We start from the raw sequence: 72,089 nt of genomic DNA, 5'->3' as shown, positions 1-72,089 counted from the left end.
GTGATTATGGGAAATGACCCTTAGGCCGCCTCCCTCAAGGACAGGGGTGTGACAAACTAAAACAACAATGGCGCTTTGCAAGTCCAAGTCCTTTTATTTAACATTGGCGTATTTTATTTTTATAGGACCCTCGGGAAGTAAGAAGGGCAGGTGTCACGAGCAAGTCTTAACCAGCGAGAAAAAGGGAGGCCGCACAAATACATTACGGACTGTGGACACGAACATCGATTTTCCGATGCCGTGTTCCATTGTTGTTTTTTTTTTTCCTCTTGCCCCACAGGTATATCAATGGGTTAAGCAAGACTGTGTGGGTAGACTGGAAATCCAGCCAGATAACCGGACCCGGAAGGCAGGGAAATCCCCAACGCTCTTAAAAGACAGCCCTGATCACTCTAGTCTCTCCCCTAATTACAGGTATGCCTTGCAGCCTCGGGGTGGGGACAGCCTCTAAACCTCAGCCAAACCCTTCCCCTATGCCAGGAGTCCTTAGAACCAGTGACAGAATTTATAAGGGCTAGAGCTAGTCGGCACCTGTACACCTGACTCCCTCCGTTCAGGCAGCAACCAGCCACGGCGTTACCTGAATTGGCACCGAGCACCTAGGAAGACCTCAGGACTGGAAATCCCCAGGGCATACTCTCCATCCAGATGGCTTCACTCTGAGTGGCTTCTGCACAGGCACCATAGGATTTTTTTTTTTTAATGTTTGTTTATTTTTTGAGAGTGGGAGAGGGAGAGAGACAGAGCGTGAGCAGGGGAGGGGGTCAAAGAGAGAGGGAGACACAGAATCCGAAGCAGGCGCCAGGCTCCGAGCTGTCGGCACAGAGCCCGGTGCGGGGCTCGAACCCACGAACCTCGAGATCATGATCTGAGCCACAGTCAGACACTTGACCAACTGAGCCACGCAGGCGCCCCTGGGCACAATAGGTTTTAAAGGGGAGGCTGCAAAACATACCGGTTCGGCCTGCACATCCAGCTCAGCTGCACAGAGATAGCCTGAATCCTAGCCACACACAGGGTACCCGACTGTACGTGCCGAACCATGGCCCGTTGTGGTCTCTTCCCTGGGATGTAAAGCTGACCCCAGTCTGGTTCTGTCTTGGCCGCTGGGCGCCCCCTTTATCCCATCCTTCCCTTTGCTGTGATTCAGAGGGACTCCCCGAGATAATGCGGAGAAGTCCGCTTAGACCTACATCCTCTTATTGTATCCGGAAACCAAGGATTTCCTCGCCCCCGAGACTCAAAGAGAATTGTGATTACACTCCAGCACCTATTACAAGTCACTGCTCGTGCTGTAGCATTTCACAGCTTTTCTTTAAGCATCCCGGGCGGGGAAGTCTAGAAACGGTGGCAGCTCAATTGTTGCCCTCCTTCTTGTTCTGCGGGACGAGAGGAATTTTCGAAATGCCCTCCTTTAGGTTCCATTTTGGGGTCCACGAGCAGCCTTGTGAACACGTGGGGCGGTGGCAGAACGATGTGAGAATTCCCGCGACGGCCACCGAAGTTTCCGAGGGTCTTCTTCTCCCGTCCGGTGCCGTCGCGTTTTCCCGCCCTCCTCTGCCACGTGCCCCTCAGAAGGGGTGAGCGCCCTTCAAACACCACACTGGTGGGTGCACCCCCTTCCTGCGTCCTCACAGCCTTCCAACCCCCCGATCGCCTGACCTTCAGGACGTCTGAGTGACTCATGACTCGGTCTTTTCCAGGCCTGGAAAATACCACCCCGAGGCACACAGCTGGACGCGTGTCAGCCGTTGGCCGTTGTCGTTGTCAGTCTGTTGCTTTAAGGAATGATGTCGGAAATTAGCGCTGTTGCTACGGGTACCGGGGTCGCAGGCAATGATCCCACCAGGACAGACTGGGGGGAAGATGATAAAACTGATAACTTCATCTCAGGCTCAAACACGCATTCAAATTAACCATGTTGAATAATTTACCTCTGCGGATGAAAGTCCTCACTGTATCACAAAAGAAAACCTGATAGCTTCATCTCAGGCTCAAACACGGATTCAAATTAACCGCGTTCAAAGTCCTCACTGTATCACAAAAGAAAACTTCTTAATAGACTGTTGTCACTGACAACTTGTACTTCATTTTCCAGAAAAAGGAAAAAGTAGGTTTTTTTCCCCCCTCGGAAACGTGTGACAAGAAGTACCAAGCACCCGCTAATTGCTTCTGACTCCTTTAAAATGATGAACGTTGTTATCACACATCGTTTGCTTGCAGTCCTGAGTTCAGATTCAGAGGGATACTGATGGAGAATCTGCTTCAGCAAGGCTGAGGTGAAGGGTAAAATGAGGGTCGTTAGCAAAGTGTTAGAACACCGAGAAGGTCAAGAAAAAATGACGCCTCGACTGACTAGTCAAGGAGGATCGAAGAGTGGCGTATGTTACGGTGAGAAAGCAAAAGAGTGGCTAACCTGTTTTTAAGAATCGTATGTAAGTTTGCGGGCGCCCGGGTGGCTTAGTCCGTTAAGCGTCCAACTCTTGGTTTCAGCTCAGGTCACGATCTCATGGCTCCATGGGTTCGAGCCCCGCATCGAGCCCCGCTCTGCGCTCACAGAGCCTGCTTAGGATTCTCTCTCTCCCTCTCTCTCTCTGCCTCTCTGCCCCTCCCCCTCCCACTTGCGCTGCCTCTGTCTCTCTCAAAATAAATAAATAAGCTTTAAAAAAAAGAATCCTATATAAGTTTGGATTGGGTTCGGTTATGAGTAACAAAGCTCACAAAAGCAGTAGCTTTAAAAAGATAGGGTTTCTCCCCTGTATGTGAAACAAGTATGGAGGAGAATAGTTCGGGCTGCCGCGGGAGCTCCTTCCAGATATGATTTCACTGATTCCAAGCGGTACATTTTTTCACATCTTCGACATCGGGATGCATCTTACGATCGCTGTTGGCCATAGCTGTCATTGCCTCAGCAGGCACATCAAGATTCGACCGAGTGGCATTATTGGCCAGGAACAAAACCCTGGGGGCATTTTGTCCTCCAAAAGAGGACTTTTGAGAAACGCTGCACTCTCGATGGCACAGGGGATGACAGCAAGAGCCATCAACGATGCAGAGTACAAAAGCAATTTAGAAGAGTTCAGATTTGGTTTTTTTAAATGATTTTTTAAGTTTTTTTAATGTCTATTTATTTTTGAGAGAGAGAGAGAGAGAGAGCAGGGGAGGGGCAGAGAGAGAGAAGGAAAGAGAGAATCCCACGCAGCCTTTGTGCTGTCACTACAGAGCCGGACGTGGGGCTCGAACCCGAGAACCGTGAGATCAGGACCTGAGCTGAAGTCAGCCGATTAACCCACTGAGCCACCCAGGTGCCCCTAAAATATTTTATGCTTTATTCCAACTTTATTGAGATGTTATTGACATATGGCATTGTATAAGTTTAAGACATACGACATGACGACTTGATAGGCGGATGTAATGTGAAATGACCACCACAATAAGGGTAGGTGACACCTTCATCACCTCACATAGTTTCCCTTTTGTGTGTACGCATGAGTGATCCAGTGACAAAAAGATATGTGTCTAAGTCAATGTACAAGAGAACTTCTAATAAGTATAATTTGAAAAACCTAAGGCAAATCTAATGGAGGGAAAAAAAATTGCATCCGAATGTGATAGCATTTTCTTTCCTTGTTTATGGTGCACAAAATAATGGTGTGCCTTACAATTGAGACGTGTGATTTGATACAATGTATTTGTCTGTTGCTCTCTGGGACAGAGCTTGCTTCCAGGGTTGTTTATCTCACATTCCAATATGACTAACAGAGCTCCAAGCATGACATCAGCACACCAGGAAGAAGACATTTATCTGATCTGTTCGTGGCAGCAAAGGGAGCGTGGCCTTCCGGGAAAGGAGGTCCGAGAAAAAGAAAATGCCCCACTTACCCAAGAGGCTAGGAAGAGAAGTGGGGACCTTGAAGGTGTCAGGAAGACGGAGAACCCAATCATAATCATTACAGCCCAACTCATAATGGTGTTACGGTTGGCAGAAAGGCACGCTCTGTCCCAGAAGATTTCACATATAAAAACGTGATAGGTCCAGGGGCGCCTGGGTGACTCCATAGGTTAAGCGTCCGACTCCAGATTTGGGCTCAGGTCATAACATCATAGTTCTGAGTTCAGGCCCCACATGGGGCTCCGCCTGCTTGGGATTCTCTCTCTCTCCCTCTCTCTGCCCCTCCCCAGCTCTGTCTCTCTCCCTCGAAGGAACTAAATAAACTTAAAAGAAGAAAACATGATAGGTCCACACTGAACGAAGCAACTTTAATACCAAAACAAGGTCTGCTTTTTTCCCTCCACTTGTTCTGCAAAGTATGTGAATGTGTATGGAAAATGGAGAACAAAGAAATGAAGGAAAAGAGTGCCCTGTTGATTAAAAAGCCATATATGGGTCATTCTCTGGGAGACGGTTAGCTTTACGCGGAACCTCGCGAGACGGGGGAGAGCTGGCCTGACAGATGTCAAGAAGAGAGTGTACGACGTGAGACCAGTCTTCCGAATCTGGGCCTGACTGACGAGGACGAAGGCCAGAGAGAGAGTCCAGTCCGCCTGGTGTGAAGGGAAGAAGTATACAACTCAAGGTGAGCTGATAAAAGACGAAGCATTCGGGACGGCTGAAGGCCAAGCATGAAGTTTTTAGGTTTAACGAAAAGGCCATTTGAGGCAGCCACAGATTTGGATCTGGGCTTCAGGAGGGGGTTGCTAAATCCCTTCTTGGAGAAATCCTGGGCTAATGAGGGTGCCCAGCGACAGACGCTTGGGATGAATATTAAAACGTGAAACCTAATGATCTTGCGTTTGAAGAGGCAGAGAGAATATTCTCTCTGATGAGGCGGGCGACATCAAAACGTTCTGTATAGGGGCGCCGGGGTGGCTCAGTCGGCTGAGCGACCGACTTCGGCTCAGGTCACGATCTCGCGGTGCGTGAGTTCGAGCCCCGCGTCGGGCTCTGGGCTGACGGCTCGGGGCCTGGAGGCTGCTTCGGATTCTGTGTCTCCCTCTCTCTCTGCCCCTCCCCCACTCATGCTCTGTCTCTCTCACTCTCAAAAATAAATAAATAAACGTTAAGAAAAGAAAAAGTTCTGTATAAGGCCTTGCTGCCCGTTCGCCTTTCATACCAGAGTTTCGCTATGGTTCCAATTTGCCGCTTCGGAAGAGTCCAAGTCCAGACGTCAGAACGTCAGAAGTGCCGGGGGAGCATCCAAGCCTCCCGTGGTGCCGGCACAAGCGTCTCAGCGCAACATCGAAGAAAGGCGGGCCCCGCACCCTTGCTCCCAGAGAAAGAACATCACACCCTGCTCGGGCCCGTCGGGCCGCTCTTAAAAAGCCATTCGCTGTTTGTGTCAGACGCGTGGAAGAAGGAAGTTTTATCAGCCACCCCCGAGGTTTACCAGATGCCGGCACACCTTCTCCCGCCGCGCCGTTCCCAGGGAACGCGTGCGTGTCCAGATGGAATCCAGCAACGACGGGGAGGCTGGACGGCGGGCACTCACCCGTGTGCCTCTCCAACGAGCAACACGTGACCACCGTCGCCCGACTTCCACATCTCTCCGGGCAGATGTGAAAAGGGGTCCCCTGGAAACTCCCCAGCCTCCAAAACTGACGCCTTACCAGGACGGTCCGCCTCGCCCTGGCAAGGTCTAACCTCAAGCGGTCTTCACCTCCGCTTCTGTCTGTCGCCACGAGAACCGGACTGCCCAGCCCTTTCCCGAAACACGCCTCTACCTTCACGCTCTAATCCCCACGAGGCTGGCCACTTCCCCTGTCCGTCCCCTTCTCTCACCCTCCCCCAACTCTTGAAAGCCTTCCCCTGAGCTGTTTGGAACTCAGGGGCCATTATTAGCACAATCTCCTACATTCGCAACCTCTTGTCTGAACGCTGTCTTCTTCACCTTCTTGCTCCGTGGGGAATCGGCAATGCCCCTAAGGACACTCCTTCTGGTGCAGCCCCACTGAGTCATAGCCATCCCCCGCCCCCCACAGTACCGCTGGGCCTGAAAGTAAGACAGGTGTCCTCCTGCTTCCTTGTTCACACTTCCAGGCCATTCTTCCTCTTGGCCCTCTGCCCTTAAATGCCCCCAGCTTAGAATCGAATGCCACCACATAATGGCCCGACACGATCCTTTCTTGTTACAGTTACCTAGGGACCCCCACCCGACATTTCTTGACTCTCTTAGCTCCTGGCCAACGGCAACCTTCCCCAGTATTAGCGCTGGCCTAATTCCTGGTGATTTCAATATCCACACAGATGATCCTGCCACAACCTGGCCTCTTACTTTCTTGCTGTTTCTCCTCCCACCATCTTGTCCTATCTATTCGGCCACTTATTGCTATAGTCATATCATAAACCTTGTCATCCGCAATAACTAGTCTCTTTTCATAATCTCTAATTCACGTACCAGACTCTCTGACCACCACTTCCTCTTTTTCTAGTTCATTCTCCCTAGTGTCCTGATGCCAAAAACAAAACAAAACAAAACAAAAATCCTTTAACCCCTCTTGGAAATCCTATCAATTGGTCCAACGACCTTTTCACTTCATCTGAACTCCTTGATCTCCTGTGTTTTCTGAGGTTGCAGCCCATGGTAAATGACGATCATGATTCCCTTGTAGACATGTCCACCCCACCTGATCCCTCTGGCACTGTTGTACTTGCTTGGCAAAAATCCCTACCCTGATTATATTCATTTCTCCCCTAGACCACACCTGCACCCATGTAACCGAATGTGGCTAGAAAAAAGCCCAACCAGACTGACTGAACGTCCTCAAACTCAATGAGTAGGACTCTTAAGTGGTCCCTTAGTAACACCAGCCATCCATACTGTATGTCCCTATTCTACCAACTCTACCAGTTATGGAAAAAGGACGGGACCTTTTTCCATAATGCTCCTCTGTATCTGTTAACCTTGGCTATACAGCAAGCCATCCCAGTAAATAGCGTCTTAAGGCGCTAATCATTTTATTTGCTCCTCTGCTACATTTGTTTGGGGTCACTCACGTGGCTGTGGTCACCTAGTGACTTGAATGCGGCTGGCTGGTCTAAGACGGCAGTTGGCACTTGCTAGTGGATGGGTCACATGTCCCCAGGAGGCTAGCCTGAGCAGCCTCAAGTGGCGGTGGCAGTTCCTAGAAAGAGGCATTTTGTAAGCCACTGCTTGTATCATATTTGCCAATGTCCAGTTAGCTACAGAAAATCACATGGCAAGCCCAGAATCAGTGGAGGAGAGGAATGTCAAGGGTCTTGGGCGCCGGGAGCTGTTACTGGAACAATCTACTACTCTCTCCAGCCTCTAACCACTCACACGTCCTCCCAAACCTCACTCTTGGCTGGTAACCGTGCTTCCTATTTCACTGAACAAATACAAAGTATAAGGACGTCTGAAGACTCCCATCTGCCACCATACCTCCCACCCACCAGCATGTGGGCCCATTTACTCTACTGTCTCTCCTGCTACCAGATGAACTCTCCATGCCCCTATCTAAGGTTAACCCCTAGAGCCCATCTCTTCTTGTCCACTCAAAGACTTTCCTTCTGTGTCTCATCTGGAGGTACTCAGGCTGATGCAGTAATCCGGTGGCTTTAATGGACATCGTGGTCTAGGACGGCCTCACTCCCTTTTCTTTTCTTTTTTTTTTTTTTTTTAACATTTATCTATTTTTGAGACCGAGAGAGACAGAGCATGAACGGGGGAAGGTCAGAGAGAAAGGGAGACACAGAATCGGAAACAGGCTCCAGGCTCTGTGCTGTCGGCACAGAGCCCGACGCGGGGCTCGAACTCACGGACCGCGAGATCGTGACCTGAGCCGAAGTCGACGCTTAACTGACTGAGCCACCCACGCGCCCCCCTCACTCCCTTTTCTACATCATCACTTGCTCTCTCTTCACTGGATCATTCTCTTCAGAACAAAACCATGATATCTTTTATCTTACTCTAAAATATCCCTCTAATTACCCTCTGGCTACTGATTGGTTTCTCTGTTCTACTTCATGGCTAAATTCCTTGAAAGTGCTCTCCATACTCACAATCTCTTCCCAAACCCATGCCCATCAGGCTTACGTGTCCATAACTCCACCAAAACGGACTTTGTCGTAGTCTCTAATTTCCTCTATACCGATAAATCCAAGGGTTAATTCTCAGCCCTCATCCTCCTTGAACACTTTCTTGAGTTGACCTTCAGGCTATTTCACTCTCCTGGTTTTCTTTATACTTCTCTGGCCTCTCCTTCTCGGTCACCTGCTCCTTTAGTGATCAATTCCTCTTCATCATCTCCCTGATATCTTAGAATTGGAACGTCCCAAGGCTCGCTTCCTAAGGCTTTTCTCTTCACTGTGTACATGCACTCCTTTGGCAATAGCATCATTTTCATGAATATGAAATGTCCTCTCTGTGCTGATGATTCAAAATGTGTACCTCCAATCTAATCTTCTTTTTTGAACTTTAGACCCGGGTACACAAATACCTACTCAAACGCCTAACAGGCATCTTAAATTTGACGTGCTGCATAGAACTCCTCATACTTCGCCCCAGAACTTCTCTACCTACAATTTTCTTCATCTCAAATTAATGGCAATTTCCAATTTTTTAGGACAAAAGCCGTGATGTGATCTTTAATTGCCTTCTGTCTCCTATAGTCCACATCCAAATTATTAGTGCCTCTCATGAAAAATATACCCAAATTCGGATCCCTCTTGCAACCTTTAGGGTTACTACCCATCTCCAGCCTACCAAACCTCCCACCCAGGTGACTGCAATAGGCTAAGTGACCTCCCTGCCTCTGCCCTTGTACTCTACAGTCTATTTTCAACACAGCAGCTAGACTGAGCTTTTAAAAACATAAGTCAAATCAGGGGCGCCTGGGTGGCTCAGTCGGTTGAGCGTCCGACTTCGGCTCAGGTCACGATCTCGCGGTCCGTGAGTTTGAGCCCCGCGTCGGGTTGTGTGCTGACAGCACAGAGCCCGGAGCCTGTTTCGGATTCTGTGTCTCCCTCTCTCTCTGCCCCTCCCCCGATCATGCTCTGTTCTCCCTGCCTCTCAAAAATGAATAAACGTTAAAACAAATTAAAAACATAAGTCAAATCACGTCGCTCCTCTGCTACGGTGGCCCTCACAGCCCTTACAATCTGCCTGTCCTATCCCTCTATTCTGTTCCTTCTGCACTTATTTTTTATTGCTCGCCTCCTTGCTCACTTGGCTCCAGTGACATTGCTCCCTTTATCATTTCTAGGGTGACCCAAGCATACTCCTTTGTTAGGGTTTTGTATCTGGTGTTCTCTGTCTGGAACACTGTAGCAGTTAGCTTTTGCTGTGTAACAAACCAATCCAAAACATAATGGCTTAAAATAACAATGGTTGCCTCTCATGGTTCTCTGGGTTGACTGGACAGTTTTTGCCTAGGCCAGCTTGGCTAAGACGAGATCGTCTAGGAGAGGACTTGGCAGGCTATAGGCTGCCAGCCAAATCTGGCCTGCCACCACCTCTTTTTGTAAATCACGTTACGCTGGAGCACAACCATGCCTCTATGTTTACGTATCATCTGTGACTGCTTCCATAGTATAATAGGAGTGGCTTGATGTTAATGGGGCAATATTAACCCCCTTAGCCATATGTTTCTCATCATCCATCAGGGTAGCCCAGGTTTGTTTACATATGGTGGTCACAAGAGTTTCTGAGATCAATTGGATCACATTTGATATTGTCCCATAGGTCAAAGAAGAACACGTGGCTAAGCCTAGAATCAATGTGGAAGGGCCTACCCAAAGATGTGGCTATAGGAATGGGAATTTTTGTGGCCACTTTTGCAAACAATGTACCGTCAGTATTATTCCTCCTTCCTGAATTGTTGCCTCACCTCCTTCAACCCCATGCGCCGCTATCACTTGTCTAGTGAGCCTTCCTTGAACTCCCCTTCTCTATTTCCTATGCCCCTCTTTCTGTTTAATGTCCCTCTGTAACAACTATCACTTTCTTACCTTACTTATTTGTTCTGTTCATTGTCTGTCTTCTCCTTCTAGAATATAAAATTCATGAAGGCAGGGATTTTTAGCTGTTTTGCCCACGGTTTTATTTTAGATGCTTAGACTACTGCCTAGAACAGAGGAGATCGTCAGAAAATGTTTGACCGAATGAGTGAATGATCTGGTGCTCTTTAGGATCTGAAGCAGGAAAAGTCCTTGCCAGCCACGGCGGCATTATTGATGTTTCGGTCTACAGCCCACCAGTTGTTCTTCTTAGGGAAGCAGTGCTAGCATTATGACGGAATAATGTATATTAAGCACCGTGAAAACACCAAGAGTGTAAGAACAGAATTACTATTGCTTCGCTTTTCATTCCTTAGATAAGTTTGGTCTTAAGTCACTCAACAGGTAACAGTCCCTAGTTATTATATTAAAGCCTCTTAGTGAAGGGCAGGGCACTGCAATGATCTATTTTGGCAGAGTAATTTCTTGGAGGAGAGGTTATTCCTAAGACGATGCGCCGGCCGCATTGAATATACCCCATACGCAACCACGTTGGGATTTTTTTCTGCCTGCAGCATTAAGTTCTCCCAAATTAGTATCCCTTTTGCCTTTGAAGCATTATACACTCTTTACGGGTTTAGCTACATCTTGAAAGAGCATGACTTAGAAAAGGGTGACATGAGGGATGGGGGTATCTAGGCAGGAGCCAGAATGCGAAGCATTTTCAGGAACAAGTTGTGGAGCAATTTGGCTGGGACAGAGGAGCCATATGATGCCATATAATACAGCAGGAGTGTGGCAAATGCATGGGAAGTGCCATGTTTTGAATTATCATACAGCATGATCAAGCCCCGGGTCCACCAGATGTCCAAAGGAATACATGAAACCGGAATAGTTTGGCAATATGGGAACTTTCCTTATGCATATGTGTGTTACTGAATTACATATACTTTCTTTTTCATTCTAAATTCGGCATAGTTTTACGAAACTGAAACCACCGTGGCAGTAGATTTTTTTATGTCAATAGTTTCATCAAGAGCAGAATTCTGGCTTGTGGGATTGTTGATCCGCTATTATTTATCTACCACACCACTTCCTCGGTGGTTATTTATACCTCATCTACAGCTCCCAGACATTAAAATGAAAGGTCTTGAAACTTACGGGAGAAGTTTAGAGGGAGAGCTCTCTATATCTTGTGAAATAGACAAGGTCACTGCTTAGTCAACCTTTCTTACAAAAGAGTTCAGTGATAACAGCCAAATTAGAGCCCTGGTCAACCGCAGCTGATGATGGGCTCTGTTGATGGGTGCCCTTGGCTAGACCTGAAAGTGATGTCCTGAAAAATGATTACACTTCTACTCAATAAGCCAAAGATGTATCCATTAAAAGCTGAGCAGGAAGGGGGAATGAAAGTTTAAACATAGCCTCTTGATCAGTTCACATATTTGACCTCTTACTCTCAGCCATGATCTCTAGTGTATCTATCATAGTTGTTCACGTGCGGGGGGTGATTCCAGTGCAGTTTTAGATACACAGCGTTTTTTATTATTGAGGTCCTTATAACCTTAGAAAGATATATTTATGTATGTAAACCAACGAATAATTCTTAAAAAGCCAAGGAGAGAATACTAGAACTATATGCTATTCATTCATTGAATAATTATTTATGAGGGCTTCATTATGGTCAAGTACTGTGCCAGGTGGTAGGCGTTCTACCCTCAAGACGTTCATATTTAAGTTGGAGAGACCAACATAAAAACCGATATGTGAGTGCTATGTTCGAATTACGGACCCACAGAGAAATGGAACGTTATCTTGCCTTGGGAGTGGTGGGTATCCTGGAAGCTTCCTCGGGCACGATGATACCTGAACAGGATTTTGAAGACTGAATAGGAGATGTTGAAGAGAAGAAACAGGGGAATACATCGCAGATAGAGAGAGTGGTGTGGGCCACATCGACCTTCCCACGTTTAGGGTAAAAGTGGAGAAGCGTAAGGCAGAGGGTAAGGAAAGAGAAAAGATACTGGAAAAGAACCAGGAGAGATCAGAGAAAATCTGTCAGTTCAGCCAGTTAAGAAGAGAGGAGAGAGTGGTGTTGAGAGATATGGAAGATGAGAAATTGTAGTTCTTGGTGACCAGATGGGCAGGAAAGGAAAGGAAAGGATTTTGAAGGATAGTGTTTGGATTTCTAGCTCTGGGCATCTGGATACAGGGTAACATCATTGTTAGAAAGAGGGGACCGAAGAGGGGTATGGGGCTGTTGGGACAAAGTAGGGACTCTTCCCAAGTTCAAGATGCCATGGGACATGTAGGTGGAGCTGAAAATGGAATGAAATGTAGCAATTATACATTTAGACTACATGGAACGAAAGGTGAGGGGTAAATGTTCCAATACCTAATTCCCTTCTGCCTTTGTATATCCTGGCTCCTTTCCTGCAGGAAATCTCCAACCAAATGATAGGAAGATAAAGAGAAAAGGCTTTGTGGATGGTGTGGAAGGTGAATGGGAACTGGAAGAAAGGCAGGGATGTGAACAAGCAGAAGAGAAGAAAAGTCAGTTCAGGGAGGGAACGCAGAATCAACGAAGGTAGAACACTGGTACCAAGCAAGGCAAGGGCAGAAGGTTCAAGATGTAGAGAAGAGGAAAATGAACATTACCAAGAGGATGGCACTGGATTTCCTAATAAATTGATTCTCTGGATGGATGCTGGGAAGTTTAGACTTTAAGCATTCAGCAATTAAAAGCCATGGTAGGTGTCCGAACAGAGGAGGAACACGATATGATTCATATTTTAGGAATATGGTCTGGAAATAACATCCAGGAGAAAAAGGAGGCTTAAGTGGAGGCAAAGAGATCTGGCCAACAGATGACTGGGATCTCCCAGCACCTCCAGCTTCTCTGTAGGGGGAAGAAGAGGTTCCAGGGCTTCTGCTGGCACAACTGTCCCGTCAGGAATACGGCAGCCTTTGCATGACTGGGATTGAAAAAGGTCATGCTATATACTCCTTGCAAGGGGAGCGGACCACAGCCTCTTTGAAGAAGCAGGAAGAGACTCATGAGTATTTCTTCCTTTAGAGAAATACAGAAGCAAACAAAAATCAAGATTGCAGTAATGACTATTTTTACCCAATTACACATGCATTACTAAGTGTCACAAATCCCATGAGCTGGAAGGCGTGATTTTCTGAGTCGGCTGCTGTGTTGAGATGAGAGGAATTGCTCACTGTTGATAACACTGTTGGATGTTGCTAATGTAATTACAGTTTCCCAGACTGGTCTCAAAAATTAAGGTTCATGTATTTTCGATTTCCCTTTTCATTTTGGAAAGATAATAATAATAAAAATGCACAAACTTGCTTGGTTTGACTTTACACCCAGTTTTTGTGACATTTTTATTGTGTCTTATATGGAATGGATTGATTTTTTTTCCCAACTTGTCTTTGAAAATGTCATTTACACAAAGAGATTGAATGCACTTAATTTGTTTAGTCTCCCGAAGTGATGCTTCTAAGTGGGCCATGATCATTCAGTAAATATATCGTGTGAAGGAGGATGGTATGAACAACCGAAAGAATTATTCATAGTGCGTGGGGAACAAAAATGGATGAAAGGAAGCTAGAGCGCAAATTGGACTGTAACGACAGAATAAAGACGGATCTAGAGTAGTCACATTCGTGGTTCTATTAAAACACAGAGTTAATTTAGAGAATTTCTACGTGTCTTTAGAGCTTTATTGTTGCTGTTATGGTTGCTACTGAAGTACATACAGGAGTGGCTCAACATAACTAACGTACATTTCTCGTCCATGCCTCTTTGAGCATCGACGGTTGAACTTAACGGAATTTCAGAGAATTACAAAAGACGATGATAGGATTTAAAATGTTTCCCATTTCCTGTCCCTTACCAGTGTTCCTATTCTAACACAGCCCCCACGTTGGGATCTTAAACTTCCTAATTCATTATAATTACGTGTGTCGCAACGACTGATAACCATAAATCCAGCAAGTTTTAAAATACTCCGTAAAGGACATGTAAATGATCAGAGAAGTAACTGTTTTAAGCGGCATTTTTAGGCATGTAAAATCCATGAACGATCTGAGAAGCCATATACATGGACCACGTGTTCGGCATCTACAAAGTGTTCTCGCGTATAGTATCTCACGGAAACCTGTCACTTTTATTTGAAGCAGGCCTTTAGGGTAGCATGGTCCAAGGGGCTACGTTAAAAATGGTAACTAACTATGTGGCCTTCACCGTGGGAACTCCTTCCCCCCCCCCTCACGTCATCTTAGGGTACCAACGTTCCATGGAACGGACCTTGGAGACTTGGGAGAGAGAAATCTGAGGATAAGGACTTCTTCAGATCTTTTCCTTTAATACAAACTAACCAATCACCCTAAGTAATGTTTTCCAATCATGCACTGCATAGGGAGGGGAGGCTGAATAGAGTTCAGAGTCAGACTTCCTGGGTTCGGATCTACCTGCTGGCTGACCCTGGACAAATTAATAAATCTCTCTGTGCCTCAGTACCCTTCCCTATAAAATAGGAGTAATAATTGTCTTGCCTCGCAGGGCTGTTGTATCTGTAAAATACCTCACATGCAGAGTGCAGAGTAAAAACTCAATAAAGGTTAAAGAATAATGACAGATAAGAACCCGACACCTAGCATTCTATCCTTTGCATAAAGTACTTCCAATTATACTGAATGGACACCTCGGGTTTCTACATAATAAGAAGAAATTCATTATCCATAGTGTAACTCAGAGCCCTCTACAGTCCTACCGAAAATAAATTTCTCTATGCAAGTTCTTGACATACACATAAAAACTGGCTTATTGGCTCTTGCGAGAGAATTTTATGGACCGTAATGCAGCTTTCTCAAACCGACAAAAGCACCCATGTTCCCAAGGCGAGTGAGCCTCCTCGGCGATAGCATAACGTCCAGATCTCTAGGGTGGAAACACATCCATTGACAAATGGAGCGATCTAGAATGTCGAAGGACATGAAAATCCACGTTATACGAAAAACCATCCAAGGAACAGGGATTGTAGCCTCTAGAAAAGAAGAGCATAGAAACTGCCCAGAAACATCAAAGAGCTGTCGCAAGTAAGAAGAACTGGACTAGTTCAGGAAGTCAGCGGCAGCAGGGGATGAACACTATGGATCATTTTGCACAAAATATCGGGCAGTGAAACGGGCTGCTTTCCGAAAGAGCAAGTACCCCATAACTAAAATGTATTTATGCCAAGTTTGGACAACCGACTTAAGGAAATGATGAAGACAAGATTCCATCTTTGTTTGGGAAACAAGAACGACTACTTCCGTATCCTGGAACCTAAGATCTCTTTTAATTCTAGTTTAACAGCCTTCTTGGGAGGCATGCTTCCGCCAAGAAACGGAGATACGGTCAGCATCCTCTGTGCCACCGTGACCAGGATATTTTCACCAAGAGGCTAATTAGAGCTTCTGAGAGAATTGGATAAGATTTTAAACTTCTAGTGCTTAAGTTCACATTTGCCATTGTTTTAGTTTGGCCCTGCGCTAACCGGAAAAGAGGTGCCGTCGAAAGGAAATGAATGCATCCACAAGGCCTAAAAATCCCTGGAGGAGGAGACATTTGCCATCTGTCTGCATCATTTTATCTCATTTGATCCCTCAGCAGGGCCGGTAAGACCATTATTTCCATTGTACAGATGAGCTTCTGATGGTTAAGTGGCAGAGTTGAGACAGGAGCGCAGACCTTCGGACTCCAAATCCAGTGCTCCTTCGACGTGCCCCGCTCACTCACTGCTTCCCGTTGTTGAGTCCACGTACATCGGAAGACCAAAAGCAGAGACAGACAGAAAAAAAAAAAAACAAACAAGCCTCTCCAATTAAATTCAGTAATGAAGGAAAAGAGAAACCAAGTAAATGCTCTGCCAGAAAGAAACCTCACAAGAAAATATGGGAGCTGGAAATTCAATTAGAGAAAATTGTAGATAGATTCTTAAGAATAAAACGCAGAGGGATTAATTAAAGAAATAACATTAGTTAACGAAAAGGGTCAAGGTTTAGAATCAATATATTCTTGGAGTTGGAAGCAAGACCTGTCTGAGATCTGAGAAACTACGAGAGAGTGGAGAATTAGGAAAGGGACGCAGACAAAGTGAATGAACGGGGCGAACGAAAAGCAAGGATCCTCAAGAACAACATAAAAATGAGCAGAGCTGCAGCAGCCAACGGAACAGTAGGGCCAGCAAGACAGGCAGGAGGAGAGGTTAAGCAAAAGGACACCCGAAGCTGGCAAAAGCACGATTAAACACAAATAAAATGCAAGACGCAAAAAGGCAGGCACGGAAGCCGGAACCTGAAGCGAGAACAATAGATCTGTGTTTGCACACTGTTTTTCTACGGGGGTAAATGCTATTTTCCTTTTCTTTCGGCCGATTTTCTTCCCACTCTGCCGCCCTCTGAGCTCTCCAAAAGGGAAATGCAGAGGGTGTGAAGGGGATGAAAAGTCAAGCTGCATATTTTTAATGTGTTTCCAAATGTCACTGAGAAAGCTACCGCAGCCTACTTGGTATGTAACGTGTATTTTAAAACCGCTAAACCGTGATAGCCAGGATGATGGCACTAGCTAGCATCAGGGAGGGGAGAGCCATGAGTCAGATTTGAAAAATATTAAATAGTGGCCGTTAGCTTCTCAAATGTTGGGTCTCCAATAGCATTATGAGTCCGCGTTTAAAACCGCGTCGTGTTGTTCGAAACCGATCCGTTGAAAAAGAACTTTTAGACCCTTGGATAAAAAAAAAAAAAAACAAAAAAAAACAAAAAAACAAAGTACCCTATAACTAAAGTACAATATTATCATATATATTAGAATGAGCAGAACGGTGCTTTTGAACCTGCCTCAGCGTATCATCCAAACACCCGCAGACTGCCAGAGAGAAATACTGATGTCGTGAATCAGGCAACTTGACCTGCCCTTGGCCACCCCATCAAATACGTGCTCCAGAAGCAGCTCGCCCCCCAGGAGCAATGTCCTCAGAGAATGTCCGGGACAAAGGAACTTCTTTCCCTCATCGACATCAGGGATGTTCTCCGCTGACAAAGGGTGAGTGTGGATATAAAGTGGACAGAGGAGGGGGAAGGGAGCGAAAAGGGATACGAGAAAAGCTAGTACAGGCTTCAAAAATGTTACCACCTATGTAGCCTTGAGCAACTTCCTTAAACTCTCTAACGCCTCAGTTTCCTTATCTGTTAAATGGGGGATGAGAATAGTATTTACCTCAGAGTTATGGCAAGAATTAAATAGCACGTCATCGCGCAACGCGTTTAGCCCAAAGCCTAGCATCGTGTACACGAAGTGCTCCATAAATGTAGATAATGTGATTAATACCATTCTTCTGCATCCGCATTTGTCTTCACGCATTCTTTACTTTATTCAATCAACGTTTGTTGAACCCCTAGTATATGCCAGGCACGGTGCTGGGTACCGGGGATGAGCATCTGTGTTCAGTGAGCCATCTCTCTGCCCTTGCAGCCTTTACAGTGCAGTAGAAAAGACATCATGCGAAACGTGACTACCGCATTAACTGTTTAATTACATGCGTCATAAATGCTATGCGAGAAACGTCCAGGATGCCAGGAAGTTTTGAGCGAACTCTGAAGGATGAATAAAAACTGACCTCTCAAGGGCAGGGGCAAAGCTTGAAGCAGAAAGACGGAAGAGCACTGCAAAGAGAGGGAACGGTATATACGAGGGCTCAGAAGCAGGACTTCTAGAAAGCAGGTAACTGAGAGTTTTTGTTGCTTCCTCTACCCGTGACCTTACTGTAATGTAACCAAGCCAACCTCGCCGGCAAGCGGGAAGAAAAAGGATAGTTCCCAGTCGCTTACTCCTTGCTGGAAAGAACAGCCTGAACAAATCGGAGGGAAGCCTCGGCTTGCCCAGCCTATATGCCAAACTCCATTTTGTCAGCGGGAGGGAAGCGACAAAAGTCCATTCTGGAACCCAAAGCCTGAATCTAGCCTGTGGGTTAAAATACACATGGGGGTTGGGGCGCCTGGGTGGCGCAGTCGGTTGAGCGTCCGACTTCAGCTCAGGTCACGATCTCGCGGTCCGGGTCACGATCTCGGGGTCCATGAGTTCGAGCCCCGCGTCGGGCTCTGGGCGGATGGCTCGGAGCCTGGAGCCTGTTTCCGATTCCGTGTCTCCCTCTCTCTCTGCCCCTCGCCCGTTCATGCTCTGTCTCTCTCTGTCCCCAAAATAAATAAAACGTTGAAAAAAAAATTAAAAAAAAAATACACATGGGGGTTTACGGTTTAATTTTGCATGTAGTTCTGGGCCACGTCTGAAAGTTCACAGATGAAAAGCATAGAAATGCAAGCGTGACACTGACTACTGAAATGTCTCCCATGCCAGAGGGAACCAAAAAAACACATGGGGCTTGTGAGCCAAGCCCACCTTGCGCTGTGGGAGTTAACGCTGCTAGTGTGTGTATATTATAGACTTCATCTTTAAGGCTCCAAGATTTGGTCATAAAATCTCTCCCCAGCCGAAACGTGGCATATAAATAAGGTCTCTGCTTGAGGGTTGAATTGTTCTGTTGCTCTTTGAAAGCTGTCCTTTCACCAGATACAGCTCTGGGTGACTTTTTCACCACCCACTTTTAACTCTTCCTAGTTAGGACAAGCCACTACCAAAGTCACCTCATCCTTGCTGCCTACAACTGAGAAGTGGGCAGAACATTAGACCTTTCTGCAACGTGGCCAGAAAAAGAGGCATGTGTACAATGGGAAGAAGGCTATATGGCGACCAGAGAATGATTCCAACACGAAATTCCTTTTAAAACTCTATTCCCACTCAGTGTTTCCGGAGGATGGTAAAGCTCTGGTGACAACACGACACCTATCCAGTTCTAGAAAGCAAAAAACACAACCTAGTAACTGTCTGAAGGAAAATTCAGTATCAAGCATCAATCTCTCCAAAGTATAGCTCGTCTCCAATGAAATCGCCATGAAAACCAATAGCAGGAGGGTTCTTTTTTTCTCTCATTTTGCCGACTGAATGGGCCGTGGACTCGGTGATTGGGGCTGCAATTTTGTTGCCGCTAATTTTTTCTTAACTTTCAATTTTGAAATAATTAGAGATTCACAGGAAGTTGCAAAAATAGTACAACACAATGTGCCCATCACGGGGCTTCCCCTTGTGGTGACATCTTACAAGGCTATCACGCATCGTCAAAACTGGGCGATGAACTGGCGTAAGTTATCAGACCACAGATCTGACTCTGATTTCACCAGTTTCTGCCTGCAATCCTTTTTCTATGTCTGTGTAGAGCTCCATGGCATTTTGTCACACGTAGGAACGTGCGACATCACCACCACAAAGGAACTCCCTTGAGCTGTCTCATTTTTTTAGTCACACCTCCTTCCTTCCTTCCCCTTCCCTCACCCCTGGAAACCGCCTGTCTGTTCTCCATCTCTAATTTTGCCATTACAAATGTTATGTAACATTGAGGAGGTTACATAAGTGAAACCATAAAATGTAAGGCTTTTTGAGACTAGCCTTTTTCACTGAGCGCTATGATCTGAATGTTGTGCCCCAACTCCACCATATTCTCACGCTGAAATCCTAGCCCCCAGAGATAAGGCTGTTAGGAAGTGTTTGGGAGGTGCTTAGATCATGCCGGTAGGGCTGTTGTGAACAGGATTCATGCTTTCATAAAAGAGATCTCACGGGGCGCCTGGGTGGCTCAGTTGGTGAAGCGTCTGACTTCGGCTCAGGTCGTGATCTCACGGATTGTGGGTTCGAGGCCCACGTCGGGTTCTGTGCTGACAGCTCAGAGCCTGGAGCCTATTTCAGATTCTGTGTCTCCCTCTCTCTCTGCCCCTCCCCTGCTCACACACACACTCTCTCTCTCTCTCAAAAAATAAATAAACATTAAAAATAATTTTTTTAAAAGACCTCACTAAGGTCCCTTGCCCCTTCCTTCACGGCAAGATGGTTCAGGCTATGAACACAGAAAGGGACCTTCACCAGAATGAGATCGCGCTGGCCCCTTGATCTTGGACTTCCCAGTTTCCAGAACTGTGGTAAGTAAACTTCTGTTGTTCATAAGCTACTTAGCTTGTGGTATTTTGTTACAGGAGCCCAAGTGGATTGAGACACTGGACACAACTCCCCTAAAATCCATCCAAGTTATTCTATCAATAGTCGATTCCTTTTTATTGCTGACTAGTATTCCATTGGATTGGATGTACCATAATGTGTTCAACCATTCACTTGGTGAAGGACGTTTGGGCTGTTTCCAGTTTGGGGCTACAAATAAAGCTTCCATGAGTACTCACGTATATGTTTTTACGTAAACGTAAGTTTTCATTTCTCTAAGATAAATGCCCAGGTGTGTGATGATTGCCATACTGCTTTCTAGATGATTGTACAACTTTACATTTCCGCCAATTATGAAAGATCCAGCGTCTCAGCATTCTTCTTTTGTTTTGGGTTTTGGGTTGTTTGTTTGTTTGTTTTTTAGGATTTTATTTTTCAGTAATCTCTACACCCAAAATGGGGCTCAAACTCACAACCCTGAGATCAAGAGTGGCACACTCCACCGACTGAGCCAGCCAGGGGCCCCTATATCTCTGCGTTCTTGCCAGAATCTGGTACGATGGGTAATGTTCGTTTTCGCCCTTCTACTGTAGTGGGATCTCCTCGTGATTTTACTTTGCCTTCCTCTAACGGCCAGTGATGTCGACTAACTCTTCAGGCGCTTCGCCACCCGTTTATCTTCTTTGCTGAAATTTCTGTTCAAGTCTTTTGTCCATTTTCTAATTGGACGGTTTGTTTCCTTACCGTTGAATTGAGAGAATTCTTCATATACTGTGGATGTGAGTTTTTTGTAGCACATGTGATTTGCAAATATTCTCTGTCTTTTCGTTCTTCTAAGAGGGGCTTTTGTAAAGCAAAAGGTTTTCATTTGACGAAGTCCAACGTGTCCATTTTTTTCTTTCGTGGCGCATGCTTTTGGTATCACAGGGGGACTAAACTCTTCTTCAGCGGATTGAAAGGCCACCATTCGTGATAATGAACACCGGGTATCATGCACTTGCCAGGAACCGGGAACTGGGTTAAGCCCTTCATAAGCATCGCCTACCTTAATCTTCACCTCAGCCCTGTGGAGTCCACACGATTAGCCGCATTATGACAAATGAGGTGACGGAATCTTAGCTGGGTCAGTCAACTTGCTGAAGCTCATACAGTGAGGAAGTAGTCAAGACTGGCTTCAAACTCAGGTACGTCTGACTCCAAAGTACATGGTAAAATGGACTTAGGAAGAAAGACTGGGGAATGTTAACTGAGAGAGGATTTCCTCAGGACTTGGGGTGGGATACAGGAGGTGGGAAGGGTCATAAGGGAAAGACTGGACTTAACCCATCCAGCAAAACGGTGTGAAGAAGGAGCAGTTCCTGGCAAGCAGCAGTGACGAACGGCACGTCGGCACTGACCGGGGGTAGAAAACACCAGTGACATCCCAAGTTCGAGTCAGCACTTTCGCATATGAGCACGAACACAGGCGTCCTTTCCACCGGCAGACGTTTTGCCCCCCATCAGATATATAAGAAAATGGTCTTGCCCAGCATGAAGGAGGACAATGCAATGCTTTCCCCCTCCATCTCGACCTTGGAACGAACGGACGACAGCCAAGGAGTTCCCTGGGGAATGTAGGGGGGCTTCTCCGGAAGTTGTTTGCATATTGTGGTGAAGAGGATGAGAGAGGAGTTGGTATCGGGGGGTCTGGAGCCGGAGGGGCGGGCGAACCACGAAGAACGCGCATGTGGCCGTGCTCTTGAACCCAGGAATCGAAGCGACTTGGCTCCAAAAGCCAATAAACTGTGGCATTTGCATTAATTTCACTGAGCAGGGGAGCACGCACTTGCACTATCAGCTGAGAGATGTGAAATTTAGCTGACCTATGCTCCCTCTCAGTGACTGGAGTCGGAAGCTGCCCGACGATGCAAGATCATCTCGAGAGGGCAGTGGTTCTCAAAGTGCAGCCCCGGGACGGCAGTGGCAGCCTCACACTGAGGTTGTTAGAAATGCCAGTTCTCAGACCCCACCCCACATCTACTGACTCCAAAACTCTGGGGATGGCCCCAGAAATCTGTGCATCTAAAAGCCTTCCGGGTGACCGTGGGGGTTTTTTTGTTATTTTTTTTTTTTAATGTTTCCTTCTTTATTTTGAGAGAGAATGAGACAGAAAGAGAGCACGGGGAAGGGGCCGAGAGAGAATCCCAAGCCGGCTCCACGCTGTCAGCGTGGAGCCCAACTCGGGCCGGGCCTCAATCGCACGACCACGAAATCACGACCTGAGCCGATATCAAGAGTCGGAAACTTAACCCACTAAGCCACCCAGCACCCCCCCCCCCCACCACCAGGCAATTCTCATACAGGATAAAGTTTGAGCACAGAAGGGAAGCAGAAGGAGGTTTATAATGTGTATCACAACTAGTTTCAGCTGCATATAAAATGTAAAACTCAAAATATTAGTGGCGAAACACAGCGGATTTATTCTTTTATGTCGAAAAAGTCTGCAGGTTGGCCACCCTCAGCCCTGCCTCTCGCCCCGAAGGGTGCGTCACAGTCCAAGACGACCAGTCAAGCTCTAGCACTCGCATGTCACGTTCAGAGGAACAGGAAGGAACAACAGAAAAAAGACGGAAGGGGAAACCCTCCCAAATTAGGCCGTGACCTTGAAGCAGAAATCCCAGGGGACATTTCCGTTTACATTTAATCGCCCAGAACTTAGTTACATGGCCGCGACTATGCGCAAAAGAGGCTGGAAAACGCGGCCTTCAATCAGATTCAGGGCAGTGTTTGAACCCCTTGAAGGCAACAAGGGTTCTTTTCTAAAGGAAAAGGGAGAAGGCGACATGACACCCGTGAGCCTTTGCCACAGACCCCTCGGAGGCAGCTGGCAGAATCCTGGAAACTTGGAAAACATCTTGGAATCAGCCAAATCTTCACATTTCTACACTAATCTGTTTAAGGCAGTAAGTATTTTGGCCTTTTAGTAGGAAGGCCCTGGTCGCAGATAATAAATATTAGGATCTTCAAATATGTTGAAGGAGAGAGGTTGTTGGTGGTGTCGTAAGATGCCAGCCCAGGGTTCTAAGAAAGTTTCACGGCAAACATCCTTTATTTAATTATGATAGAAGCAAGTGGTTGGCTTCCCCCAAAGAGAAGTTATTCAAACGAGCTTTTCTAAACTATTTTTACAAAAGAAAGTCCCAGGGGCACCTGAGTGGCTCAATCTGTTAAGGGTCCGCCTCTTGATTTTGGCCCAAGTTGTGATCTCACTATTCGTGCAATTGAGCCCCGTGTCGGGCTCTGATTGCACAGAGCCTGCTTGGGACTCTCTCTCTCTGTCTCTCTCTCTCTCTCTCTCTCTCTCTCTTTCTGCCCTTCCCTGTGTGCTTTCTTGCTCTGTCTCTCAAAATAAATAAACTTCTAACAAGAAAGAAAGAAAGAAAGAAAGAAAGAAAGAAAGAAAGAAAGAAAGGAAGGAAGGAAGGAAGGAAGGAAGGAAGGAAGGAAGGAAGGAAGGAAGGAAGAAAGAAAGAAAGAAAGAAAAAGAAAACCCCAGCCCTCACTCGGAAAAATGTACAATAACTTGTCCTGCACAGAACGTGGCCCCTAAGCTTTGTTTTCCCCAGAACGGGGGTGGAAAGTGGACGCCCAGCCAAAACAGGTGAGGCACACCAAAGAATCAGTGGTCAGCAACATCTCTTAAGTTCTCAAACCTCAGGTATTTCTTCAAACTCGTTAAAAATGCAAATTCCCCAGCCCTAAGCCAAAAGATTCTAATGCTACAGAACAGAAATAGCATCGGTGAATTTGTGGGTTTATTTCAAGTACCCCAGCTGATTCAGACGGACCTTTGACAAACTCTAAACACAAGTCCCCAAATGCACACGATACCACAGCAGGCAACGTACGGAACAAATTCATTCAAAAGCTGACGCGTGCACCTTCCCCAACGTACAGCAAAGTTAAAACAGCTGGTTGATTTGATGAAAAAGATCAGATCAGCTGTTTGATAGCAGTGTTGAGTAACTTTAGTTAAAACGGGCAAATCAGGAAATTCTCCCCGCCCTGAGCCCACCATTAACGGATGGCTGCTCAAACAGCAGGAAGGACAGTGACAGCGGTGCCACCGGAGATAAGGGCTGCCCCAAGTGCCACCAGGGGTCCTCCGTTGCCCTGGGCCCTGGTGCTTTCAGCCTTAGAGAACAATGAAGTTTCCAGCTGTAACCAAGTTCTAATTTTACTGTGAGGTCCTGGGACAGGTGCGTGTCGCTGGGTACTGGGAGCCTCGAACCTCGGGAGAAACGGCCAAGAGGTGAAGTCCGGAGAGCCAAAAGGAATACTGGGGAGGAGAGGGAGGGACCGAGCGGGGAAGAGAGGGTCCCTCTGGCACAAAGCTGCTCAGTCTTCAACACACAAACGCTGGCCGACACAGGCGCACACACGTGCACGACCCCTCGTTACTTTTCCGCTACCACCTATCCGGACCAGCGGCTGTTAAGCCCTGCGCTGCTCACACGAGTCAGAAGAGTAGATGTTCGAGTCTAGCCAAGATTAGGAGGTGTGCTTTGTATCACTCCAGCTTGCAGCTACGATTTCACCGCAGCCACAATGACAGATGAGCGGAAAACACCCCACCCTACGCCCCACGGTGGTTAATATAGGAGATGGGCTGCAAACACCATAAGAACGGAGTAAAGGCACACGTTTTAAAAAGGATGCTGGTCGTTCGGGTTAAAAAAGGAAAAAGGCACCTTTTCCTTTTCAAAAACAAGAAAGAAGGAACCAGCAGAGAAAACCATGAAATCTACAAAGACAGAAGCCACGAAGGAAAAAGGAGACACAGCGGACCGAGACACAACGGGGGAAGCAGCATAAAAAATAGGAGAGAACGTGCCAAAATGAAAAAACCTTAAGAAACCGGCCATTTGATCATCATTTTGACGCAGAGACTTCAAGAGGATGTCTCGCGGTATCTGGAAATAACCCACTACGTGCCACGTTTTAGATCCTTCCTTGGAATTGTTAGAAGAAACTGTGTGGTGGGCTTCTCTCCACATTGACACGACGGACTCGGATGAGGCGAAGTCGTAACAGAGAATCATTGTACGTTTTGTCCCTGTCTGGGGACATACAGACAATAGTGCTGACACTGGAAGTTCACAGCAATTTGGAAAAGACTGGAGGGGTTGAGGCATGACCAGCCCTTCTGCGCCTCTTGTGCATATAGTTGGTCTCTAATGACAACAGCTGTTGCCTACCAAGCCTGTCACTCTTTCCAGTCATGATTCTTAGGCTTCTGAAGAATCTGATATCTTCTCCCCCTCAAACAGAGCTACGTGCTTTCTTTTTTCTTTTTTTTTTTTTAACGTTTATTTATTTTTGCGAGAGACAGAGTGGGAGCAGGGGAGGGGCAGAGAGAGAGAGAGAAGGAGACCCAGAATCCGAAGCAGGCTCCGGGCTCCGAGCCGTCAGCAGCGGAGCCCGACGCGGGGCTCGAACTCACAGACCGCGAGATCACGACCCGGGCCGAAGTCGGACACTCAACAGACTGAGCCCCCCGCAGGTGCCCCAGAGCTATGTGCTTTCTGAAGTGCTGATGCACATTTGACCATCATTTCTCAGGTATGGGCATTGACAGTGCAAGTCTGCCCAGCATAGTGGACACAATTTCTCCCCCTCGCGTTGATGTTCCTCATCATCAGGTCCTACAGCCTGTCAGGATGAAGAGATCAAAAAATAACACTCCCGGCCACCAGGCTAGGCTATTCATTTAATCTTCACTCCAGCCCTCTGGGCGGGGGTGGGGGGGTGTCTTTCTTATTACCCTATTTCGCGGACGACAAGACAAAGTCTCGGAGAAATTAATAACTGTCCCAATGCTATGAACTCGTGGATCTGGAAAGCCAACCACAGGAATTTTAATGTCCGCTGGAGCATAAAAATGTACCACGCTAGGAACACCCAGTGTCATAAGCCAGTGCAGACTCAGAACCTCAGGTGGATCCCTGGAATTTGAATTTTAACGAGTGCCAGGAAATGACTCTGATTCTCATTAAATTTGGGAACCACGTGATATAAGAAGCAAAAAAAAAAAAAAAAAATGCTGAGATACCGAGCATATGCTTTTAGAGCTAACAGTATAACAGAGAGTTTCTCTGTGTTTTTTTTTTTTTATACTTCAGGCTGCCGTGTGGGGCAAGGATGCTGGTTAAGCTGTTTAGATTCTGTGAGCCACTTTGCTTATCTGTAAAATGGGAACCGTGGTTTCCATCCCACATGATTGCAGCGAGGATAACGCACGTGAGAACACTTGGCAAGTTCCAAAGAGCTGTGTGCTTGATCGCAAAAATGGCCCCAAATCATCCCCCAACCCCTAGATCCACACACGTGCAGTATTAATGTCGCAGCTCTCCCCATCACGGCGTGTTCTAGTCCTTGAATGTGGGCCATGTGATTTGCTCTTGCCAATGGGACAATAGCCAACATGACTCGGACAGACGCTTTTGGTCCCCGCACGTTGAGGTTTGCCCTATTGCTACGCTTGGGACCCTAAGGCTACCTTGTGACTGACTGTCAACTCGCCTTCTGGAAGTTAAGAGACCACAGGAAGAAGGACTGTAGTCAGTCAGCTACCGGCCAATAGACAGTCAACAGCCAGGCACAGACATGAGGCCATCCTGGATCACCCAGCCACCTGCGAACTTTCCAGCTAACCGTGTACTCAGGAAGAAAACCCACAGAAATCAGTAGAGCCAGCCTAGACCAGAAGAACTGCCCCGGAAGCCCACCAAATTGGGAGCTAAATAAATGATCGTGGGGGCGCCTGGGTGGCTCAGTCGGCTGATCGTTGGACTCTGGGTTTTGGCTCAGGTCACGATCCCAGGGTCATGGGATTGAGCCCCACATCAGGTTCCATGCCTTAAGCGGAACCTGCTTAAGATTCTCTCTCTCTCTCTCTCTCTCTCTCTCTCCCTCCCTCCCCCTCTGCCCCTCTCCCCTACTTGCACTCTCTCTTAGATTGATAGATAGATAGAATAAAATGATGGTCAGAGCCATCAAGTTTTGGAAAAGCTTGTTACACGGCAAAAGCTTTCTAATACAGGCTCTATGCATATGCTACCAGTTGGGTTGTTTCGTGTTCAGAGCATGGCTTCTGTAGTTTACTAAGATGCTGCCCAGAAGGGCTTTGCACAGATGGGCAGACATCATTGTGCTGATCTTCAGGCAAGGTCTTTTATCACGTGGGTACGATGTCCCGCACAAATTATCTGACAGTCTCTCCTGACAAAGCACACTCTGGACGCGGCAAGGGACTGAGATGAAGGAACCCCTCCCTACCTCCCTCTCGGTGGTTCGGGAAAGGCAGTTCAGCTGCCTGGTGCGGGAGGACATAGAACCTAAATCTTGCCCAAGCCGAAAAGCTTCCCGGAGGATCAGAAACGTCCTGAAGCCTGAACCGAGCACCCTCACTGCCGTACGAAGTGTTACTGTGCAGAATATATTAGATAAACCTGTAATGGTGAACAGGCCAGGATTGCACTACCCACCCAGGCTCACTCCGGGAGTCTTTATACTGTGATTAAATGCCTTTGATAGGCATTTTCAAAGCGTGGTTTTCCCCTTGCTGAACATTTTGGCGAGAGAAGACTCATCATCTGTAAACATTATCTGAGGAGCCTCATTCAGTGGAACAAGGTACAAGGTTTTCTATCAACTTCATATTCTGCAACCTGAAAAGTAAGTATAAAACGGAGAATTTTTTAAATCTCCCTTTCCTTCCCCCCGGGAGATTTAGAGATCATGCAATGAATGAATACAGCCGTTTTAGCATTCATCTGACACAGCAAATTGCAACTCACTCTGGGAGTAACTATTTGCAAGGCTGATGCATCACATTCACATCACATACTCATTCTGAGCTCCCCCCCCCCCATGCACACTTTATTAGATGGTTATGGTGTTATTGTTGGTTGAGGATAACCACATAACCCACTTTCTTAAATCCTTCTCCAAGCTGTATTGAATCAGGGGGACGTCTCAGAACACCACTGAGTAACCCAAAATAAGTCTCGGGCTCCTTCTGCTTTTTATACACAGGCTGGAATATGTTCATTTGCATGGAAGAATTTCAAATGCCTTTTTTAAAGCCTAACAGATTTCTCTGGATATAATTTGGAATCTCAAGCTCATTCAAGAAAACCAAAATTTGTCCAAATAAATGATCACCATGAAGTCAATTAATATGAGTTCTAGAACCAGGATCTAACTGAAATTTTTCTCACACCAAATCAAATGCCACTGAACCGTAGTTGGTTAACTATGAGCTTTTATTTGGCCAATAGATAATAAAAAGTGACCGAAGTTGTGTCGGAAATACTTAGGAGCTGGATACACTTCGTGGCTGAAAGTGATCCAGGCACCAAATGACGAAGGAAATGAATAACCACTAGAGAAAAAAGAAAAAAGGAAACCATCGCATGAACACAAGAGAAGAGAGAGGCGTGCCGACGATAACCGAAGCAGGAGCGTGGACAAGGTCTCCCCAGGGCATCTATGGAGTAGCAATACAAGACTGCCAAGGACCAAACTCCAGGGAGCACCAATACTAAAAGTATAGGCTGAGCCTGAGCCTGAGAGGGAGTGGCCAGAAAGGCGGGAGGAGAAGCTGGAGTGGCCCGTATCACCGAACTCAAGGAAACGAGTGTTTCAACACAAGGAGGATGCCAAGAGAGCAAGTAAGAACTGAGGAGAAGGGACTTCATTGGGTTCCCCAACACGAGAAGTTACTGGTGACTCTGGCCCGAGCAGTTTTTGTGGCGTGGTGAGGGCAGAAGGGAGACCATAGTGAGTCGAGGAGGCTATGGCAGGTATTAAATGAAGACAGCAAGTGTGGACAATCCTTTTAGGAAAGTTAGCCCTCAAGTGTGTGGGAGGGAATGGGGAAAAGAAGAGGACGGAGAACATGGAATGAGAAGGGGTTATTAAGAGGAGAAAGGTTTGGGGAGCCTAGGAGGCTCAGTCAGTTAAGCGTCCCACTTGAGTTCAGGTCATGATCTCACGGTTCATGAGTTCGAGCCCTGCGTCGGGCTCTGAGCTGACAGCTCGGAACCTGGAGCCTGCTTCCGATTTTGTGTCTCCCTCTCTCCCTGCCCCTCCCTCACTCATGCTCTGTCTCTTTGTATCAAATATAAACAGTAAAAAAAACTTTTTTAAAAAGATTCTCTCTACCTCGCTCATGTGCACGCTTGCTCGCTCTCTCTCTCTCTCTCTCTCTCACACACACACACACACACACACACACACACACACACACACAAAAGTAGAAGGGCTTAAGTGTTTTTAAAGGTTGATAGCAAGGAGGGACATCTCTTCCATCCTTACAGGTGGAATGAGAGAGAAGGGGGCAGTTACAGAGATATGTGTAAGTCTGGTGGGCAGAAATTTTGTGCGCTCCTACCTGGTGACCTTTTTTCTCAGTGAACTAGGAACCAGGGTATCTCTGCAGAGACTGAGGGGTGAGGGAGAGACCAGAGATAAGGTGAGAGTGAAGGTTTCAAACAGTCACAGCAGAGACTGAGAAGGACGGAGTCGACTATGGAAACACGGAGGGACTTCTAGGTGCCACGGAGGGCAGTCTTGGGTGAACTCACGAGTCACGGACTAATGGTCGTACCAGTGGCGAGATTTTGCCCAGAAGCGCTCAACTGTTTAGATGTAAGCAAACAGCAGAAGTTGGGTCCGTGCGAGAATAGGGTTTTGGCACATGGATTTGATAGAAGGGATAGAACAAAGACGTTACGAATCCTGGCAGGGGAGAGGTTAGAGTGACAGACCGCCAGATGCACGCAAAGCAAGAAAGGGAAGATAAGAGGGAGCCAGTATCACGCAGGGAGAAATAAGTGGGTCAAGCGAGGATGGCTCCCTTGAGGTTGACCAACAGGGGTAGAGGGAGCAACTGAGGGAGGCAGCGGGAGGGGACGTTTAGGAGACTGTGGTCAGAGTGGACGATGCGAACGAAGGACACCAGAAGTGGGTGCGGTTCTCAGAGTGACAAGTTCTACAACAAGGCCATGGAACGCATGACTGGAGGGGAGTGTAGGCAAAGGTCAGAGAAGAAGATACGCACCTTGAAAGCCTAGGGGTGGCTTGTTATCTACACAGGCCATGGAGCTCAGAGGATGATGGCAGGGCTGGGGTGTAGAGGAATCAATGGACAGTCACTGACTGAGGGAGAGTGACCAGCGAGCCGGACGCTGACAGAGATGAGGACATTGAGAGAATGGCAGTTACCCCACCTGAGTCTCAGAAGCCCCGAGGGTGGAAAATGGTCTGGAAGAAGCACGAAGAGCCAGGCGAGGACCCGCCCCCCCCCCTTTCAACCTGACACCCTGTGAATGAGAGCTGGGGGACCACCGCCTGAAAGACCCACAGGGGACGAGGCTTCAGTTAGGACTGAGGGAGAGCGAGCGAGGATGTGGGCAAGCAGAGCACGGGATCCGAGTTGCAAGCTTCCCGGGGCAGAGGGGACGGCGTGAGCGGACAGGAAAGGTAAGTGGAAGGAGTCGCATATCGTAGCAAATAGGGACCAGAGAAAACCGGCAGAGGGGCTTTGACCGTCTACAAAGTTTTCAAAGAATTTACCCCAACTTTCTTTGGTGGCTGAGGAGAAGGGGTAGGGCTGGCTCTCCCGGAACCCGGGCATCACACATATGAACTCTAAGGTCACGCGGGAAGAGCATTTAGTTCGAAGCACATGAAATCGCTACTATTCAAATCGCTACCCAAATGATAACGGCACAGGCTTCAACTTCTGAGTATCTGCCTCCCGGGGGCACCTGGGTGGCTCAGGTGGTTAAGTGTCCGACTCGTGATTTCGGCTGAGGCCATGATCTCATGGTTCGTGAGATCGAGCCCCACATGGGACTCGGTGCTGACAGCTCAGAGCCTGCTTCGGATTCTCTGTCTCCCTCTCTCTCTCTGCCCCTCCCCCACTCATGTGCAGGTGCGGGAGCGCTCACGGTCTCTCTCTCTCTCTCTCTCTCTCTCTCTCTCTCTCGCTCTCTCCCCCCATCAGAACAAATAAATAAACATTAAAAAAAAGAGAGTATCCGCACACAAAAGGGAATGACACTTTCAGCAGTGGCCTGGGACGAATGCGCTCCTCCCTTCTGTTAACGTGAGATCCCATCGGTGGAGCTCCAAGGGCAGGTGGGGCACGAGAGGAACGCCCGCTTCCCAAGGACAGACCTCAGGCTGGCTCGGGACCACTTGGCGTCCAGAGAGGAGACAGGGATCCAGCGGTGGGGGCGAGACCGAACAAGAGGGCTGCGTGGGACCTGAGGACAGAGGTGGAGGAAATGAGAGCAGGTATGAATAGCAGCAAAGAAACAAGGTGACAGGTGGCTGGAGGGAACGAGATCAAAGGAAGAAACAGCAAAGGAGAAACAAGGGTAAAAACCTCAGAAGGTGCCTACTATCAGAAACAGCATCTCCTTTTCCCCAGGAAAGGAAGTGCCGCCTCCCCCAAAACCAATTATAGTGGCGGACAGGAAAGGCACGGTGCTCAATAAGGAGAGAAAAATGACTGTAAAGCAGTTTGCAAGAATAAAGAGTTATATAAAGTCCCAATAATAATAAATCACCTTGCCCGAGGTATGAAAACCTTAAAAAAAAAACCCGAAAAATCAAAACGTGGAGAAGCAGAAGGCCTCGATGAGCTTCCAGAAGGTTTGTATGCTTGCTTGCAATTCCTCCCCCTCAATATCTCCAGCCGGGCTCCGTAAGAGCAGACCTCAATCAGGTTTTCAGGTGAAAAGGAGCCGAGACCCCATTGAAAGCTGGCACCCCCAACCCGCCTGTGCGCCCCCCCCTCCATGTTCATCGGAGGAGGGCAGAGACTCTGGGGGAACCTCTTTACTGACTCTGGCATCTGCCTTCTGGAATACTCCTGCATCTGTTTTGTGAAGGTTTTCTTTCCTTCTTTTTGTTATATAAAACAAGATTGGAAAAAATAAGCTTCGAAAGAAAGAAAGAAAGAAAGAAAGAAAGAAAGAAAGAAAGAAAAGGAAGGAAGAAAGAAAAGGAAGAAAGGAAGAAAGGAAGGAAGGAAGGAAGGAAGGAAGGAAGGAAGGAAGGAAGAAAGAAAGAAAGAAAGAAAGAAAGAAAGAAAGAAAGAAAAAGAAAGAAACAGAAAAAGGAAGAAACAAAGAAAAATAGGTCTTTCTGACTTCTCGGTACTGGAGCTCTGTTCTTTATATATCTCCTTGTTCCATTGTTAAATAAACCCACATATTTAAGGGTGACACATTCTCCTAACTAGTGCCTTGTCAGGCCCATGTGCCTTGCTAAAAATGGACCTTGATGACTGCTGTTTCCATTTTTTTTTAAGAAATAATTTGATTATTTTTATCCTGCTTCTCTCGATCACCACTCACAAGGAAATGGTTATTTTTTTTTTTTGCAAAAACCATTTTTAAACACGCCAAGAGCTCCAACACGTACAGACAGAAAATGTTCTTCAACACATGTGTATAAGTCACACACACATACTCCTCGCCTTGTGAAAATTAGCTTTAAATTTGGAGTCAACGCTCTTCTGCAGTAAAACTATTTTCTGTTCAACCTCTTACAATATTATGTGCATCCCTACATCTTACTTTGTGCAGACCTGAATATCTCCCAGAAAATGGATAATTTAATAAAAGTGGGTGATATGAATCACCCAGGGACAATCTGAATTATTATCTGCAGATAATTCATTATGCACATATTTCTCGCGAGATTCTTAAATCAGCAGGGCTTCTTAAGCCGAGACTTTCAAATTTTGTCTGTAATAACTGGAGACTTGACCCATAAATCAGCAAATAGGCCAGCAGGCTCGCCACATGCTTCACATTTCTTCTTGGGAGGAAAAGGCACTTAATTACCCGGAGGTCACAGAAGGAAAAAATGGACATGAAAGTTGTTAGGGGTTTTATAGCAAAGTACCACCAATTTCAGCAGTGTCTTCAAAAAGGGAGCTTGTGAAAAGAAGCCAGTGAAAATGCTTGAAATCAACCTAGGCGACTCATGCAGAGGAAGATGTTTTGAATGTTTACAAGAACCATCTCAGCAACCAGCACTGCCTCCCGTTAGCAAGAAGACGCTTGTCCGGCATTTGACTCTTTTGTTTCATGTTACCCATTTCGCAGATTAAATTTCTAATATGGAAGGCATGGGAACCTAGGACTTATTTTCATCAATGTATGGAATGTTTTTTTTTTTTAATTTTTTTTTCCAACGTTTTTTAATTTATTTTTGGGACAGAGAGAGACAGAGCATGAACGGGGGAGGGGCAGAGAGAGAGGGAGACACAGAATCGGAAACAGGCTCCAGGCTCCGAGCCATCAGCCCAGAGCCCGACGCGGGGCTCGGACTCACGGACCGCGAGATCGTGACCTGGCTGAAGTCGGACGCTGAACCGACTGCGCCACCCAGGCGCCCCAATGTATGGAATGTTAATGAAAGGATCAAGTTCATCCTTTACTTCTAGGATCTTACCTCACCCCCGCTTCACGTTCTACAACCTCTCAGTTACGATTCTGCCCTCTTCCTATTCTTCAGTTCTTTCTTCCTTCCACCCACCCCCCCCCCCCCGCCCCATGGTAAAAAGCCACACTCCATAAAGGACCCCATATTGATATCATAGTGCCGTGTGACGATGGTGCAAAACTCTGTGGGACGTAGCCCCAGGAGACTTGGGTTCAAATCCTAATGCCCACTAGCACTGGGCTCCCTGACGGGTTCGCTCGTCCCCCAGCTGCTATCACTGTAGGCAGCTACCCGCTCATGGCTGTCTTCTTCTCCAGGAAACTGCTCTCGGACAAGTGGGGGTCCCTTGTCCCAGGACATTAAGGCCCCCTCCCCTCCCAGGGGCAGCCACTAGCCAATGAGTGATGCCACAAGAGCACCAAAGGCCGACTATCTCAAGGGAGGACCAGCTCGTGGTGCTTCGTGTGCCCCTGGGGCTCCTGTGGATGAGGCAGAAATCAGCCTCTAGTCCAGACCACGTCCTTGTTGGGCTCTCTTCCTCTGCCCTTTTCCACTTCCCTTCTCCCCTTCGAAGAGCGCTTGCTCAATAAGCCACTCGAACAAGACCCCCCCGCTTCAGGCTCTGCTTCTAGGGAACCCGACCTAAGATGCACTTGGACCCTGGACACTCACTTGACATGTCCGTTAGCAGGTCCCTCACACGCGAGACGACGATAATAAAACACACCTCACGGGAATGTCGCACCGGTTACATGAGAAAACCTGGGCAAAAACCCTCGCTCACCTACAGCGCTATTTGAGTTTAAAGGATTATTGTGACCTCATGTAAATATCGGGCTATGTGTAAATTACCCTGCCCACAGGGGGAGCGGACCTTAATCAAAGAGCTTCCTCGCTTGGCCTCCAGTCCCTCTCTTGCTCCACTAGGTCTCCGGGGCTGGCTCCTAGCCCTCTGCCCAGCCTCTCAGTCCAGGCAGCACATGCAGCCAGGGAGAAGCACGGGCCACCTCGTTCAATTCCAAGTTTATGCTGAGGTTCCCCAGATCCCGAAGACTCCAAGCACTAAATCTCCAGCTTTGATCCCTCTCGAGGACACCGGATTCACAGCCCCTAGTGTCTATTTAACAACTCCGTGGGGCTCTGCGACAGACACCTGACGTGACGTGACCAAAACACGACCCTTGGATGGCCGCCTCTCAGTCGGCTTTCCCACCACTGCCCGCCTTCCCCATCTCAGTACACAGCTGCCTTAGAGAGAACTGCTTAAGTCAAAACTCTAGGAATTAGACCTGATTGGTTTTTTTTTATTCTCTCAGCCTTTCTATCCAATCTGTCAGTAAGCTCTGCCAACTCCTCCTGCAAATCCCACTTCCCTCCATGTCCGTCACCAGTGACAAAATCCAGGTCACCATCATCCTACTTGAACCACTGCACCCTGACAAATTCACTCTCCTTTAAAATATCAAGGTCGGGCGCCTGAGTGGTTCCGTCGGTTAAGGGTCCAACTCTTGGTTTCGGCTCAGGTCATGATCTCACGGTTCATGGGATAGAGCCCCCCATCAGGATCTGTGCTGATAGCGCAAAGCCTGCTTGGGATTCTCTCTCTCCCTCTCTCTCTGCCCCTTTCCTGCTCTCTTGTTCTCTCTCAAAATAAATAAATAAACATTAAAAAAAATAAAAATAACATATCAAGGTCATGTCACCGACCTAGCTTAAAACCTTCAAATGGTTTCCCGCCGTTCTTAGAGCAAGCTCTATCTCTCTCTCCCTCTCCCTCCTCTCTCTCTTTCCCCGTTCCTTTCCTTCCTTCTCCCGCCTGATACACACCACACACACACACACACACACACACACTATATACCAGCCGCATGGCTTTCTTCTTGTTCTTTGAAAATGTCAACATCATTCTTGCCTCAGGGAATTTACATTTGCTCTACCTTCAGCCAGAAATGTCCCTCCCTAAACTTCCGTGGCAGTCTCCTTTTTGTCATTCTACGTTTGTTTTTCTCTTCCAATTTAAAGTAGTTACCCAGGCATACTCACTCTAGCACATGACTCTGTTTTAATTCTCTGGAAATCCCTTCTCACTCTTTCTTGTTGACTTGTCCATTTGTGTACTACCCATCTTCCTCGCTACTCTAAGGTAGTTTGGGATCTTGTTTATTTCGTTCACAGCTATATCCCCTATTTCCCAGGGCCCTAAAACACTGGCTGATACATAGTAAGTGATCACTAAATACAGTTTTTAGATGACAGATTCATGGATGAATGAATAAACGGAGCACTGGCCCCAAGCTCAGGTTCTAGCTCAGCTATACCATTTACTAGCCGTGAGACCTTGGGCAAGTTAAGGGACCCTTTCAAGGGCACTGTGGATGGGGTTTGCCAGGCTGGTGCTGAAGGGGAACACGTAACAGGTTTTAACCTCCCAGAGTGTAGTGGGGCCTTAAAACCTCCTTCCTGGGTCCTAGACTCACTCTGCAGTACATATGGTAAAAGCTCACTCATGGGGTAGGGTGACCAATCGCTCCGTTTGCCCAGGCAGGACTGAGGGTTTCGGGGCACACAAGAGTTTCAATACTAAAACTGAGACAGTTCTAGCCAAAGTGGGCCAGCTCATCACCTCCTGTGAGGCCTAACACCTTCAAGGCCTTGAAGCCCCGTGGAGGAAGTTCAGTAAGGAAAGCAGGGCCTGAGTGGTGAGAGGGGGTGGTGAGGAACCTGACAGGCTATGGTGCTGATTATGAAACGTCCTTGGACAGGTTTGGATCCTGTTGAGTTTTATTATTATTGTTATTGTTCTACTTTTTAATTTGAAAAAGTCGCGACTAGACAAATCAACAAGAGTCCAAATAACTTGCTTTATTATTCTCTCTCTCTCTTTCCTTTTTTTCTGGACCATTTGAAAGCAGACTCCAGCTGTATGCTTCGTAACCCTTTAATATTTCGGTGTGGCTATCCTTAGAACAAGGAGAAGCTCTTATATGACCATAATTCAAATTTAAGAAAGTTAACGTTGACACGATACTTTTATTTAATCAACAGTCTATATTCCAAACGCATAAACTGTCCCCAAAAGAAAACTTCCACTCCAGGATCCAGTCCAGGATCCCATATCGCATTTAATTTTCATCTGTTTTTATCCTCCTATTCCTCGTCTTTGGTAATACTGACATTTTTTTTGTTTTTTTTTTTTAGAGAACCTGCCAATTATTTTATAGAATGTCCTTCAGTTGGGATCTTCCTTATTTTCAGAATGGGAATAATAATATCCACCTCACAGGATTAAATGAGATTCTTTCCTAATCTTAGTTTACAGAATAAATAAGATGGAATTTGAGATATGCCTAGCATGTGACAAGAGCTCCATAAATAATGGATATTAGGGTAACATGGAAGAAAGGAAAAAAATGGACTTTGCTAGACATTTCTTTGTGGAAGGGTTTTGGGTTTAAAAAGTATATAAAAGGGAATCACTGGAAATGAAGATAATGTTATAAAGTAGAGGCCTACTTTCATAATGTATCAGCTTTTTCATTTTTATTAATTTATTTAGCAAACATTTATTGAATCCCTAGAACGTGTCTGGAAACCTCAGGCAAATTTCTTCTCTCATCTACAAGCTTATGGTTTCCTCTGCACATGAGGATTATTAATAATATTTTCAAATAATTTCTGAAAAGACCAGATAAGAAGAATATAGATCTTCAGACAGTTTCAAAACTTGAAAGGTCTATACACATATAAATAGACGCTCATATTCTTTTTTTTTTTTTTTTTTTTTTTTTAGTACTTATTTATATGGGAGAGAGGCAGAACGTAAGCAGGAGAGGATCAGAGAGAGAGGGAGACACAGAATCCGAAGGACGCCTAGGCTTTGAGCTGTCAGCACAGAGCCCGATGCGGGCTCGAGCTCACAAACCGTGAGATCATGACCTAAGCCGAAGTCGGACCCTGAACCCAGTGAGCCACCCAGGTGCCCCAATGTTCATATTCTTGATAATGATATTCAGTATCAGGACCCTTCAGGTTGAACTTGAGAAGCAAGTGACCAAACACCCTAGATTAGGATGACAAAAACTGTTTTTAAAAATAGACACACGTCAGGGCGCCTGGGTGGCTCAGTCGATTCAGCGTCCGACTTCAGCACAGGTCACGATATCGCGGTCCGTGAGTTCAAGCCCCACGACGGGCCGCGTTGACGGCTCGGAGCCTGGAACCTGCTTCGGATTCTTTGTCTCCCTCTCTCTCTGCCCCTCCCCGGCTCATGCTCTGTCTCTCTCACTCTCAAAAATGAATAGATGTTAAAAAAAAATGTTTTTTAAATAGACACATGTCCATGATGTTTGTGCTGAACTAAAACTGTGTTGCACCCCCACTGAACCAACGACCATGGGAACAGAAAGTGGGTGTGCAAGGGTAGATGGGAAGCAGAGGAGGACCACCTGACACCATGGAATTGTTCAAAGTCAAGGCGCGGCTACAGAGGAACGATTTGGATTTGGGCACGTCACAGTCAAGGCTATATAGCGAACACAGAAGACGACAGCAGTGACTCAGTAGCACTTGAACTCGATCCAACACGTGTTTCATAGACAATGCTTTCTCAAAACACCTTGCTGTTCACTTGCAGACCATACATCTGTCTCTGCAAGACCCCAAGGCTTTTTCTTCCCTGGAAGTCAAGGAAACCAGTCATGGGACTCTCCTTCCACCCTACCCAGCATTTCAAGTCAGAAAGACCAGGGTTCAAATTCAAACTTTCCAACTGACTCTCCGTGTGAATTTGGGAAACGTGCTTTACTTGTCCAACTATATGTTCTCATCCGTAGAAATAGTGATTACTTTACAGATTTGCTATCAAGTAACTCTTAAAGTGTGTTCCCAAATCAGCAGCTGAAGCATCACCTGGGCACGTGTCTGAGATGCAGATTCTCAGGCCTCACCTGAGAGCCACCGAATCAAGAATTCTGAGGGCAGGGCCCAGCCATCTGCATTTTAACAAGCCCTCCAGGCGATTCCACCGGGCTAAAGTTTGAGAACCGTTGTTGTAATGGCTTGAACGATGTGATGTATATAAGTAACTGGCACAAGGCCAAGCAGCCACATCACAGAGTAACTGCACAGTAAGTTTTACTCCCTCCTCCGCCTCCCCCACCGCCCACAACTCTCCCAACACACGGAAGTGTGGATGCGTGCGTGCGCGCGCGCACACACACATGCGCGCGCGTGTCGATAATTGCTTGGAATACTGTACGTGAAAACACTATCGTTTCAAAATTACATACATTAAGAGCTGGAAGTATACCTGTAAACCTTCATATGGCCGGGGGCGCCTGGCTGGCTCAGTCAGTGCAGCATGGTACTCTTGATCTTGGGGTTGAGAGTTCAAGCCCCACACTGGGCACAGAGATAACTTAAAAAAAAAACCAACAAAACAAAACAAAAACTTCATATGATGGAATGTAATGCCATGGTTCTCACATCTTGCCTACATGAAACTGGGAGGAAAGTTCATCAATAAATATCTATTACATGGTTATCATTTGTCCAACTCTGAATGCTACAGAGAATATTAGAAAAGCAGAAAAAATAGTTCCTGACTTCAAAGAGCTTAGTGGAGAAAAAAATGAAGGTACTGTTAAAAAAACAAAACTCACCGAGTAAATGTGAAGATGTAATTGGCTTTATTAAGCAATTCCTGAATCGGGGAGCGTCCCATCCAGCAGGCAGAGGGGAGCTGCAAGGAGCTGTAAAAAATGGAAGAGGTTTATAGGAAGGAGGAGGCAGGGGGTAAGGAGGTTTTGCGAATCATGAAAAGAAAGGACTGTGTCAGGCAAGGCCACTTGCCCTTAGGTGGAAAAGCTGGGGGTCTTATCGTGCAGATTACCTCATCCTCCTTTTGGGGAATGGAGAGGCCCTGTGTGACAGATGACCCCACGGGTGCTGACCCGAAAATTCTTGACTGGCCAGTAAAAACGACATTTCTAGGGGAGGTCAAAACCACCTAAGTACCCTAATTAGGTTAGGTATTGAGCCCCCCCCCCCGCCCCCGCCCGTTGGTGATGTGGTCTAGCTTAAGTGACTCCATTTTGGGTCTGTGCTTTCGTTTTTGACAGTAATTAATACTGACGGACACCCGTGTGACAGAAACTGTTTGGGGAGGAAATTATCTTGACGAATCCGGAGACTCCACGAACATCAGCAGACAAGCTACACCAAGGGATCAGGAACAAAAAGGCTTGGGTGCCTAGCTGGCTCACTCGTTTTAAGAGTCCGACTCTTGATTGAGGCTCAGGTCATGATCTTGCAGTTCCTGAGTTTGAGCCCCACGTCGGGCCCCGTGCTGACGGAGTGGAGGCTTCTTGGGATTCCCTCTCCCTCTCTCTCTGCCCCTCCCCTCTCTCAAAATAAATAAATAAGCATTAAAAAAAAAAAAAAAGAAACAGAAAGGCTCACAGATCAAATTTCAGCCCTCGAATCACATAGTTCGAGTTGACTTAGAAAAAGAGAGAAGGGAAAGAAACGGAGTGGTTGACACATTTGGGATCAGGTACACGTGGGATAGAAGGACCACGACGCCTGAAACATGAGTTACGCCAAATGTGTACGACCTGTATCCCACTGTCACATCACCTACTGGTGACGTGGTTATAAAGATCAGAGTTAAAAATGAACAAGGAGACTCAGCAAGTGGAGATGACCTGGAGACAAGGCACCGGGGTGGCTCAGCTGGTTAAGCGTTTGGCTCTTGATCTGGGCTCAGCTCATGATCTCACAGTTCGTGAGTTCCAACCACTGCCAGACTCTGTGCTAACAGAGCAGAGCCTGCTTGGGAGTCTCTCCCTCTCTCTGCCCCTCCCCAGCCCTCTCCCTCGCAAAATAAATAATTTTTTAAAAAAAAGAAATCACCTGGAGGTAATATATTCTTGCTCTATCGGTGAGAAAGAGGGACAAGTATGCCTGGCCACTGTTATAATTTGCCACTCTGCTGTTTTTGTCTGTGTGTCTCAAACAGAGGACATGTGGGGCCAGAACGGGAGTCACTAATGGGTAGCTGACTTAAGAAATCTACAATTCCTGTGGGTATTTAGTCTGACTGGGTCCTTCTTGTTGATGTTCAATATATATGCTCTACTTGCCTTACCATGGCTAATATGTCTCAATCTTTTAGCAATCTCTAGCCTCTCTATTTATGTCACCTATTGCCTTTATTTCTGTTGTTCTCTGTAGAGTATAAGTAAATATTCTTAAATAATAAAGGAAACACATAATTTAGGTACTACGTAGGAGGAAGTTTCCACATATCTCATTTAATTCTTATAGCTTATTTAATGAGGTAAAAAAAAAAAAAAGGACGTATGTTGGAGCACTGATTCATACGAGAAGAGCACAATGGTCTATATAATGAGTCAATGGCTTGGTGACATGGAGGGCACATTCTAGGGATTCTAATACGGAAAGCTGGGCTTAGTCGGTGAGGGATTCATGGAAGAGTCGTTCCTCCACCAGGGCTTGAAGAATGTGAGGAAAAAAAGAGTGGGGAAATATAAACAGAGATCACTGACAGGAGAACAGACCCCACATTAGGCAGCCACAAAGTTGCAGCCAGCTACGAGAAGGAACTGACAGAGAAAGCCAAAATGCTCACAAGACAAAGTTGAACTTGCTTCCAAAAGATGAAGCATTTTTTGAAGATCCTCTCCCAGTAGTAAAATAATGGGGGTACAGCCCCTGTGGTGGATTGCGTCACTGCGCACAATGTTTGCTGCTGCTCCCTGTTTAGGATTCTACGTCCCCGCCCTGCTGGTGTCGGCCTTGGCCAATAGTCTTGCTTGGACTAATGAAAGTGATTAGAAGTGATGTGCCCACTGCTGAAGACAGGTTTAAGAACTAGAGTGTTGGGGCACCTGGGTGGCTCAGTCGGTTAAGCGGCCGACTTCGGCTCGGGTCACGATCTCGCGGTCCGTGAGTTCGAGCCCCGCGTCGGGCTCTGTGCTGACGGCTCAGAGCCTGGAGCCTGTTTCCGATTCTGTGTCTCCCTCTCTCTGACCCTCCCCCGTTCATGCTCTGTCTCTCTCTGTCTCAGGAATAAACATTAAGAAAAAAAATTTTTTTAAAGAACGTATTAATTCTAATGGACTTGAATTGAGCAATATGTTTACACTATGGTAAAAATATGTTTACACAATATGGTTCTGGAATGAAAATAAACTGGAGGCTACGGTCAGCCCAAAGTAGACAAGAAGCACAAGTAAAAAAAAAAAATTTGTAAGCCACTGAGATTTGCAGGGTTCTTGTTACTATATTATAACTGAGCTCACTGATACAGCTTCCAGTCAGCATTGTTTTGGAACTTTTAGCCAATACAGTAAGAGCAAAAAACAAAATGGTTTTGGATCGATAAGGAAAAACAAAATTCTTTCGATATGTGATTATAACTTCCGATGCAGAAAAATCGAGAGAATTTACGGATAAATTATTAGAATTAATAAGACGGGCTGGCAATCCGGAGCAGAAAAAAGATACTGGTGTGAGTGTTCGCCGAGGGTAAAAAAGATTAAATGGGGGTGGGGGGGGGTGGGGGTAAAAATAGCCTGGGTGAATGAAGACGTGAAAGGGGAAAATGTACGCAGTGGGGAAGTGAGAGAGACAGGATACATTATTAGGAGCGAACATGGTAGAAAGAACGGCTCAGTTGGGGAAAAAATAAAAGACGGATTGGCGAGATTTCTGAATATGAACACAAAATACGAAAACCAATCGATTTTCTACGCCCCAGGAAAAAAGTACTTAGAAAATACAACTTTTTAAAAAATTGCCATTTAAAATGAGCAGTATAGACAAATGTTTCCAGGAATAAATCTAGCAACAGATGAGTATGTTCCTTATGGGAAAATTAGAATCCTAGATAGAAAGACAAAGATGACTTAAATAAATGGAGAAATAGAGCAAATTCTTGTTTTGGAAGATTCAGCATTGTAAAGATGTCAACTCTTCCCAGGCGAATCCATACAGTCAATGCTCTTTTAATCAAAGGCTCAGTGGGGTTAGGGTGGAATTTGACAAGCTGATTCTAAAATTACATAGAAGAGAATAGGACCAACAATAACCACAGCACTCCTGAAAAAGAAAAATAAGGTGGAAAGACATACCCTAGGAGCCATCAAGTCTTATTTAATGGCTGTAATATTTAAGACAGGGTGCTCCTGACAAATGGACGTGGACGTCTCACCAAAGAGGAAATAAAAATGGCCATAACACGCAAAGATGCTAAAATCACTAATCATTCAGGGAAACACAAATGGACCCTACAAAATACCATTTTGCCCAGGCTAGAATGGCAAGATTGAAGTCAGGTAATAACAAGGGTGGACAAAAAATGTAAAACAACACGCGCTTTCAGCCGCTGTTGCTAGAAGCTCATCGATTTTGGAAAAGCGAAGTTGAACGCGTACATATCTATGACCCAGTAGTTCGCACTTGTAGATACGTAAGCTAGAGAACTTCTTGCACATGTGCGAGGAGGTATAGAAGGAATGCTTACAGCAGTCTTCACCCTGACAACAATATGCTGAAAATAACCAACTCTCCATCACAAGTAACAAGATCATCAGACTGAGACATTCATCCCCCGGAATGAGCTGCAACAGTGGACGCGAATGAACTACAGCCACATGCGTCAACATGAATGAGACTCAGAGACACAAAGTTCAGTGAAAAGGCCAGGTCACTACAGAATCCATCCAGCTTAAATCCAATTGTCTACTGGTCTAACCGGGGAAGACTAAGCAGTGTATCATTAACAGATATATTCACACCGAGTTAAGAAAACCCCTGAAGCAAATGAGCTGATTGGCAATCTCAAATCCAGGCTACTGTTCACGTGGAAGGTGAGCAACATGACCTTCTAAGGGGGCTTCTAAGGTGGTGGCGATGTTCTATTTTTGAAGCTGGGTGGTAGGTCCAGGAATGCGCGCTTGATTATTATTATTTAATTTGCACATATACATTTTACACCGTTACATGTGTAGTTTACATGTATGGTATAGGTCACACTATGTAGAAATTACAAAACACATAAAAACAGACAATTTTAAAGGGCGGGGTAAAAGAAACTAAATATTCTTTTAACTAATGGTATCAAAAATATACTTCTAGTGAACTGTAGTTTGGTTTCATGTTCTGAACACTTAGCTTTTAAAGTCTTGCTAATCACGATAGCTTCACGTTAGCTAATTTCGGAAGACTCGTATATACTCAGGGTGACGTATATTGTTAACGATAGCGGGTGTCTATTAATTTTTCAAATGGTCTTCTCTAATAATCTCAGATTTGGGGATAACTACTTGTTAGGTTTCATAAAAGTGTCACCTTTTTACCTCACAATATGGGCGATGAAAACCTAGTTCGAACGAGGAGGACGGTCAGCTCCTAAGTTTACTGGTATTAGTCTTGGTGTTTTCATCCATCTGAGGATTCTTTGTAAGAATCTCTTGAGGTCCCTATCAGTGCCTCAAGAGTTTATTTAAACTTCTTAATACAATCTCTAAATCCTCTCAAGCACGAAATCCTCTCAATTACGAAAACTGGTCATTGTTTCTACTAACTACTGCTGTAAACTATGCCCGAGTACAGGAGCTTAAAACAATAATTCAGTATTATTCAATATTAACATTTTGTCAGTCAGCAATTTGGACAAGGCACAGTGAGAACAACTCATCTCAGCTTCATGATGCTGGGGACGTCATCTGGGATGAGTTGACTGGGAGACAGAACACCGGGGCCACCAGCCATCTCCCCACACGGCCTGTCCATTTGCATAGCTTGCGCTTCCTCCCGGCATGGTTGCCCAAGGTTCTAAAAGTGCAATGCAGAAGCGCTTAGTCTCTTCGTACGCTAGCCCCACAACTGGCACAGAGTCACTTCTATCATACACTGTTGGTCAAGTAAGTCACTAAGCTTGGATTCAAGTGGGAGTACAGTTAGATTCCATCTTTCAGAAGCAGAAAAGAATCGGCAATCACATTTAGTTCCATAGAAACACAGCACCAAAAGGGCGCCACCATAAACCCTCCTCACTGGAGAACTGCACATCTTCTCCCAGAAGAGACGGGAAGGTCTCATACACTGACCCACTAAAGAAACTAGGGTCAGTCAGTTATCAGCAAAACCTGTCTCCTTTCTTTTTTGACCAAAATAAACACAATTAGACATTCCTGCATCCCTGTGAGGGGTCCCCACTGCTTTCTAAGGATAGGCAGGCATTGTGGACGCTTGGAAGAGACAAGGATCGCACTGAACGGAGAGATGTGAATTGGTGATTTGCTACGGCTCCACAACCCATGCAGCTGGGCTGCAGAAACTTGAACATTTGAAGTAAGAGCTCTCAATTGGTTTCCAAATGCCAGTCTCTTGTTTTCGGCACAGAGCTGGCCTGGCTTAGAGACATGAACTGACTGCTAGGTGCGGCTTTGGCAGTCCTGCTGCCCGCTCTGACAGGTGGATGGGTTCCTTTCACGGAGCCAGAGGCCCCACAGCTGCTAATAGTAATTATACTTGTCAGCAATGCATTCCCCTCAGGAAACTCCTGCTGCTTCATTAGGGCTAATTGCCAATAGGCAGTGCAGTTTCCTAGAAGAGGAGGGGACATAAACCCCCAGGGAGTTGACAGAACAGCTGTGTGAGCTCAGAGACGCCAGATGTGGCCATGGGCCATTACAGTGTAGCTGAGGGCTGCTGAATTCATCCAACCCAGTCCTGGAAGCAGAAGAAAAGGAAGAATTTGGTGAGGCAGGCTAAACTCCTCTCCATCTGTACTGTCTTACCAGCTTTTGTGAAAAACAGGAACACACCTCGCTAGACTTCTGACTTTAACGATCAAGACACAACACCTCTATTCTGAACAAACATATCTTACCTTTCGCTGGGGGACTGAAGGCTTCTCCTATAACCAGTTTCATTCATTTATCCATTCAGTACATATTTATATACCTCCTATGTGTCTGGATCGACGCCTGCACTCAGGGTACAAGACGAAGTGCTCTCTGTCTGACGGGAGACAGATCGTATCTAGAGCCTTGCAAGTTAAATTAAGGGCTGTGGCTTTATATTAATATGAAATGAAAAGCCACTGAAGCAGAGAAGCGCCGTGATCTTACGTCTCAAAGTATCAGTCTGTTGACTCTGTTGACAGTGACTGCAACGGAGTGAAGGTAGAGGCAAGAACACCCATAGGGAGGCAATGGCAATGAACCAGGTGAGAGGCGATTGGGGCTCAGAGCATCGTGGTTATGGGGAGGTAATCAGAAGGAAGGGGATTGTGAATATATGTGGAAGGTAGAATCAACATAATTTCCTGATGGACTGAATACGGAGGGTAAAAAGGAAGAATATAGATGGCTCCAAAGATCTGGGGCTAAGTAACTCCCCAAAGGATGGAGTTGCCATCAACTGAGATGGAAACACCAGCAGTAGAGCGGGAGGAAACCAGGAGTTCCATTCGGAATGGTGACTTTGAAAGATCTGATGTCCAAATGGAGATGTCAAATAAGCAGCCACATGAGCATGCCTCGAGTTGAGGAGAGGGGTCTGGGCTGCAGGTAAATTTGGGGTCACTGGGACACGGACAGAACGTCAACTATTTCAAAATCAAATGAGTTCACCAAAGAAGCGGGCGTAGACAGAGGAAAGATAACGACTGAAAATGGAGCTCGGGAAAGGAGGACCTGGCAAAAGATACTGAGAAAAAACAACCAGGGCGGGAGGAGGAACCCCAAGGGCGCAGGGTTTCAGGAGCCACATGGAGGAAGTGCAATTAATGGATGAGGGGTATTCGGCTCTGTCTCATAATGCTCACAGGCCGGGTAACAGGAGACCTGAGAGGTGACCATTGCACTGGTTTAGAGAAAACTCTCAGCACTTAAAATGAAATTTTTAGGAGCACCGGGGTGGCTCAGCCAATTGAGTATCTGAGTCTTGATGTCAGCTCAGGTCAGGATCCCAAGGTCCTGGGATCGAGCCCCCCCATCAGGCTCCACACTCGGCGTTGAGCCTGCTTGAGATGCTCTCTGTCCCTCTGCCCCTCTCCCCGGCTCAGGCTCTCTCTCTCTAAAAAGAAAATAATCATAAAAAATAATAAATAAAATACAATGACATTTTTAACAGTTCTGTCTCGGGCTTTAAGATCAGTAAAGATGTTTGCAATGCTGACTCCCGAGGGAATATGTCTCCCCCATACAAGGTAACCTGGTTCTGTTTTTCAGGTTTTTAAAAATGCTAAACAATAAAAGTAAAAGCTTCCTTTAATTAGGAGGGGAGCTAAGGTACAGCTGAGGCACGAGCTGGGTTGCACATAGTAGTTGAATAAGGAGAATGGCCCACTTGTCCAGCTTCTGATACAAATTTGATCATATATCCTTCTAACAGTTCACCTTCTTCCTGTAGCCCATACCTCCTCACATTTGCACCACGTCTCTCTCAGCACCTCCCCAATGGTTTCCATCTGTCTCAGAACATCCAAGGCCTCCTTAATCCAAAGTTGAACTCGGATTATCACTGAATCCACGTCAAGTGGAGAGGGTGCTGGCTGAGAGTATGGATTCCCAAACTATGCTGCCTGAGTTCAAATCCCAGCTCTACGTGTGTACTAGTCAGTTACCACTGGGTTACGCTGCCTAACAAACAAATGTTGATTACAGCAACAAATACATATTTCTCCTTCATCCGACGTGTAAGTAGCCATAGGTAAGCTGCCTTGAGCATGATCCTGACTCTGGGTCATGATAGGCTCTGTACCATGTGCCTTCTTGACTGAAGGAGGGATCTTGATTTGAGAAATACATGTTCTAGCGGAAGACAGCGGAGACTAAACTATACTCTGCAAACATTCTTAAAGCTTCTGCTTGGATGTCACATCCACTCATATTTTTTTTTACTAAATAAAGGAAGTCACGTGGTATGGTTTCTACCAGCAATTCCTTCCTTTTCTGTATGCATATGCTGCTATGTCCATCAAAAAGTGGGGCCTGTTTCCCTTCCTCTTGAATCTGGACTGGCCTTGTGAACTCGCTTGGACCAACAGAATGTGGCAGGAAGGGTCACTTGAGGATTTTTTTTTTATTTTAGTATTATTTTTAATTCTATTTTTTTTTAAATTTACATCCAAATTAGTTAGCATATGGTGCAACAATGATTTCAGGAGTAGATCCCTTAATGCCCCTTACCCATTTAGCCCACCCCCCCCACACCCCCTCCAGGAACCCTCTGTTTGTTCTCCGTATTTATGAGTCTCTTATGTTTTGTCCCCCTTCCTATTTTTTATATTATTTTTGTTTCCCTTCCCTTATGTTCATCTGTTTTGTCTCTTAAAGTCCTCCTATGAGTGAAGTCATAGGATTTTTGTCTTTCTCTCACTAATTTCACTTAGCATAGTACCCTCCAGTTCCATCCACGTAGCTGCAAATGGCAAGATTTCATTCTTTTTCATTGCCGAGTAATACTCCATTGTGTATATATACCACATCTTCTTTACCCATTCATCCATCGATGGACATTTGGGCTCTTTCCATACTTTGGCTATTGTGGATAGTGCTGCTACAAACGTAGGGGTGCACGTGTCCCTTCGAAACAGCACACCTGTATCCCTTGGATAAATGCCTAGTAGTGTAACTGCTGGGTCGTAGGGTAGTTCTATTTTTAATTTTTCGAGGAACCTCCATACTGTTTTCCAGAGTGGCTGCACCAGCCTGCATGCCCATCACTTGAGGATTTTTTAAGCCCAGCTCTTAAGAAGGCTGGCAGCTTCAACTTCCTGTGCCCTAGGGCACAAGTTGGAAGAAAATCCAGACTGGACAACAGAGTGAATAGAATCCATGTGAAGGGGAGTCCTGAAGGATAAGAGACCATCCTGGCCTCAGCTAGATCCCAGCTGAGGTGGGTACATGAAGAGACCCTAAGTGAGACCAGCAGAGGAAACTCCAGCTAAGCGCCAGCAAAACCACAGAATCATGAGGACTAATCAGGTCGTGTCTTAAGCCACTAACTTCTGGGGTAGTCCGTGTTGCGAGAACAGGTGAGTGAAGGGCAGGGGTCAAGTCCCCAGTCAACAGAGCAAGAAGGAGGTGTGTGGAGAGGAAAGTGAATATGTCCGACGAAGAGTACAGTTTAGCGCAGCCCTTCAGGAGCGCTGTGAACTATTTCAATGCTCTGTGCGTCACCTGCTCCTCTGTAAATGGGAGTGATTTCTTTACTGCAACCCTCTCATTGTATTGCGAGTGTTAAAGGATAAGGGTTAAATAAATAAAGGCATGTGACACATTCAGACTTGGCACAAAAGTTAGATATGTTCTGTTCGACCCCTAGTAAGCCTCTGTTTCTTGCCTTTGTGGTCCCCATAAGGTGCCAGTGGGAACCTGGGACCCTCACCCTCGTCCAGATCTCTGCCAGCCACAGCCGGTTCTCAAGGAAACGCAATACCACTCGAGTTAGTTATTGAGCTCTAACCAAGTTTACATTCACGCACTCCGTTACTGTCCCTAAAGCCCCTTTTCTACGTAAGGGAAGCTGTCGGAGCTGGATCACATACACTGTGTCCGAGACAACCTCCCATCCACCCAGATGTAGGGCCTGGTACTGGACCCCAATCACCCATCAAGGGTTCGTCTCTGTGATGGTCCCTTTGGGGATTTCCATGTCCCTCCCACTGACAAACCTCCACGGGGACTATTTCAAACCATGGAAGAAATAAGACAGAAGTCACAGTCTCTTTTCTCCCAGAAGGTTCTTCGGTCCCTGAGGACATTTGCCCACCTCCTGCCCAGAACCAGCTCTGTGCCGTACTGAGTACTGGGAGATAGTGCCTTTACCAGGACCTAAAGGGATATCGGTAGTTACTTTTTGGTAGAGAAATTGCGCCTGTTTTTTTTTTTTTCCTTCTTATTTCAATCTCTTCCTTTCTCTTTCTCCCTCAGAAAATTCTGTGTAGCTTTCTATTGTTTTTTTTTTTTACTGTAGGAATGTATTATTTATAACTAGAAAACGATAAATCAAAGGAGAAAAGAATGTGAGCGCTTTTGAAAAAAAATCCCCCCAGTGGTGTCTCAATATTTGAACATGCAACTCTATTAAATTATGCAAACTTAAGGTTGCTTATCAAATTCCCTGTAATTCATGACATGTTAAATTGATGTTGGAGTCTTGACCTACTGAAATTGAATCAAGGCCTATACATACACACACATACACACACACACACACACACACACACACACACACACCAAATACTTCTTACAGTCTAAAGGGATGCTTATCAGCATCTCTGAATCTATCCTGATAGTCACTGTATTTTATGTGCAGAACAAATCTTCCCCTCTAATACTTAGGCCCAGGGCAGAACGGAGCCACCCATATCAACGCCTGGTTCTCTTGCTCTTTGAAGACTTAGCCTTAAATACGGCCAGCTGTTTTAAAAGGTAAGGTTTGTCTTATTCAAGTAATATATGACGGAGCCAACCGATCAAAAGATGTTACCATTGAAAAGAGAGTCTGTTACTCACAGATCCCCGGAAGAAGGGGCACGCCACACCGCGCAGGGTCGCACAGGCAGGAGGCAGAAAGAGTAAAGAGACAATGTGGGTAGAAGCCTTTACTGTGGTTTTCGCTGCAAGGACAGGATAAACAGGTTTAGGGTTGCCTGGTTTGGATAATCTCTGCAGCGTGGTCTGGGGCCGTCCTGAGTTGTCTGATTGGGCCCCGGGGTGATGAGGACCTGGGAATATCAGCCCGGAATGGAAGAGCCAGATGGAAGAGGCGGACGAGGTATGGGGTCTGGATTTGTTCGTTTGCATATGAAAGGCACACTCCAGGTCGAACTGTCTGTTTTCTCCAGGAATCAGCCAACCCTGGGAGGGACCATCCCTTTCGGGTCAGCTGTCCCCCACCCCCACCCCAGCCCCTGATTCCACAGCATCGAGAATAGAGACAAAAGAAAGAAAAAGAAGAGAGAAACTATCACTAATACATGAGCCTTGATTAGGAACCATCCTGATGCATCAGGCGAGTTTCTATGTCCCTGTTCCTCATTGAAAGGAAGGGGGCTAGAGGGGGCCACAGTCCAAATCTGTCCACCGAAAGCACAGGCTCACAAGGCTCTCAAGTCAGAGGGCCCCTTTCCATATAGTCCCGGTTTGGGTGTTGTTTTAAAGAAATTTGTTTCTCTTTCTGAATTAACAACTGATCTAGATGCACACAGTACTAATTAATACTTAAATATTTGTTAAATAATTTAACTAATGAATGAGTGCAGAAAAGAGGACATCTGGGGAAAAGAGTACATGAGTACAGGTGTCTAATTCTCTCTCCATTGTTTATGATCCTTGGAATTTTACCAACCAAATTTAAAATGGAAGAACACTGTTTGCTAAAATTAGTACTGATTCCCTTCCCTGGGCCAGGACTAATTTTTTTTTTTTTTTAACAGCTTTGCTGACAGATGACTTACATACTAGAAATTTCACTGATTTAAATGCACTAATTCAGTGGTTCTCAGTATATTCACAATTGTACACCATTCATCACGAGCATCCCAAGAGATTCTTAGAAGTATTTGCTAAAAGAACTGAGACTTTCTTCCAATTCAGAGGGAGGGGGTCCAACGTCAACCTAGCATGTTGTGAATTACAGGGAATTTGAAAAGCAACCTTAAGTTAACATAACTGGTGTTGCATGTTTAAATACTGAGACATCGTTGGGGACATTTTTTTTTTAAGCCTCACATTTTTTATCCTTCGATTGTTTTTTAGTTACAAACAATACATTCTTATAGTATGACATGAAAAGTTATACAAAATATTCTGAGGGAGGGAGAAGGAGAGAGGAGGGGGGGAAAAGCCAGGTGAAGTTTCTCTATCAAGGGGTCACTACCGTTAGCATTTTAGGTCCTGCCGAAAGCTCTGTCTCCCAGTACTCACTACGACACAGAGCTGGTTCTGGGCAGGAGGTGGGTAAATGTCCTCAGGGACCAAAGAATCTTCCGGGAGAAAAGAGACCGTGAGCTCTGTCTTACTTCTTTCAGGGCTTGAAATCCTCCCAATGGAATTCTGTCAGGACGAAGGACCGCATTTTAGGAAAATTAGAGGTGGAGGGAGGTGCATTCGAGGAAGATTAGTAAGAGAAATCTACAACTTTACGAGAAGTAAATGAGGGATGATTATATATGTATTTCCCATAAACGTTGAGGGAAAGCTTGGGGAATAGGTTAAAAAGAAAGGCAATGTACGAATTGAAATGCTCACATATTACCAGTGGGAATATAAAATGGTACAGCCACTACCGAAAAGTCTGGTGGTTCCTTGAAAAACTGAACACAGAACTGTCAAATGACCCAACAAAGCCACATCTAGGTATACACCTCCAAAGAACTAACAACAGGTGTCCAAACAAAAACTGGTACTTGAAGGTTCGGGCAACGCTATTCACACTAGCCAAAAGGTAGGACCAATCCACGTAAATGGGCATCTCCTACAAATAGAATAGTACAAGATGTGGTCTTTTATGATTGAGGGGTTTTTTTTTTTTTCATTTATTATAATATTTTCAAGGTCCACGTTGTAGCACGTGTCAGAGCTTCAGTGCTTTTCGTGACTGGATAATACTATGTGGTACGTATATACTACATTTCGTTTATCCAATCATCTCCTGATGGTCTTGGGTTGTTTATACCTCCTGACTAAACACATTTATACGAAATGTCCAGAATGGGCAGACCACGGAGAGACAAAGCTGATTAGTAACTGCCAGAGGCTGGAGAGTGAAGGGGCCAGGGGCAAGTCGGGGTGGGAAGTGACTTCCCGTGGGCACAAGGTTTGCTTCAGAGGCGAGGAAAATGTTCTGCAATTAGATTACGGTGCTTTCATGGGGAATATATATATCTATTTCTCTTACTAACCCTCCCTCTAATGCATCTTCTTTCCCCTCTATTTTCCCTAAAACACAGTCTTAAAGAATGAAAGGAGAGGGGAGAAAGAAAGGAATAAGGAAGCAGGGGAATACTGGAGCAGGAACCACAGCAATTCCCACCCTACACAGTTTGGGTTCCTCTGACGACAGAACTTGAGGTAGGGATGCAGGTCATTTGTTTGGGAGTGGATCCCAAAACGGAGGAGCGAAAGTTAAGGGAGAGTGCGCGAGGGAAGGAGAACTGGCCGCTGTCAAGGTGCTTTACGCAGCTTACAGTGACTCGATTCCCTGAAGGCCACCAAACGGCCCATAGAAGACCTTCCAGAATCGTCCACCTGACAAGCTGGAGTATTTATCCACGGGCTCTTGTACCCCAGGGCTTGATGGTGGCCCCAGGAAGTCCTTCAGTGGGCATTCAGCATGTCCCTGGTATCGCGGAAGGCCTGGGGCAGAAGGGAAGGAGAAGTAAGAGGTGTGTCGGTGGCACAATGGAGCCATGTGCGACATGCCCTCTCTCACTTACTACAGGATTCTTTTAAAATTACTTTTGCTGGGGCACCTGGGTGGCTCAGTCAGTTGGGGATCCGACTTCAGCTCAGGCCATGAGCTCACGGTTCATGAGTTCAAGCCCCGCCTCGGGCTCTGTGCTGACAGCTCAGAGCCTGGAGCCTGCTTCAGATTCTCTCTCTCTCTCTCTCTCTCTCTCTCTCTCTCTCTGCGCCCCTCTCCCACTCACTCTGTCTGTCTGTCTCTCTCAAAGATAAACAAACATTAAAATTGTTACTAAAAGATTGTTTTTGCTGGAATAGAATTTCTATGCAACACAGAGGACAGATCATAATAAGACACAATGGTGAATTGTGACAAATGTATATGCCTGTGAACACACCGCCTCATTTAAGATATGGAACCTTCCCATTATCCCCAAAAGTCCCTTGTGCCCCTTGTAGCCAGTCCCTGCCCATGACCTCCCCCAACCCAGTCCCCATCCCAGCCAACAACTGTTCCGATTTCTGTCACCACGGATTAGGTTCAAATGTTCGAGAACTGCACATAAATTGAATCATATATACTAGGTACTCTTGATTCTGGTTTCTTTTGCTCAAAGACACATTCTTTTTTTTTTTTTAATTTCAGGAGAACTTAGTGATTTGTCATTTACATATGATACCCAGTGCTCATGCCAACAAGTGGCCTCCTTAATGCCTATCACCCATTTAGCCCATCACCCCACCGCCCTCCCTTCCAGCAACCCTCAGTTTGTTTTCTGTATTTAAGAGTCTGTTATGGTTGCCTCCCTCTCTGTTTTTATCTTATTTTTCCTCCCCCTGTGTGCCTGTTTTGTTTCTTAAATTCCACGTGTGAGTGAGATCATGACATTTGTCTTTGTCTGACTGACTTATTTCGCTTAGCATAATACGCTCTAGTTCCCTCCACGTTGTTGCAAATGGCAAGATTTCATTCTTTTTGATGGCTGAGTAATATTCCATTGTATATACACCACATCTTCTTTATCCTCAGTTGATGGACATCTGGCTGTTTCCATAATTTGGCTATCGTTGATAGTGCTGCTATAAACACTGGGGTGCATGTGCCCCTTCAAGTCAGCATGTTTTGCATCTTTTGGATAAACATCTAGTAGTGCAATTGCTGGGTCATAGGATAGCTCTATTTTTAATTTTTTGAGGAACCTCCATACTGTTTTCCAAAGTGGCTGCACTAGTTTGCATTCCCACCAGCAATGGGGTCCCCTCTTTCCGCATCCTCACCAACATCCGTTGTTTCCTGAGTTGTTCATTTTAGCCATTCTGACCGGCGGGGGGTGGTATCTCATTGTGGTTTTGATTTGTATTTCCCTGATGATGCATGGTGTTGAGCATCTTCTCATGTGTCAGTTGGCCATCTGGATGTTTTCTTTGGAAAAGTGTCTGTTCATGTCTTTTGCCGATTTACTCACTGGATTATTTGTTTTTTGGGTGTTGAGTTTGATAAGTTCTTCATAGATTTTGGATACCAACCCTTTATCTGATATGCCATTTGCAAAAATCTTCTCCCATTCTGTTGTTTAGTTTTGTTGTCAACAAAACACTCTTGAGAATCACTCCTAATGTTGCCTGATCAGGAGCTTATTCCTTTTCACTGCTGATAATGTCAAATGATACACCACAGATACACCACAATCTGTTTATTCATTATCCCACTGATGGAAATTTGGATCATCGCCAGGTTTTGGCTAAGATGAGGAAGACTTATGAACATTCTTATATAATCTTTTGTGGCAATTTTTATACATTTCTTAGGTTTTTAAAAATTCCTTTTGAATACAGGGAGTTGTCTTGTTATGTAGTTACTCTCGTTGCTTCCTAAATTTCAGTGGAAGACAGAGAAGGGGCCAGGAAGAGGCAAAGGAAAAAGTCAGGCTCTGCTGTGTTTCCCAGAAGGGCCATCACATCCCATGGCCAATCGGACATTTGTTATAAGGAATGTATTTAATATATGCATTTAATCCTGTTGTATGAGAAGTAGTCAGAATACTTCTTTAAAAGTATGCCCTTACTATCAAAAAATATGAGCAACAGATATCCCTGAGTCCCGCTATACCTTTAACATACACTCAAGATATCCAGGGTTTGAGGTTCCTATTTTCTTCACTTCTGTAAAATTTGAATTTCCTATGAGTATGCCTTATTTTATAATCAGAAAAACAATAAAGGTTCTTGAAGTCTGTTCGATGTGGGTGAATCTCTAAGAACATGCCTCCTCTCCCTCAAAATCACCATTATGATGGAATTTAATGATATCCAACACTATATATATGTATATATATATATATACATATATATAGTATGTATTGTGTGTGTGTGTGTATATATATATATATATATTCATAAATAAAGAGAAAATATTACACATTTGACAGAAAAAAGTCTTGAACAGCCTGGAGCTGAGAAGTTATCAAATTATGGCCCCATTACCCTCTCCCACAAGAAATGACTAAAATATACCAAATAAGATCAGCATAATAAAGAAAGTACAAACAGTAAAGATTTTTAAGTGTAAGAATCAAAATACTGTTTTACTCAACAGATGAAGTCAGAGAATCGAAAAGTACAGACCATTAAAGATCCGAGTGATTTCTCAGCAGACATTTTGTTCTTGGGTGTTCTCTTAACCCCGGCCCTGCCTTCTAGGTGGTCCGTAGGGTCTTGCCAGGAATCCCCTCCAGGCCCGGGCTCTCCTTACACTGCCCGAAGACTCTGTTCCTCCCCCTCAAGTCCCCACTGTTTCACCTCCTAGCCTTGTCACCTCCATTAAAACCCTCTTTCCTGTGCCACACGCACTGAGTTCTCCCAACTGCCAAGTTTATGAGTTATTAACCCCCCTGGGAGACAGACAAAGACCCTTCTTCTCTCTGCAGGAAGCGCATACATTTCAGCAGTAGCCTTCCAGCAGCATCTCCCCTGCCTCCGTGGTCTAACCTAAAATGCTAGCGTGGGCGGTGGGGGTCCCACGCCCTCTAGGAAGAGGGTGCTGATGGCAGCGCTATTTAAGGGCCAGGCAGAGCTTCCAGTGACAGCATGCAGACGACCACCTCCTCTGCTCATGGCATGTCCTGCCTCTACTATTCACCCTCAAGGATGGAGCTCCTACGGCAGATAATCAGGAAGAGCCATTTTTTAGCTGCTGCTGGCGCACAGCTGAGAGTTGACTCGGTTCTCGCTATGGAGCCGGGATGTGTCATGCTTGGAAAAGCTATTGGCGCAGGGGGTGATCTCATTAAAATCATAAAATAAACTAAAGCAATCAACACTGCATCCTTGGAAAGCTGGAAGAAGGCAGGAGCTCAGAAATTGCTGGTAGGCAAAAAGATCCTTTTTCACAAGGCTGGGGGGGGGGGTGGAGATTCCAGCTCCAATTCTTGTACTTAGGTGTCTGAATGCATGCGTACCCGTCTAAGCACATACCTTGCTTTTTTGGCACTCACGCATACAAGATAATCGGCCTTGATACGTTAAAAAGTCAGCATCACCCAGCAATTTCCATCTTTGGTATATACCCAAGAGAAAAACGTAATGTATTTTCATGAAGAGACACGGATAGGAAGTTTCATAACAGTGCTAGTCATAATAGCCTCACACTGGAAACCACAAAACAATCAGCAATAGGAGAATGGATAAATAATGCAGCGACGAGAATGAACGATCTTCAACTTTGCACAGAATACGGCTGGAGCGTCATACAGGCCTCATGCTTAGTGACGGAAGCCAGGCGCAAGGGAGCACAGTACAGGAGGACATTCACGTACAGCATACACAGGCCGGTTTAGTATGATTTTAGGACTCAAGACGGTGGTTACCCATGGAGGCACGTGGTGACCATGCAGGAGGCACAAGGGAGCTCATGTTCTGTTTTGTTTTGTTTTGATCTGGGTGCTGGTTTCGTGGGAGCAACCTGCTTTGAAATCTCACTGATGTGCACCTTTGTACGTATATTATAATGTAATAAAAATTCATTTGACAAGCATAAGGCTTCAGTTAGGCACGATGAACACGCTCTACAGATCTGCTATGCAACACTGTACCAACAGTCCACAATAACGTATCCCGCTTAAAAATCGTAACATATACGTACGTATAAAACGTACGTATACGTTTTATATGTGTACGTATACGTACGTTTTATAACATAATAAAAATTCATTTGACAAGCATAAGGCTTCAGTTAGGCAAGATGAACACGCTCTACAGATCTGCTATGCAACACTGTACCAACAGTCCACAATAACGTATCCCGCGCTTAAAAATCTGTTAGGAGGGGAGGTCGCGTGTTAAGCGCACCTGCCGGAGTAAAAAGTTTTTAAATGTGGTTTGGTCATTAGACAAAATTCTCAGCATCAGACTGTGACAGATGCCCAGTGACTGTAAATTGCAGGGAAGGAAACCTAGAGTAGCAGCCAATGGTCGAGTGGTATAAGGTATGTTCTGTGGCTCGTATCTATTCAGGAAAGAACTTGCAAAAGTAGAGGAAAGGAAGTGTGTCAAGTTTTACTAGGGCCCTTCTTGGAAAAACCACAATATACCAATACCAATACCAAAAATGTCTCCCATCAACAGACTTAACCAGCAAAAAAGAAGGTCACGCGTCACTGCGGGACGCAACCGACCCGTGGAATTTCTTCCCTCCACTGACAGCCGCAAACAGTATCAGTATGTTCTTATTCGAAGAAGCAATGAGAATCTAAAAGCAATTGCTTTCCCTTGTTTTTCATGTTGATAACTGGCTCCAGATCCTCAGACTGGAACAGCACAACGTGTCTGAGGTCTGTGGGTAGGATCCTTGAGCCCAAAAGGAACGGCCCGGAGCAAAGACAAAGGATGGTGAGGGTGGTTGCTGGAAAGCGGTCTGGCGCTGCCTCCAAGTGAGAACGCTGGACGGAGGCTTGAAGGCAAGCAGACGCCGGCAACGGACTGGGGGAGCGAGATAGGGACTTTGGGGAAAGAGGACTAGGAAGCCAGCAACTTACCAAATTCTCCTGTTAGGCAGGCCCTGGCACCGACTCCCTGTGGGGGCCACGTCCGTTGCTCGACACCCAGTCAGCCAACATGCCGGTCCAGACACGTACAGGTGAAAGTCCTCAAACGCTAGGGCCAGAGGAGACGGGCAGGCATTCAGAGAACCATACACGAAGAAGACAATTGAGCATCATCTCATACCCGCACAGCAGAAAACTCTCTGATGCGGGGCGCCTGGATGCCTCGGTCGGTTAAGCGTCCGGCTCGTGATTTGGGCTCAGGTCGTGATCTCACAGTTCGTGGGTTCAAGCCTGCCTGAGATTCTCTGTCTCTCCCTCGCTCTCTGCCCCTCCACCACTTGTGCTGCCTCTCTCTCAAAATAAATAACTTTGTAAAAAAGAATCCTAAAAAAAAAAACTCTGATGAAACTGTGACAAGGATAATGAGGCTCCGTTGAGTTAGTTTTTCCTCCCAAGAACAAAGAATTCCTTTGGGATAAGCTGGGTACCTTTGTAATCCACCGATCTCCTTACTCCCAAGGTCCCTTTCCCCCACAGCATTGTCTCTCATGCTTTCAGGCTCCACAGATGCCCTGGAGATCTTGGCAAAATGCAGATTCTGATTTGTGGCTCTGGACCGGGGCCTAAGATTCTGCATTTCTAGCAAATTCCCAAGTGACCAAGGGATGCTGATGCTACGGGTCCGAAGATCACAAGTTGAGCAGCAAGATCCCAAAACAGGGATTTTTTTTTTTTTTTTAATGATCATAGAAGCCTGACAGAAGGCTCTTACCAATATTTTCCAATTGTATTTGAATATACACTAATAGTCTCTGGAAGATACAAAGACACTATCGACAGTGACGGTGGGGCGTGGACACTGGCTGACGGAGAACAGAGGTGGGAGAAATACCGTTGCCTATATACGATCTGTACTTTGTGATTCATGCGCCACGTGAAGATATAGCCACCCCAGAAATTAAATAAATACATTTACAGCAGGGAGGGGGAAAAAAAACACACCAAGGATTCATTTACTACATCTGGTTTGTTCCTGGGGAGTAAAGCGGGCACCCGTATCATCCGTCTCAATGTTTTGATTCATTCCGTAACGTGGTAAAAGCAAAGCCTGCGCCATTGTGTGGAGAAAGAATTAGCATCCAGGAAGCACTAGGCTTGATCACAAGGGTCCCTCGTCTTGTCCTGCGGGCACTGAGAGTGAGTGCTGTCACCAAGATGTGGGGCGGTTTCAGTGACCAATAACTAAATGGCAGGCTGCATATTTCAACGCAAGCACATATCTAAGATATAATTCATTGGTAAGATAAAGAAGCCCGTTAAGGTCGCAGCTCCATCCAAGTCACGGATTTTCCGGCGTTAAGCGTCACCAAAGCCAAGCTGTTAGGATCAGGCACAGGACTGACACGCACACGGCACTGAAGCCTGAGTGGGAAACTGAACACTCGGTTGGAGGGGGGCGTATGTCCTTTAATCAAACCACTGATTTCCAAATACATTTTGGACAGCGATTTCTTCAACTTATGACGTACTCGTAAGCAGAGAACTTGACTAAAAAGAGTGTTAAGGGGGCCGGATATTTACTGGTAAGCTTTTTAATGAAGGACGCTTTGCAAAGAGAAGTGCACAAATCAGAAGTATGTACGGATTGGTGGAATTGGTAAAGGAATCAAGAAACAGAACATGTTCAGAACAGCAGAAAGCACTCGTTGTGTTTCCTTCCAGTCCTTAACCCCCACCCCAAGGTAGCCTCTATTTTGACTTCTAATAGCACAGTAGTCATGTCTGGTTTTGAATGGGACAGAACGGAATCACACCATTTTACTTGTAAGATTTCAATTAGCACCCTCGCGATCCCCTGTTCTAATCACCAAGTGGTACGTCTTTGTCTCTACGCTCAGAAAGGGGTGGCCGTGCGTATCGGGCTGATTAACTCAGCGATCAGAGTACATCCATAAACCACTGTGTGCTATTTTTTTTTTTCCAAAGGACTGCATGAGGGAACGTCATGCCCCCGAATTACAATACCTCTCTATAAAAGGACACATCCCAGGACAGCATCTTTATCTCCATTCTCTTTCCAAGTCATCAATTTTAAATTACCAACTGACCCAGAGGCACTGCAGCTTCCAGGTCCGCAATCTCTTCTGAGTCAGGAAGGAGAGCGGAGAGGATAAATCTTCCGCCTGTCAACAAACCCTGAAACAACAATACCCCTGTTAGCCTCGTTAGGAAGAAATTCCATCCTCTGATACTCTGGGGAGGAGAGAGGCTGCAGCTGCGGAAATTCGATTATCTCCTCCGCCGGTGCAAGATGGGGCAAGACCAGGGGTGACTTCGTTTCGGATTTAGTGGGTGACTAAGTGGGGTGCTTGAGGGAGGACTTTGGGGTGCGGGCGCTCTGGGCAGGGAAGATATATAAAGTGGCACAAAGAAGAATTCAGAAGAAAACGCTATACACGTACTTGATCAAGATGTTGACACAACACAGACTCGGAAATCTATGTAGCATGGGTGTCAGGAATCAGGGCTATTTATGAGCACGCAAAGGATATTGGCTACCGAAAGGAGAGCGGCACTCTTACTCTGCCACTTTTTCCCTCAGAAAATCTCTCGGGCTGAAGCCTACCTCACTCCGTGTCAAACCCAGCAAGACTGAGGAGGGAATAACAGCCATGGGGAGGAACCTGAAGAACAAAAGCCCATTTTATGATCGCGGGAGAGATGAAAGCTTCCTTCGTGGTCCAGAACAAAACCGTCACGGCTCTAGAATGTAAGGGTTTAAGACAAAATGGTCACCCACGTCAAGTCCCGTTACAACATCCAGATGCACGTTACAGAGCCCGACGTCTTGATTAGGTGGCACGTGCCATCTTCTGTGAGGTCACGAGAACCTACTGGAGGCCGAGGCAACTCGCAAGGCTTTCAGTCGGCAAACCTTCACAGTTGGCATGAAATGAGATGCGTTCCCTGATCTTAGGAAACTCACCCCAGGGTCGCGATGAGCATCGCCTGGGAGTGGAGTTGAACTGTGGACGCCCGAGCCCCTCCCCACTCCGGAATCAGGACCTGCACTGGGACAAGATTCCCAGGTGGTTTACACCCACATGTACATGGGAGACGCTTTGAGCCTAAATGAACTCTAGTTCAGTTATTCTCGACCCTGGCCACACGTCAGAACATCCTGGAGGATCTGAAAAGTCCTGCTTCCCCCTAGAGCAGTGTGTCGCAAGAGGAACCTGGGTCCACAACGTGCGGGGGGAACAGTGTTGGTGTATTCCAGGATCCGCAGGTAGAGCCGAGTGGTAAGGGCGGCAGGAAAGGCTGTTCCAGGGCGACGTTCAGGTCACTGGAACCAGTAAGGGTTTTATTTGATGGGGAGCCACTGGCGGGTTTTGAACTGGTACTAGCTTGTAAGCCTTCAGGATATGAAAAAACTCAAGCCCTGACCCCATTAAAAAGCAAAAGAAAACCCCTACATATTAACTTAGCGTGGTTAGTCTATGAATGGAGGGTAGAAACCCAAACTTGGTCAGCATGGCAGAAATCGCAGAGAAAAATGAATTAAGGAAACCCACAGGCTGAAGTCCTTACCTGGTGTTGCAAAACAGTCGATCAGCTGGCAGCGTGGGAGGCAGCGGCAGCGGGAGCAGGAGAGAGGAGAGGGAGAGAGATTTGGGGACCGGGAGCGGGAGCGAGCGTGCCAGAGAGAGCGCCCCTCCGTGGATAGGAGGTTATTTACAAGAGAGCATAATAGATCGGACGCTTCCCAGGCTGCTTCTGGGGCGGCGCCCTCCTCCGCCTCCAACACTTCCTTTTCTGCCAGACCTCCAACACTACATCCGTTTTTGCCAGACCCTCGCTAATGTTCCCCTGAGAGAAGTCACTAACCTCAGTTACGTGAGCTCTGGTAGAGTCTGTGTGCATGGCTCCTGTCCTCATCCTGAAATGGGCCAGCCTCCCTTCTCCCTCCAAATCCCGAAAGTCATGATTCTGCCGGGGGGGGGGGGGGTGATGACGGAGCAGAGTCAAAAGAAGCGAGAGATGGAGAAGAGCAGGGTGCGAAGTCTGGGAGATGACTCCCGGAGACCGTTGGTGAAATCCACCAAAGACAGCAAATAGCCTCCAACCCACTTCTCCCCACTTCATAGATTTGGGAAACCGAAACCCAGCAAAGTGACGCATCTTGTTTGTTTGTTTGTTTGTTCATTTATGGTCAGAAATGTAGAGGTAGTTTGTGGCCAAATCCAGTGTGGAACCCGGGCACTCAATGCACCTGCCTGCCTCTGAGGAGTGCCAAACGCCCTCTTCAGGAGTGACGTTTGCCCCCAGAGAGCCTGACACCCTCCTGCCGTCTGAGCTAGAGTCTGGATGTCTGCCCTTGTCGCTGTCCTTGGAGCTTCTGTGACTAATCCCAAAGATTCTCAGTGGAGTCAGGACAAATCCAAGAAATCTATGGAAATGTCAGAGGACCCTCAGAGGCTGTGGAGTATAGGGAACTCTTAACTGGTGGAGAAAGTCCCAGAACTTCCCCAGCTTCAAGGACCTGAGTCATTTCAGCAGGCCAGCAGGAAACCCCAAGGAACCAGAATTTATAAGACGCTTCACGGAGGTGGCTGCCAGCCCAAGAAGGTGCCCTAGGGCTTGGCACGATCACATGTTACCTACGGCAACCCTGTACCCCATAAACAAGCCCCAGCACTCAGCATGTCGCCCAGCAGGCTTCACAGACTTGTAAATAACGGCTCCCACAGTCAGGCACATTCTGGCAAGAGCAGCGCGATTGGCTCCCCGAGGCAGGAACCACTCGGGGCCCACCACCCGGGCACCTACTCTAGCTCGTGCTGCATACAAGCCACTCTCAAATGTGGCAGCTTAAAATAATAAGCGTTTATTAATTCTCCTGATTCTCTGGAGCAGCAGAGAGGTTCTTGCGCCCTGGCCTGCCTAGGGTGGTCTCACTCCCGTGTCTGCCAGTTGGCAGGGTGGCTGGCCTCAGGGCCACAGCTGGGATGGTTTGTCTGCCCCATCAAGTCCAGCGGGCTAGCCTAGGCTTCTGCGCACGGCGGGCTCAGATTTGCGAAGAGCACCCAGAGAGGGCGGACTCCAGAGGGAGGCCGGAGGCTCTTGAAGATTCCGTTGGTGTCATATCCGCTACCTTCCTTCAGCCAAGTCCAGATTGAGGGGGTGGGAAACTCTCTTGCTGGGAGAAGCAGCGAAGTTAACCGCTGTAGAGAGAGAACGTACAGAGATGGGAGGAGTTTGGGGCCTTCTCTGCAATCGATCCCACTGTCTGCGGCAGAAGAAATACTCTCTAGAAGCGCTTTCTTCGAAGTCCCGTGTGCGTAAACCTTCCCATGAACGACACACGGCTTCTCTTTCTTGTTTCCCGGTCGCTTGCTTTGCCCCTGCAGTGACTGGGTCCTACAGAGGCATCACAATATTCCAGCATGAGAACATTCTAAAAAAACTAGCTAGTGGCGTTCCATATTATCTCCTGATTTATATATTGCATCCACATGCGAGTTATTTTTATCCTCGGGGTCGTTCGTGCGTACAGCAAGTGAAATGTTTTAAAACGCATTGTTTTTCTATTAAAGATATTTTACGGGACACTTTTACTCAGAGAGCCCGCTTTGTGGGCAGCGGCTTTCTGCCCAATGGCAACGCTACGAATTATATTTAGCAAATCAGCATGCTGTAAGACAGCAGCAGACTACGTTAGAAATAGAATGCTTGGCCGGTTGTTTATTGCTTGTATCATATATTTTTCATATATCAACGGGTGGATGTTTAAAGGTCAGGATTGCATTTACACTTGAGTTGTCTAAAATAAGAAAGCCGTAACCGGGAAACTCAACGATCTGTTTTCCCGCTCATGCTCCGTTTTCTCTCGGGCCACGTCCTCCGGTGCTCGGATAACACACAACCTAGCATGCATCCTGGGCTATGGGAGCCAAAGAGGCTGCACTGGTTTGTTTTTGTTTTTGTTTTTGTTTTAACGTGGCAAGTTCCTAAGAATAATTGGGTTTTCATTAGTGCCGGTGACAATCGATGTATTTAAATTTGGGAAGACCCTGACCTCGGTGTTCCTCCTTTCTGTATATGTCTAGAATTTTATGAAATAGCTCAGTCAAATGCAGCCCATCTATTCCAGTCCTAAAGAGAACAGAGAAAAACCACCAGGGATCTCTTCCAAATGCTGATCTCCTCTTACAAGTAGCTCTCTAGGGAGTATGTAAATTCACCCTTCTATCGCCCAAAAGTATCCATGGGGCGCCTGGGTGGCTCAGTCGGTTGGGCGTCTGACTTCGGCTCAGGTCATGATCTCACAATCCGTGGGTTCGAGCCCCGCGTCGGGTTCTGTGCTGACAGCTCAGAGCCTGGAGCCGGCTTTGGATTCACACCCTGCCTCTTTCTCTCTCAAAAATAAAAATGAAAAAAAATTAAACATGTTCTCTTTTGAGCGTAAATATGTCATTGATGCTATAATACAAGGGTTGCCCAACTTTTTCCACAGAGGGCCAGATGACACACATTTTAGGCTTTTCAGGCCATCCGGTCTGTCACAACTCCTCGGCTGTGCTCTTGTAGCAGGAAAGCCGCATGGACAATCTGTAAGCACAGGGAGGCTGTGTTCCACTAACACTTTATTTATGGACACCGAATTCTGAATTTCATCTAATTTTCAGCCGTCACGAAATATTATTCTTTAAAAAAAAAATTTGCAACCATCTGCAAATGTCAAAACCATCGGTAGCCCTTGGGTTGTACAGAAACAGGCTGCATGGTTTACCAACTCCTGACCTAGTGCATTAATTAACGGAGCAATCATCTGACAAAGGAAGCAGGGATTTCAGACTGGAGCTCTCCCAACTCCGTTTTGGCATGTCTATTTTCTCTATAAATACATTTCTATGTGAAAGCTGATTTCTTGAAAAAATGTTAAGCGACTCTGCTTTTATATACAACTGCAGGGAAGAATTGCTTCGTTGTGCTTCTGTATATTTTTTTAGGTAAAGATAAAAGCCATTTGATAGCAAATGAGTTTTCCCCTTCTTTATTTGCGCATAATTTTGTGGGTTTAGGTCTTTCCTTTTTGCTTATTTATTCCTGGCAGAGCTTCAGATGTCTTTGTCTGAGTGACGTGACAATGATCTGTGAATTGGCAACATGCGTAATAAATCACTAAGTTGTGGAACAAACTCATTCTGATAATGGCAGCTCATTCCTCCGTCTCAGAATCAGCACATTCCGTCCCGCGAGACCTTCCATTATGCATTGTAGTCCCAGCCCTGGATTGTCTTTGATTATGGTATATCATAAAGACCTGTGTCCAATCTGCTCCTTTTTGATTTTCCAATTTAGATCTCAAGAAGTGAATAAAATCAATGTCAGCATTTTGACAGTGGCCGTACTTCAGACTTGGTTCAGCATTTTTTATAACTTCTGTTGCTCCGTATTCTGATGATACGCAGAGAATGTTTCAGGGTTTGCATTTCATCTCATTGGATTGACTGTTTTCTGTCTGAGAGAGAGGAGGCTGAATGCCTCCACAACCAGATAAAACTGCCCCCCAGCTCATCTCAGTCGAGATGAATTAAACTGGACTGATGAATCTTTTAATGCTATTTGCCATCCGGTGCCTTCTGACTTTTTGGTAAAAACATCGTTCTGGATTTAGTCAGCAGCAGCTTTCACTTTTTAGGTGGCTGTTTGAATACTACAGCTATTTTTATTTCCTTCCCCCATAGTCAAGGCGATATGACATCGGTGCCTTCCGAGCGGTTAAAGGCTCCCTTGAGGTTCTTTCGAGGCACGTCCGCTAAGGTACCATTCACATCCTCCTTCGTTCCTGCGTCACCACCTAAAGACATCGCACAAATCTCTAGTTTTCAGCGTAAACCTTTCCCTTCTTCAGGTTAGCCACGAATTCAATTCAATCCAGTGATTGCTGGAGACGTAACTGGGCACCGGGTTGGGAGCTATGTATTGTGAAAGGTGCAGATGGGAGTGGGAAGGTGTCCAATCTCAAGGCGTTTATGCTTGTCCTGAGGAACAAGAGCTCAAACACCAATAACAACCCAATGGAATCGAATGTGTGAGCAGGGTCTTAGGCGGAGGGCTCTAGATAACAGAGAGATTACTCACTGCAGGGCTCATAGCATCAATTTTGAGTGTCCTGGGCTGTTCATATTAAACTACTGCTATCATTATCTACTGTGGTCTGATAAATGAGTCAGCCTCTTTCTGCTGTGCGATCAAACTAGGAAACTTTTTTTTAAATTTTTGAATGTTTATTTTTGAGAGAGAGAAAGGTGGGGGGGGAGGGGGCACAGAGAGAGGGAGACAGAATTCAAAGCAGGCTCCGGGCTCTGCACTGTCAGCACAGATCCCAATGTGGAGTTCGAACCCACAAACCAAACCGTGAGATCATCACCCGAGCCGAAGACAGATGCCCAACTTACTGAGCCACCCAGGTGCCCCTGAAACTTTAAACCGTGAAATTAAAACTGGTAGTCTCATGGCGCCCGGGTGGCTCAGTTGGTTGGGCGTCCGACTCCGGCTCAGGTCACGATCTTGCAATTCGTGAGTTCGAGCCCCGCGTCGGGCTCTGTGCTGACAGCTCGGAGCCTAGAGCCTGCTTCGGATTCTGTCTCCCTCTCTCTCTGTTCCTCCCCGCTCACACTCTGTCTCTCAAAAATGAATAAAGATCAAAAAAAAATTTTTTTAAGGTATTCTCTACACCTACCAAATGTCCTCAGTACTCAGCATTCTTGCAGGGGGAAAAAGAAGGGCTAAAAACTGACATTGTTTGAGACAGGACCGATTTTCTGTTTTCACTTTACCATTTAGGGCAGGGCAAAAGTTTGCTCCTGAATTGCACAAAAAGTAAATCCTCCGGCAGGTTAAGCCTCGTCTAGGAAAGCGGAGGGACAGTTATTAAGGATCAGAGGTAGGATGAAGTAACGGGGCTAAGAAGGGAGTAAGCTGAGGTGACGTCACGGTAAGCAGTAGTGGGCCGGAACACAGGTATAAACATCCACCGAAAAGCTGATCCAGAGACCCCCAAGGGCAGACATTCGAAGAGACTGATGGAAAAAAGCAACGCACCAGAGAATCAAATCAAAGATGAGGAAGGACCTTGGTACACAGAATCAAAGGCTTGTCCTCACCTGGAACTTTTTACTCTCCCGTGAAACCCTGGACCAAACCCCTGGGCTGTCTGGAAGGGCTGATGATTATTAACATCGGACTCCAGAGAAGAGAAAATTAAGAGGATGATAGTTTCCCAAAGTTTCGCTTCGCCTCTTTGAGCCTATCACCACAAAGATATTTTTTAAAGACAGCCGTTATCTGTCTGGGTGGCTCAGTAGGTTAAGCATCCAACTTCGGCTCAGGTCATGGTCTCACAGTTCATGGGTTGGAGCCCTTCATCGGGCTCGCACTGACAGCTCAGAGCCTGGAGCCTGCTTCAGATTCTTTCTCTCCCTCTCTCTCAGCCTCTCCCCCACTCGTGCTCTCTCTCTCTCTCTCAAAAATAAACATTAAAGGGGCGCCTGGGTGGCTCAGTCGGTTAAGCGTCCGACTTCAGCCAGGTCACGATCTTGCGGTCCGTGAGTTCGAGCCCCGCGTCAGGCTCTGGGCTGATGGCTCAGAGCCTGGAGCCTGTTTCCGATTCTGTGTCTCCCTCTCTCTCTGCCCCTCCCCCGTTCATGCTCTGTCTCTCTCTGTCCCAAAAATAAATTAAAAAAAAAAAAAAAAAAAACAAAGATATTTTTTAAAGACAGCCGTTATCTGTCTGGATGGCTCAGTAGGTTAAGCATCCAACTTCGGCTCAGGTCATGGTCTCACAGTTCATGGGTTGGAGCCCTTCATCGGGCTCGCACTGACAGCTCAGAGCCTGGAGCCTGCTTCAGATTCTTTCTCTCCCTCTCTCTCAGCCTCTCCCCCACTCGTGCTCTCTCTCTCTCTCTCAAAAATAAACATTAAAGGGGCGCCTGGGTGGCTCAGTCGGTTAAGCGTCCGACTTCAGCTCAGGTCACGATCTCGCGGTCCGTGAGTTCGAGCCCCGCGTCGGGCTCTGGGCTGATGGCCCGGAGCCTGGAGCCTGCTTCCGATTCTGTGTCTCCCTCTCTCTCTGCCCCTCCCCCGTTCATGCTCTGTCCCTCTCTGTCCCAAAAATAAATAAACGTTAAAAAAATAATAAAATAAACATTAAAAAATTATAAAGAAATAAATAAAAACAGACATTATCATTAATTAGCAGTGAATTTAGCCAACTATGAGGTTTAGCTTTTTGCAGCCAACTTCAGCTAAGGATAGATCCTGATACTCCTGAGAAGGGTCACGGGAATGCAGTGGAATTCAAGAGCTTCAAGCTTTTAGTGCTCACCCTACAACGACCTCAACGGCCAATACGGAACTCGAAATCAGTACACATTTCCTTCTTCTCCCTTTGCAGGCCGGCACTGTTCGTCTTCCTTAAAAAGGACTTCATGTGAGAGGTCTCTGGTGAAAGGTAGGGCTCTGAGAAGTGCAGGTGCTGTTGGAACCGAGCCCACCCCCAGCAGCTCAGCCACAGAGGGTTGTGTCTACAGATCACAGCGAAATCGGAGAGAGAGGGAGTTGGCCCCGTGGACAGATCTAATGCACCGGCAGCTGTGAGTTCATTGTTTAAACACTTGCTGTTCCTCCATGGTGATTTTTTTTCCCCCCAGAAACCAGCTCAAACCAACATATGACCCTTTTGTATAATCTATATAGACTGTCGGTTTACGGCAGAGCACTTGAAATTGAAAATACAAAAGCTTTCTTTGAGTGTTAGAACAAAACAGCTTCTGACTTGCTCTGAAAATGCACATTGTGGAGATCCTTATCTGGAGGGGCCTTTGATTTCCGGCCAAGTTTAGAGGAGGATGGTCTAATAATAACACAGCAAAGCAGTTTGAGTAGTAAATTCACATAGAGGTTTTCAGAGAACGTGAAGATAAAATCCGAAAGAGAAATTCTCAAAACAGCCCCCAAACCAATAAATTCCACTCCTTCACCTCCCCCAGCATAAAAATGAAAAAGCACAAAAGAATAAGCCTTTTTGTATTAGCAAGAGTAGGCTGTTTTCACACTCTCTCTTCTTTTTTTTAAATTTTTTTTTCAACGTTTTTTTATTTATTTTTGGGACAGAGAGAGACAGAGCATGAACGGGGGAGGGGCAGAGAGAGAGGGAGACACAGAATCGGAAACAGGCTCCAGGCTCCGAGCCATCAGCCCAGAGCCCGACGCGGGGCTCGGACTCACGGACTGCGAGATCGTGACCTGGCTGAAGTCGGACGCTTAACCGACTGCGCCACCCAGGCGCCCCTCTTCTTTTTTTAATAACACTTCCCGGCTAGTTTTGATCACTAAAAAAAAAAAAAAAAAAAAAAAAAAAATACTGATCGTAGAAAATTGGAAAATACCCATAATTCCCCCACTCTAAGTAACCGTTCTTTCCATAGACACCCATCCTGTATTTTTTTTTTTTAATGAAAGTTTTACCACGCTGCGTGTACAATTTTGTAGGAGTAAGTTATTCCTGAAAAGGTAGCGACGGTCAGGTAGATCTTCTAGAAACAGCAACTGTAAAGGTTCGCTGACAACAGTTTTCACTTGTCTGGTATACTTTGTCCCATGGCTTTGGCCAAATGCAGTGCATCTTACAGGATCACAAGAGACAGTGGCACTTCAACAAACTAAGGAGGAAGAGTCAAGTTAGAAGCACAGAGAATAAGGATGGAATCAAAAGCTGCTCTTGGCCTCTTGACACTTCCTCTAGGTTAATTACAAAGAATTTCACGAGCCTCTCATTTCATCCTATTCTACCACCAAACCCATCTAACTCCCACTCATCTGGGCCCCCAAATGATCATGAATGCAATTGGACAGGTGCTCTAGAAGACGGCTAAATCCACGCCAAATTTCGATGGCACGTGACTGTCTGTACGTGTGCACACACTCAGTCCTACCGATCGCCCCCAAAATTTTCTCTTTCTCACGAAGGGCAACACGAAGTAATCATGTATTAGTTATAAAGGCTACCATTTAGGGGCACCTGGGTGACTTAGTCGGTTAAGCATCTGACTTTGGCTCAGGTCATGATCTCATGCTTCGTGAGTTCGAGCCCTGCGTCGGGCTTGCAGCAAAACCTGCTTCAGATCCTCTGTCCCCTCTCTGTCCGGCCCTCCCCCACTGACGCTCTCTCTCTCAAATATGAATTTTTTTTTAAGCTACCATTTACTAAGTACTAGCACTCGCGTCCCCTTACCATACTCTCCGGCGCATTCTTTCCCATAACATTTAGCACCCTTTAAAGACCTTATACTGGGGCGCCTGGGTGGCGCAGTCGGTTAAGCGTCCGACTTCAGCCAGGTCACGATCTCGCGGTCCGTGAGTTCGAGCCCCGCGTCGGGCTCTGGGCTGATGGCTCGGAGCCTGGAGCCTGTTTCCGATTCTGTGTCTCCCTCTCTCTCTGCCCCTCCCCCGTTCATGCTCTGTCTCTCTCTGTCCCAAAAATAAATAAAAAACGTTGAAAAAAAATTAAAAAAAAAAAAGACCTTATACTTTACTTGTTTGGTTGTTTTTTCTATCTCTCCCATGCCATTGTCTGTTTTGTTCATTGACGGAACCCAAGATCCTCAGTTTCTGACACACGGTAGGGGCTCGGGAAATACTTGTTTACTGAACAAACGCGTGAACGCTTTGCTTCGTCTTCACAACAACCCTATGAGATTGATGCTGTGAGTTCCGTTTTAAAGAGGAGGTTGCAAAAATATGCCTGTGGTCACGTAGGTAGTAAGTAATAAAATTTTGGTTTTGAGATCAAATCTCTCTAGACTCCAAATCTTGTACTTTGTTTGTTTGTCTGTTTAAGAGAGAGTGCGAGCGGGAGAGAGGGGCAGAGGAGGAGAGACAGAGAGACTCTTAAGCAGGCTCCACACGCAGCTTGGAGCCCGATGCGGGGCTCGATCCCACAACCCCGAGATCATAACCTGAGCCAAAATCAAGAGTCAGGCGCTCAACCGACTGAGCCACCCAGGCGCCCCAGAATCTCGGACTTTAAACAGTGATCCCCAGACCACTGCTGTTCCATGAATTGTTACCGTCGAGGTCAGCGAAATTAAGAGTGAATGTTTGGGAACTTCTAGAACAGCCTGACATTGCCACAACAGCTAAGAGTCTATTGGTGGACTCGTCTCATGGACCAGGGCGCAGTCCTACACAGTAGGAGCACATTACAATAGGTCACGTTTTAGGATTGTTCTGTCACCTGTCACTCTGCAGTGAATACAAATCAGAGGCAATTTAGGAATTTATTTCTTTTCGCAATTTTTCATTTTTACAACATTTTAACTTTTAGAGATTCACATTATTAACTAAATTAAGGAAGTAAAATTTAGCGCTGAATTGCATTTGACAAAACAAGCTTCACTGGGACATTTTTGTGAAGCGGATAAACCATTTCTGATTGCAGCAGGAGTAGTAAACCAGATGATGCTAATCAAAGTTGAGCCCTGAAAAAGGAAGGCCGAGGGGAATTTGTACTGGTTTTATTCACAAGTATTTTCCTTCAAGTGGTGAGTTCAGTTTTGTAGCCGTAACTGATGATAACGTGCTTCAAGCCAAGTGTGCTAGTTGTAGAGATTTTCTAGCTAAAAAAGGCAATAAAAATTTCAAAATGTAAGCAGCCTTTATAGGCCAGACCTAAAGAAATAAGTTGAAAATAAAGAAAAAAAATCTTTGAGACAAAAAGAGTACTTTAAATAAAAAGTCGGGGCGCCTGGGTGGCTCAGTCGGTTGAGCGTCCGACTTCGGCTCAGGTCACGATCTCGCGGTCTGTGGGTTCGAGCCCCGCGTCGGGCTCTGGGCTGACGGCTCGGAACCTGGAGCCTGCTTCCGATTCTGTGTCTCCCTCTCTCTCTGCCCCTCCCCCGTTCATGCTCTGTCTCTCTCTGTCTCAAAAATAAATAAAACGTCAAAAAAAATTTATAAATAAAAAGTCAACA

General features: G+C 46.2%; 1 long non-coding RNA gene across 1 annotated transcript; it reads right to left on the bottom strand.

Annotated features, from left to right (window-relative positions):
- Positions 1–31,073: 31,073 nt before the first annotated feature.
- On the bottom strand, positions 31,074–60,165 carry LOC124509435 (uncharacterized). Its single transcript, XR_006961440.1, has 6 exons — positions 60,076–60,165; positions 58,042–58,159; positions 52,792–52,960; positions 39,221–39,310; positions 38,869–38,976; positions 31,074–31,366 (listed from the first exon to the last, which is right to left on the bottom strand). It is a non-coding gene; the product is annotated as an uncharacterized LOC124509435 (long non-coding RNA).
- Between the last annotated feature and the right edge of the window lie 11,924 nt (positions 60,166–72,089).

Source organism: Lynx rufus, unplaced genomic scaffold (assembly GCF_022079265.1).
Source record: "Lynx rufus isolate CCGP_SWC_20201006 ecotype Redwood Valley unplaced genomic scaffold, mLynRuf1.p SCAF_14, whole genome shotgun sequence".
Classification (NCBI taxonomy): Eukaryota; Metazoa; Chordata; class Mammalia; order Carnivora; family Felidae; genus Lynx; species Lynx rufus.
Note: the sequence above shows the minus strand (reverse complement) of the source record. Positions and strands in the feature narration are given on the sequence as shown.